At 47.0% G+C, this 71,756-nt stretch overlaps 2 protein-coding genes across 2 annotated transcripts in view; both read left to right on the top strand.

Annotated features, from left to right (window-relative positions):
* Nucleotides 1-4,242, top strand: part of LOC146356364 (vomeronasal type-2 receptor 26-like) — a 17,149-nt gene extending 12,907 nt beyond the window's left edge. Inside the window, exon 3 of the mRNA XM_084830073.1 lies at nt 3,293-4,242. Coding sequence (XP_084686199.1) covers nt 3,293-4,242 — 950 coding nt within the window. The remainder of the gene's footprint in view (nt 1-3,292) is intronic.
* Nucleotides 4,243-31,492: 27,250 nt separating this feature from the next.
* Nucleotides 31,493-51,506, top strand: LOC146356363 (vomeronasal type-2 receptor 26-like). The gene is made up of 5 exons (XM_084830071.1): nt 31,493-31,690; nt 33,274-33,489; nt 34,299-34,367; nt 38,323-38,521; nt 50,422-51,506. Exons 1-5 carry the CDS (start codon nt 31,493-31,495, stop codon nt 51,504-51,506), a joined length of 1,767 nt encoding a protein of 588 aa, XP_084686197.1.
* The last annotated feature ends 20,250 nt before the right edge of the window (nt 51,507-71,756 follow it).

Genomic DNA, 71,756 nt, shown 5'->3' with positions numbered 1-71,756 from the left:
GCTTGTTAGGTTTAAAAAGAAGGCAAGATATTCCAAAACCCAAATAGTTCTTTCCTCACATTCCTACACTCATGGTCAAACCAGGAGGCTTCAGAAATAAAGCGGTTTCTAGGTCTGAATGTTCTTAACAAAATAAGGGCTCAAGCTATTTATAATACTAATCTAAGCGTTTCCAATGTCTCCATTGTGGTTTTCTTGTAATGCTCTAAGCTGGATAAGATGTAGGTTATTTAGAAGTTGATGGGTTTCTAGTCCCCAAAGCTCAGACTATTTGAGTCTCCTTGGTAACATTCTCAAGCCATCCAAGATGCCTTGAGAATTAAACCTTGCTGGGGTTTAATCCACACTTTCTTTAACAGAGATAAGATTCTGACTTAGGGATGGATGAAAGTCCCTTACCTGATCCTGAAGCTTGCTTCGCGGTGTGGGGGAGGTGCTCCGTCCCACCCCCGAAATTCTGGCCTGGGGGGGAGGTGCCCCATCCCTCCCCGCCGAAATTCTGGCCTGGGGGGAGGCGCCCCATCCCTCCCCGCCAAAATTCTGGCTGGGGGAGAGGCACCCCATCCCCCCGGCCGCGAAACCTCGTCGCCCTAGCCGCTGCCGTTTGCGTCTCTGCAGTCAGCCGTGATAGGCTACGTAAATCTTTACGTAGCCTATCACAGCTGACTTTAAAAAAAAAAAAAGCATGTACACAAATGGCGGTGCCCATGGGCGCCGCCTTTTGCGTTCCTTATTTTGGGATGTGTAGTCTACGTAGACTACGACGAAAATAAGGGCAACGCTATTTGCGTTCTCCTTATTTTCGCTGTAGTCTACGTAAATGTTTACGTAGACTACACGTGCCAAAATAAGGAATGCAAATGGCGGCGCCCATGGGTGCCGCCATTTGCATACGCGCTTTTTTTTTCCCCCTAAGTCAGCCGTGATAGGCTACGTAAACATTTACGTAGCCTATCACGGTGTTTTTTAAAAAATCTGGCCGTGATAGGTTATGTAAATCTTTACATAGCCTATCACTTTTTTTGATTGTTTGTTTGTGTTACTTGGAAATGGCGGCGGCAGCAGCCGGTCGGAAGAACAGCCGCCCCTGCCGCCGCGCCGCTGCCGCGCTGCCGCCACCAGGGTCATTCGAGCAAGGTAAGTCCCGTCCCGGGGGGGCAGGGGGGCAGACTGTTTCTCCACCAATTTCGGAGGGCTGAATGTGCTGGCATTCGGCCTCCCCAAAATTCATGTAGAAATTCTCTGACATCCCTATTCTGACTTAGATTCCTGCATTGAGCAGGGGGTTGGACTCGATGGCCTTGTAGGCCCCTTCCAACCCTATGATTCTATGATTCTATGATTCTATGATTCTATGATTCTATGATTCTATGATTCTATGATTAATGGCAAGTGATCACTCTCAGCTTGCTCCTTAGTTTGAAACTTTGCCACATGGGGCAATAATGTTGGAGGCATTAGTTTACCACACTCCCACCTCTAGAGCTCAAAAATGTAAAGTATCCATCAGATTTATCAAGTTACGTTCCACGTACACCCATTAACGGATGTTTATAGAAAACCTTCAGTAGTTCCTGACCATTCAGGTCTCATCCAATGAGCAACAGCCCAGTGGAAAAATATCCTCCATGTACGTGGAAATCTGACTGACTTCAGATATTAATCCTACACCTATACGAGGATTACAATATCCACATATTAGATCAGTGCCAGCGTAGCATAATAAGATATTTTCCAGAAGACTGTCTAGACTATTCCATAATGACAGCTCTGCTGGAGGAAAGTGAAGTTTTCTACAAACAATCTTTCTGCCCTTCCTATTGTGAATAATCAAAGTCCGGATGTATTGACATGTTTTACTGCCGCTCTTCATTGCTTTGTTTCATGGCTGTTCACTCACTCTTACACAAACATTTTATTGCATATGATGAAAAGCCATTACAAACAACATAGCTTAGGACATGATGCAACAACAACAGAAACCATAATTCAAGTTAATATATTACCTGCACAGTTAACTGCAATTGCATTCAGAGTGACTGCAAAAAAATATGTTTTGAAGCAGTAGCAAACAAAGCTGTTCTATATGTACTATAATGATTGCGTTATTCACAGGAACAAGTTTCATGGTTGCTGTTTTATTGCTGCTGTTTGTAAGTTCTGTTATTCTAGGACTGTATTTGAGTTTACTTTGATATTATACCTTGCATCTTTCTGTACAGTGTCTTCAGCACGTGTATAGAAAAAGTGGGATATGATGGTTGAAACAAACAAACAAAAAAGTTTTCCCTGCCATGGTGTTGTGCAAAAATAGTACAAAAAAACAAACACAAACCCCCCATACCCTAGGGAGACACTGAACAAAGGCCTGAGGTCACATTGAGTCACTAGGACTACAGAGTCTGTGGGGTCCTTTCAAAACTCTATGATTCATTTCCAGAGAGAAAAATCTTTGTTCTTTGTGCTTCTTCTCTGTATTGCTAGACCATGCCTCATTCCAGGTGCGTCAAGAGCTGCCGCCCCGGATATGCCAAGGAGATTCAGGAAGGAAAGCCACCTTGCTGCTATGCTTGTGCTCCATGTGCAGAAGGGACAATCTCCATTCAAGAAGGTGGGTGACCTCAGAGGTGTGGGCCTTCTCTTGGGCAAATGTTTACATCAGCCTAATACCTTCCCCGACTCTGTTTTAATTCTCTCTTCTATTCATTTAAAATGATCCAACCAATACTCCTATGAATGTGTAAGATAAGAAGGCTTTATGATGGATTCCTAACCTGTGTAGGAAACTTAAGGGGAGTTAATTGGAATTAGCCATTTGCTGTCACTGAGCCTAACATAGCCACAGGGTTATGGTGAAGATAAAATTAGGATAACACAGAGACTCTCCTGAACAATGTTTGGCTTATCACCCTTGCTAATTCATATTTGAACAACACAGGATGCTACTTGTATTCCAAGTCTACCAAAAAATCCTTCAAGCTCACTATGACTATTTTACACAGGCTGGCATGAGCTCACTTATGTCTCTCAGATGCAGGTTTCCTGCCCCAATGACTTGAGATCCTTCTTTGGTGATGAGGCCATGGGTGGAACCTACTGATCAGAAAGCAGGTCCTCTACCAGGGAAGCTCTCTCTCTCTCTTTCTCTTTCTCTCTCTCTCTGCCCTGTATTACACATTGTTTTTTCCTGACCTCTTCCATGCTCCCATCTCTCTTCCAAATGGAATAGGACACAGCAGGTTCTGGAAGTATGACTGATATTAATGATGCTGAGGTCACTCCTTCTTTTCAGATGCAGACCATTGCACCAAGTGTCCAGAAGATCAACATCCAAACAAGGCCCATGATCAATGTGTCCCCAAGGATATCACCTTCCTCTCCTATAAAGAACCTTTGGGGATCATCTTGGCTTCCTTTGCACTATTCTTGTCTTTAATCACAGCCTCTGTGTTAGGAGCCTTCATTAAATACTTAGAAACACCAATAGTCAAAGCCAACAACCGGAACCTCTCCTACATTCTCCTTGTCTCCCTCCTGCTTTCCTTTTGGTCCTCCTTCCTGTTCATTGGCCGTCCAAGCAAAGTGACCTGCCTTTTCCGACAAACAGCCTTCAGCATCATCTTCTCAGTTTACATCTCATCTGTTTTAGCCAAAACAATCACCGTGGTGCTGGCCTTTCTGTCCATAACGCCAGGGAACAAGGTGAAGAGATGGCTGGGGAAGAGTCTTGCCAACTCCATTGTAATTTCTTGTTCCAGTGTCCAAGTTGTTATCTGCTCCATCTGGCTGGGCATCTCTCCACCCTTCCCTGACTCTGACATGCACTCCCAGCCTGGGCAGATTACCCTGGAATGCAATGAAGGGTCTGTCGCCATGTTTTATACTGCTCTTGGCTACATGGGCTTTCTGGCTGCCACCTGCTTTATGGTGGCTTTCCTAGCTAGAAATCTGCCTGGGGCCTTCAATGAAGCGAAGTTGATCACCTTCAGTATGCTAGTCTTTTGCAGTGTTTGGGTCTCCTTTGTGCCCACCTACCTGAGCACAAAGGGGAAATACATGGTAGCCGTGCAGGTCTTCTCTATCTTGGCCTCAAGTGCTGGGTTGCTGTGCTGCATCTTTCTTCCCAAGTGCTACATTATTGTATTGAGGCCAGATCTGAATAGAACGGAGCATCTCCTCCTGAAAACTAAAGATGGCATTTTATCAGAGTTAGAGAGGTGGAAGAATTCCGCCCCCACTTAGTGATGTACAAATGTTATGAAATCCATTCCATTTCTTTTTCATAGCTTGTTAGGGATCTTTCATTCCATCATCCGCAGTGATTTGAGAAAGTGTATTGAATCTGGTCCACATTTTCTCATTTGCCATTTGCAAACTCCCGAGATTGGCCCGTGTCTGCCTCTTTTCAAGGAGGGAGGGAAATCCCATTGAAAGCAAATTGGCTTCTGATTTGGAGCTGACAGGCACTGCTTTCCCACCCAAGCAGTAGTGCCTAAAGCAACTGCTTAAAAAATACCTTAAAACATGCCAAACTCTGCCAAATGAATTGCATGAACGGCACACTCCTATGCAAGTTTAGACAGAAAAAGGTCCTACAACTGCATGGCTGGCTCAGGAATGCTGGGAGTTGTAGAACTTCTTTTTTTATATAAACATGCATAGGGTTGTGCCTTAAATAGCCAGTGGAATCAACACTTTGAAGGTTTTCTCCTGCTTGGCTGAAAAAGAAGACTCCCCCATCCACCCAGGGAGCCCATGTGTTGGGAGGTGCTGGGTAAAACAAGGGTACATAAAATCAAAAAAGGGATCCTCACAATTTCATATGATTTTTAAAGGGGAGACCCACAAAACCAGTATCCAGTCACAGAACACATCTGTCTCCACAGATTGAAGTAAACAAATATGGATCTTCCACCAGCCTAAACTCCTGCATTTAAAATGGGGTTTTCTGCTTCCATTTTAAATGCAGGATCACAACTGACTACCTTTACACGTGCTCCCTTACGCCCCCTTCTCCTGCTATCTTAGCTTCTGCGGTACTGTTTTCTAGTGGCTCCAATCCTGGAGTAAGTACTTGGACTTGGGAGTAAGCCATGTTGAACTCAATGGGACTTACTTCTGAGTGGACATAAGATCACCCTGTAAGTCTCCAATCCTCGGGGGAGCTCCATTGAACTTAATAGGGTGCTCTGAAACAACAGAGGACGTTGCTTCTGAATTGGTGGGGTGGGGGATCAGATGTGACTCCCTTCGCTGCAGGGAGGCATTTTACCCTCTTCTCCCTCCAACTGAGAAATGCAGAGGCAGGAGATGCAATCGGCAGGTATTTGTCTGTATTTGTCCCTGAGATAGGCTAATGGCAGCCACCATGAGCATTTCGCCTTCTGGAGAGCCACTCCGCAGGAAATCCTCCGGAGCTGGAGGTAAGTGATGCCATTTCGTTGCAGAATCCGGCGGTCAGATTCTCTGGAATCCAGCCTCATTTGAGTCCACGGCGGAATTCTCTGACATCCCTTGTCCCAACACAGGTCTTTCCAAGCCCTTCTAAATGCAGGGGCAGCTGGGCCCATGGGTTCATTGGTCTTTCTTCCCTGGCAGAATGTGTCTTGGCTCACTTCCTTGAGCCATCTGGAACTGGAAAGGTTTCCTCCAGAAATGGGCCTCTCCTTGCTGCAGCTGTGTCTTGCTTAGGGCAGACTTGGTCTGGGGTGGATTCCGGGTGCTGACTCAACGAAGATGGGAATGGGTTCCATTTATTTTGTGATGTTTTTATCCCCTCCCCAAGGGGGTTACAACAAAAAAATCTCAGTGGCGTTCGATACCATTGACCATGGCAATGTTCTGGACTGGCTCTGTGAGTTAGGCATTGACGGCAGGCTCTTTCGGTGGTTCTGGTCCTACTTGCAGAGTCATTCTGAATGTTGACCTGTTCAGTGAATGAATGAATGAATACATGTATATTATTTTAAATACCTATGTCTTGGTCTGGGTGGATCGGAAGTTTAGCATATCTCACCCCATGGGCTAAGGATATAAAGAGTAGAGTCCTACTGCTTTCTTTTCTAAATCAGCCGATGGTGGAAGCTTGTGTTTTGGGAAGTCCTAGGAAAAGTTTGGATCCACACAGTGACTTCTATAGGGTACTCCTCCATATGTCACAGTCTCAAACACTGCAATTCTTCCCTGCAGGATCCAGCCAACCCTAAACAGGAGCACTGAAGAATCTCAATAGACACAACCTCCCTCCATTTCAGCTAATTAGCCAGCCCCACAAACCCGTTTGAAGCTCTATTCTAATATGGTGAGAGGATCAGGGCGGTGGTGAATGCCTCCCTTGCGGAGGGAGTGATGCCCTCAGCCCTCAAGGAGGCAGTGATAAGACCATTCTTAAAGAAGCCCGGCCATGAAATAGAAAAGCAAATTGTAGGGATGGGGGAGAATTTCTCCCCGAAACTTTGGGGGGCCGAGTGCCAACGCATTCGGTCCTCCGAAGGTTGTTCGGGGAGAAATTATCCGCCCCCCTGCCCCCCGCCACCCCCCGGGATGGGACTTACCTTTCACGAATGTCGCTCCCGGTGGCGGGTCCTGGCGGCGGTTCGGCAGGTCTTCGTCAGGGGCGGGGGCGGCAGGCGGTCTTTCTACCGGCTGCCGCTGCCGCCATTACAAGAAAAGTAAAAAAAAAAAATGCCCCTGTGACAGGCTACGTAATGATTAACGTAGCCTATCATGGCTAGATTTGCAAAGTCAGCCGTGATAGGCTACGTTAATCGTCACGTAGCCTATCACGGGTGACTTAAAAAAAAAAAGTGTGTATGGCTAATGGCGGCCCCCATAGGGAGCCACCATTCGTGTTCCTTATTTGGTCCCTGTAGTCTACGTAAAGATTTACGTAGCGTAAATACGTAGCGTAAAGATTAACGTAGCGTGAATAGCGTTGCCCTTATTTTCGCCGTAGTCTACGTAAATCTTTACGTAGACTACAGGGACCAAATAAGGAATGCGAATGGCAGCTCCCTATGGGGGCCGCCATTTGCGTACGCTTTTTTTTTTAAGTCACCCGTGATAGGCTACGTGACGATTAACGTAGCCTATCACGGCTGACTTTGCAAATCTAGCCATGATAGGCTACGTTAATCGTCACGTAGCCTATCACAGGGGCATTTTTTTTCTTTTATTGGAATGGCAGCGGCGGCAGCTGGTAGAAAGACCGCCTGCCGCCCCCGCCCCTGACGAAGACCTGCCGAATCGCCGCCAGGACCCGCCGCCGGGAGCGACGTTCGTGAAAGGTAAGTCCCATCCCGGGGGGTGTCGGGGGGCAGGGGGGCGGATAATTTCTCCCCGAACAGGATAATTTCTCCCGCCCCGCTCGAACACCCACCGAACCGCCGGCCGGACCCACCACCGGGAGCGACATTCGGCGAACGTAAGTCCCGTCCCGGGGGGGTGTGCGGGGGGCAGGGAGGTGTGGAGGATTTCTCCCCGAAACTTGTTCAGGGGGCCGAACACGTTGGCGCTCTGCCCCCCGAAGATTCGGGGAGAAATTCTCCGCCATCCCTAGTTGCAGCTGGTACAGAATGCGGTGGCTCGCCTGATTAGAGGCAGCTGCTGGTGAGATCACATCACTCCAGTGCAGAAGGAGTTGCACTGGTTACCAGTTGTTTCCCAGGCCAAATGCAAGGTGTTGGTTTTGACCTTTAAAATCCTATATGGTTTTAGCCGCTTAACAAGATCAACCCTGGATGGCCTTCTCTCTGTCCCATCAGCCAGGACAGCTAGCCTCGTGGGGATGAGGGAGAGGGCCTTCCTTGTGGTGGCCCCCACTCTGTGGAACTCCCTCCCTAGGGAACTCTGCCATGCCCTCCCTTTAATGAGCTTCCACCATGCATTAAAAACGTGATTGTTCAGGCAGGTATTTGGGGTAGGTTAGGGTATTTTAGAAAATGTTTTTATTGTAGAATTTTATTGTTTTAAACTGTTTTATTATATACTTTGTACATTGCCCAGAGTGGCTAGGTGACTAGCCAGATGGGCGATTAAGAAATTTAATAAATACATACATACATACATACATATGGTGGTGTGCTTTTAAGCTTGGAGCAACTAATGCTCCTAAATCAAAGGACAGTGCAAGCCTATAGTCACTGGGTTGGTGTTTCAGGGACCATAGGACAGGTTGGAAAAGCCCTCTGAGGTTGGAGATCACTCTCCAAGCTCAGAAGGGGGCATCAGAGAACCACTTCCTGCCACCCTTGCAGCTGCTGTGGAATGTACCGTACCAGCTCCTTCTCCAACGTTGGAAAAGCGACCTCAGAAGAGGAGGAAAGGAGTGCTGGCGGGATGGGGAGGAGACCAGAGCAGCCAGGATACAATTTATCCTGAGCCTCCTCCAGCCTCCTTCCCTCCCCCTCTGAAGTGTCCTCACTAGATGGCCTGAAAAGCGCATTTAGTGAAAATAGAGGACATCGGAGGACAGGGAGGCAAAAATCACTTCTGTCAGGGGTGTTTCTGAGCACAGGGAGTGGGATAGCAGTTCAGATTCTGAAGGAGAACCACCAGACATGGGGGAGGTGTTTTCCCAGGCTAGTCCAGACATGACTGGGCTGGCTTCTCAGGCTACAAATGTCCAGCTGGCTGAGGATGAGGGTCCCTCTACACCCCTCCCTCATGAGAGACAGCAAACATAAGGAGGCAGGGTTTGGGGAGTTTGATCTAATAGATGCCTGACACAGGTGCAGAGCAAAGAGAGAGAAGGCAGGGGTGGAACTTAGATGGTCTACCCGATTGACTTTGCGTGAAAAGCTGTGCTCAGAGACCTGACGAGAGAGAGGGACCTCTCCCCCCACTTACGTTAGGCGAGTGAGATCTCCTTCCTCTTCAAATGACAGGTAACTCTCATAACTTCCTTTTGAATGCCCTGAAGGCATTCCTTTGTAGACTGAGAGTCACTGAGAATTTGCATCTGTATGACCCTGTGAAGTAATGGATTAAAAGCTGTAGACTGAAGCCTCTCACCTGTGTTTGTTTTTGGTGTTGAAATAAAGTGGGCGCTAAAGGAATCCTGACAACCTTTGCCCCCCTCCTGCCCTGCTCGCTTCAGCCTGGCAGGGCATAGGAAGCTTTGGGGGTTTCTGAGTGGCGACAGCACAATCCATAGGACTGCGTTCTAAGTACCTAATACAGTGGAGGCTGGTGGCTCCAATGTCAGTGGTGCAGTAATCTGCTCTGGGTTTCAATCAGAACCAGTCAGAGCTCTAAAGGCACTCTCCAAGGTGCTTTGCATAATGAGGGCATAAAGCAAAGCAAAGTAGAAAGCTTACAAGGGTCATCCTCTGAACCTCTGTTATATGGTGTCTCTGATGCCCAATTATTCCAGGGGGTCCAGGAGGATACCCTGGTCAACGGTATCAAAAGCCGCTGAGAGGTCGAGGAGAACAAGGAAGGAGCATTCGCCCCTATCCCGAGCCCCCCCCATATCATCCACCAAGGTGACCAAGGCCATTTCTGTCCCATGCCCAGGTCTGAAGCCTGATTGAAATGGGTCCAGATAATCAGCTTCTTCCAAATGTGCCTTCAACTGCAACGCCACACCCGCTCAATCACCATGCCCCCAAATGGCAGATTCGAGACCGTGAGAAAATGGTTCAAGTCTTGGGATCCAAAGAGGGCTTCTTTAACAGTGGTCTTATCACTGCCTCCTTGAGGGCTGATGGCATCACTGCCTCCTCCAGGGAGGCATTCACCACCACCTTGATCGCCTCCCTGAATCTCTCCCTGCAGCTCAGAATGAGCCAAGATGGGCAAGGATCGAGTAAGCAGGTGGTCAGACTTACAGACAAAAGCCCTTGTTCTCTTCCTCAGAAGGAAGAAGCTGGAACTGATCCCACACAACCAATCTGCCACTGGCCTCCCCTTGTTCACTAACTGTATCCACAGAGCATAGAACTGTATCCAGTCTATTTTATCCGCAAAGTGCTTTGCAAACTCATCACAGGAGGCCTTATAATGCTCCATTGGTTCTGGAACAACTGGACCGACCAGGTTTGGGACCACTTTGAACACTCTCCTGGAACAGTGCTCTGCAGACTAGGGGTGGACGAAAGGCACTTACCTTTCGTCGAAGCTTGTTTGCGGTGCGGGGGAGGTGCTTCGCTGCTCCCCCCGCAAAGTTCAGGCCGGGGGGGAGGCTTCCCGCTTCGCCCCGGCCGAAATTCAGGCCGGGGAGGAGGCTTCCCGCCTCGCCCGGCAGCGAACGCCATTGTTTAAAAAACAAAAACAAAAACGCCCCCATGATAGGCTACATGACGATTAACGTAGCCTATCACAGCTAGATCTGCAAAGTCAGCCGTGATAGGCTACGTTAATCGTCACATAGCCTATCACGGGTGACTTAAAAAAAAAAGCGCGTACGCTAATGGCGGCCCCCATAGGGAGCCGCCATTCGCGTTCCTTATTTAGTCGCTGTAGTCTACGTAAATCTTTACGTAGACTACAGAGACCAAATAAGGAATGGGAATGGCTTCTCCCTATGGGGGCCGCCATTAGCGTACGTGCTTTTTTTTTTTTTAAGTCACCCGTGATAGGCTACGTGACGATTAACGTAGCCTATCACGGCTGACTTTGCAAATCTAGCCATGATAGGCTACATTAAACGTCACATAGCCTATCACGGGGGCATTTTTTTTCTTTTATTGGAATGGCGGGGGCGGCAGCCGGTCGAAAGAAACCGAAAGAAACTTGTTCGGGGGGCTGAACACGTTGGCGCTCGGCCCCCCGAAGTTTCGGGGAGAAATTCTCCGCCATCCCTACTGCAGACACGATAGTGGCAGCATAAAAATTCTTTTTTTGCTGCTTTTATCGCCACATGGTAGGCTGAAGCTACAACTCTAACCCATGTCTGATCATCTTCGGAGCGAGATTTCCTCCACTGGCGCTCTAGCCGTCTCTCCTCCCGCTTCAGAGCTCACAACCACGGGGTGAACCACGGTGCAGTCTGAGCTGTGTTCAGGGGGAGAGGGAGTCTCCGAACCACCTGGTCTAATACGCCCAAGAAACAAGCATTTTTACATTTCAAGTCTTCCTCTGGGAAGCACTTCAAGCATCTCTACACCAGCCTAAATTCCTGCATTTGGAATGGGGCTTTCTCCTTCCGTTTTAAATGCAGGATCACAACAGACTCCCTTTACACACACTTCCTTTTCCCTCTCCACTTTCCCCCTCCTTCTGCCCCTTATCTGAGTCTTCCATATGTTTCACTGCATTGGGCCAGAGAGCATCTCTCCAGCCTCCAGCCCAGCAGGGGTCAGGTGGCACATGGAGGCATCAGGGTCTCTCTGCTGCCTCTTGCTTTGCTCACGAAGCTGCACAGTTTTGTCGTTTCTGATCCTTCTGCATGATCAACTGGGGGATCAGCCATTCTTTTCAGACGCTGACTTAATAATAGTTCCCACACCACTTGGTGATGATCGGTGCATTACTCAAAGGCAGTTCTTCATTTGGAGACAGGGAGGAAGGCGGGCAAAGGTCCCCTCTGGCCCTTGATCCAGCTGAACTGTCCGTCCCTTCCCCCACAGGGCTCCTCTGCCCTCAAGCGCCCTGTGAGACTTATGAGTTCTTTTTCATATAGTTTTATAATGGTTTCTATGAATGTATTGGTTCTTAGAAAAAAAAACACCTAGTTTTGTTTTGTTTCTATAAATGAAATAAACACCACCACCAACGTAATCAGAATCTTCAGTTTCTAACATTACAGTATTCGAAGAAAAAGAAAAAAGGGAGGATAGAACAGAAGAGAAAAGGAAGAAGGAAAAAAAAAGGATTTTATTAAACTTCAATAAAAACAAACCAAATATCCAAATATAAATCCAATGGAAGATTATACCTATACAGCATTCTTCCAAACATTGCAAGTATTATTAAATCTTCAATCCGCTACGCCATAAACGGTAAACCTTATCTTTCAATATCATAACCTCAGTCTTATAGCAAAGGAACAGGCCATATGTTTCCACTGGACATATGTTACCTTTCAGTTAATGCGTATTAATTAGGGATAGCGGAGAATTTCTCCCCGAAACTTCGGGGGGCCGAGCGCCAACATGTTCGGCCCCCCGAACATGTTTCGGGGAGAAATCCTCCGCACCCCCCCCGCCCCCTGCCCCCCGCACCTTCCCTGAATGTCCCTCCCGGCGGTGGGTCCGGCTGGCGGTTCGTCGGGTGATCGAGCGGGGCGGGAGCGGCAGCCGGTCTTTCGACCGGCTGCCGCCGCTGCCATTGCAATGAAAGAAAAAAAAAAAAAGCCCCCTGATAGGCTACGTGACGATTCACGTAGCCTATCACGGCTAGATTTGCAAAGTCAGCCGTGATAGGCTACGTGAATCGTCACGTAGCCTATCACGGGTGACTTAAAAAAAAAAAAAGTGTGTACGGATAATGGCGGCCCCCATAGGGAGCCGCCATTCCCGTTCCTTATTTGGTCGCTGTAGTCTACGTAAACATTTACGTAGACTACAGCAACTAAATAAGGAAAGCGAATGGCGGCTCCCTATGGGGGCCGCCATTCGCGTACGCGCTTTTTTTTTTTTTAAAGTCACCCGTGATAGGCTACATGACGATTCACGTAGCCTATCACAGCTGACTTTGCAGATCTAGCCGTGATAGGCTATGTGAATCGTCACGTAGCCTATCAGTGGGCTTTTTTTTTTTTACTTTCGCGTTCGCTGCCGGGCGAGGCGGCAAGCCTCCTCCCCGGCCTGAATTTCGGCCGGGCGAGGCGGGAAGCCTCCCCCCCGGCCTGAATTTCGGCCGGGCAAGGCGGGAAGCCTCCCCCCCCGGCCTGAACTTCGCGGGGGGAGCATCGAAGCGCTCCCCCCCACCGCGAACAAGCTGCGAGAAAAGGTAAGTGACTTTCGTCCACCCCTAGTATTAATAAACTTTAAAGGTTTAGCCAACAAGGAATAGTAATGATAGTAATCCCATCATGATATTAATACTACTACTACTACTAATACTACTAGAAGAAAAGTTTAAGAAAAAGATAAAAAATAAAAAAGCAAATCTTTTATTTATTTTAAGTAATATATCTAAAAATATATTTATATGTGTACACACACATACACACACACATAGGCATTTTATTACAATATGACACACAAAAAGCAGAAAGAATACAAAAATATGCAAATTTACTCTGGCATACTGCCTAGACATCTTATCAGCTATAGCCCAACAGCACTTCAAAAGAACAGTAAAGATGGCTAAGTTCCAGCTCCGGAGGCTGAGAGAGTTGGTTCCTTTGTTTTAATTTTAATACCAATTAAAAATGATTCTGCAGCATCAGGATCCAAAAAACTTTTCCTCTGGCCTTCAAAAAGAATACAAAATGTAGCCAGATATTTAATATGATATTGCAGGTTAATTTGCTTCGCCAAGCTTCTCGGCTTGGTGAATTGCCTTCTCCTGTCAGCGATTTCTTTAGTATAATCAGGAAAGAGCATGATCTTGTCATTTGCTGGTCCCCACCAAAGCTCACCACATTCTCTTGCCAGACACATAAGGTAATTTCTTGTAGAGACGCGAGAAAATTGAACAATAACAGTCCCAAATGTCCCTTTAGTGCCATGTCTTGAACCAGGAACACGATATGCATGCTCAATATCAAGGAAAAAATCAGATGGTAAAGCAAATAGCTCAAGCAAAAGTTTATACATAAATTCAGCCAAAGCTATATCAGTAGCCATGTCTTTAATACCAAGGATACGTAAATTTGCTCCACGTGTGCAGGCCTCCAGTTGAGAAATTTGAGAAGACAAAATATTATGAGACACTTTGATGGCCATTTCATGAGCAATAACCTGATCTTCGAGAGCATTAACCTTTGATTCCACCTTTTGAAGAGAGATATTAATTAAATCCACAGCCCCCTGAAGGGCAGTAATGGAGTCCTGTATTGTTTCAAGTTTCTTTAACTGCTGTGGTAGCTGAGGAGACATAGTTGTTATCAAAGCAAGCAACTCCTCTTCATCTCCGGCATTTCTAGAAACCTTTGCCAAGGGAACAATGGGTGTGGGGGGGGGAGGTGGTGTTCTCAAGCTTTTCTTTTTTTTCCTTTGGTACTGCCATCCTCCACTTTCAAAAGCAAAACAAGCAAGTATAATTACAGAAACAAAAACAACAAACACTTATGCAGATTTAATTACAAGTCCTCAGATATTGCTGTTAGTTTAATTTCAGATATACTATTTGGAGCCGTTTGTCCTTGTGTCTCCTAATTGCTTAGGAGTTTCAAACAGCATTCAGTAGATGACACTCCGGCATCTAATCTTAGATTTCAGCCCCTCTGTTTCTCCACAGGAGCAGCTGTTCTTCCAAGATTTCAGCCCGATGGTCCTGTAAGCTTCCCCTTTTAATTCCAGGGAAGAAAAAAGGTTCCTCAACCTTTTTGCAGCTGTTTGAGATGAGCAACCTGCAGAGCAATACAAGTCACTGCAGGATGCCAGGGCTCCAACTTGGTATCCCTGCATGAATGTATTCTCGTCTTACTTGTAGACCACTTTGCTAGGGGTTTACACTGGAAGGCAGTATGTAAATAATTGTTACACATAAACTAATAACTCACAAAGGAATAGGGATGGGGGAGAATTTCTCCCCGAACCTTCGGGGGGCCGAGTGCCAACGCATTCGGTCCTCCGAAGGTTGTTTGGGGAGAAATTCTCCACCCCCCCGCCCCCCCCCGGGATGGGACTTGACTTTCACGAATGTCCCTCCTGGCGGCGGGTCCTGGCGGCGGTTCGGCAGGTCTTCGTCAGGGGCTATTTGCGTTGTCCTTATTTTCGCCGTAGTCTATGTAAATCTTTACGTAGACTACAGGGACCAAATAAGGAACGCGAATGGCGGCTCCCTATGGGGGCTGCCATTAGCCGTACGCAATTTTTTTTTTTTTTTAGAGTCACCCGTGATAGGCTACGTGACGATTAACGTAGCCTATCACGGCTGACTTTGCAAATCTAGCCATGATAGGCAACGTTAATCGTTACGTAGCCTATCACAGGGGTGTTGTTTTTTATTTTTTACTTTTCTTGTAATGGCGGCGGTCGAAAGACCGGCTGCTGCCCCCGCCCCTGACGAAGACCTGCTGAACCACCGCCGGGACCTGCCGCCGGGAGGGACATTCTTGAATGGTAAGTCCCATCCCGGCAGGGGCGGGGGGCAGGGGGGGCAGAGAATTTCTCCCCGAACAACCTTCGGAGGACCGAATGCGTTGGCACTCGGCCCCCCGACGTTTCAGGGAGAAATACTCCCCCATCCCTATATGAGCCAAAGGAGGTCAGGGAGAAGCTAATGGGGCATCCGTAACATTATTGGGCAAGAAGATGAAAGATTCAGGATGAGCTTGTCAGACTGGTCAGGAAAGAAAGTTTCAGAGTAGATTATCCTAACCTAGGACAGGGAATCAGGCTACAATTTCTACAAGAATGTCCTGAAAATAGGACAGACTTGAAGCTGAATTTTGGGCACCTTGAAACTCCTGCATCTGAGTGGGTGAAGGGAAAATGGTCTGTTCAAGAGGAAAAGGTTGCAGTGGGTCTCGGCCTGTGTTGCGAGAAGAACCTAACAGGCTGAAACAGTGGGGTTGGAACAATTCATTGCCCGAGCCATCTCAGTTCTGAAAGATGGTGATTTGGGATAAGTGCTCAAAGAATATGATGAGCCTGCAGCTATTCAAAGATAGTGTTGATTTTGCAATGGCAAAAACTTCTTGGTCTTACACATGGACATGGACTTTATCATGTGTTGGGACTCCTGTTTGAAGGCTATTGAATATTTGCAGTTCTGATTAGATTGGTTTGGCTAGATCTGACCTTGTGTACATGACCTGCAGCCTTCTTGGTCACCATCACTTTGTTGTCACTTCCCTGCCTTGGCTCAGTCAAGGATCTCTTAAAAGGAGCCATGTCCATGATTGACAACTTTTACTGAAGTCTGTGGTGCCTGCCCTTGCATCGGGCAGCCTACTAACCATCTGTTACCCCCCAACATGGCAAACTTTTAGGAAGGCTCTATAGTTCAATCAGGAGGTTAACAAAGCATGGACTAGTGTTGCCAGGTGATCCTGGTCCAGGAATGGCCATAGCTGGTGAACCATGAGTTCGGTCAATGATGTAGAGGATAAAGAAATGCTTCTTTATAGCTAGCGGTGCAATTCATCCATCCAGGTGCTGCTGTATGTCTGGGAATATCATGCTTTGGAATTTGCATAGCTGTGCAGGGAACGAGTCTGGGATGAGCAGTGATGTCACCTGATGCATCATTTAAGTTCTCCCAAAGTCTTGACAAACTCAACAAGATTATTTACCCCTTGTATGAGCTCACTAGTGGTGCTGTGAAGGAGTGGGGGGATTAGATTGGCAGCCCCCCCCCTTGTGGCTGGTTGGCAAGACTAACCTATCTAGCAACAGAGGTGCAATTGTTGGGTTTATTTGATATTGCTGCCTCCCATTAGAAAGGAAATGTAGTAGAGAAAGGCAAATCTGAATGAGCGCTCACCAGTCCCACTTCCATGCAAAGAGCCAAGAATAAATAGAGACCACAGTCGCCTTTATTTAAAAAGAAAAACAGCTTTACTCATGAGTATTCTTGCATAATATGCAGGTACAGCTTACAGTTTCAAATAAGAGTGTGTTCGGTCTATTCCTACAACACTGGCAGGAGACAGAGTGTAAGCACACTATGTGTTCCTAGCAATGGAGGAAGGCAGAGAGAGAGAGGGAGGGAGAGAGAGAGAGGGAGAAGGAACGGGTGGAGCCGGAAGCTCCTGCCACAGAGTTGCTCAGGCTAGGTATGCCCCCAAATCCCTATGCATTAATTAGCTAAATGCCAAACTGTCCCCCTTCCTGTAACTTGCAGATGAAGTTGTGATATTCCGAACAGCAGTGGGGAGGGTTGGGAAAAGGATCAGAGCTGGCACTCTTCCCAGCTATGATGCTAAAATTATTTACTAGTTCCCAGTTTCTCATCTGAATGAAACTTTGAAACAGATCTCAATAAGTAACTGAACAAGGACCTAACATTTACATGGCATTGCAGCTGACACTAAGCAATGGAATGCACCAATATCATAAATCTCCTCCTGGATGTGTTGAAGGTGCTATACGTATTGTGTGGGGAAGGTCCCCAGTTCCTCATTCTTTTCTCCCTGTTTGGGGTATAATTGGCCTGGTGTGCCACACTTCAGAGTGTCCTGCATTGAGAGAAAAGCTTGAGCCAGACTCAATTCAATGCCATCACATAGAAGACACTCTCCTTGGTCTGTGGGTGTATCATACGCGGGGTCTCAAAGCTTATTGTGGGGTTGATACCTCCACTTCCTTATCTGTCATTGTCATCATCACACAGCAATCTGTTGCACAAACATGATGGTTTTGATTGGAAGGCATTGTTTACCTTGAAGGGGACGGTCTCCCCATCATGGAAATGTATCACATAATATGGGATAGTTTTAAGCTAGGTTTTGGTGCAGGGTCATTCCACTTCAGGACCTTATTCAGTTTACTGATTGAGCTCACTTTCTAAGTTCTCCACAGATAAGGACCTGGGAATTACGAAACCACTTTGCCATCCTTTCTCAGCCTGAGATGTTATGGAACTGTTTCCTCTTGTAACAGACAATATTGGCGCAAGGTGACTCCAGTCAGCAGAAGGAAGTTTCATGTGTTGATACAGGACAGGCCACAAGTGCTTGGAGTTGTGTGCCTCTTATGATGGTGCTTCTCTGGCAACAGCCTGGCCAAGCTCAGTCGTCCAATGGCTGCCCCCCTAACTAGGATATGGTGCAGCTCCAGTGACTTTGCACAAACATCTTTTCCTTGATCCATACATCTGTACTTGGAGTCACATGGAACTGAAAAAGTTGCAGAGCGGATGTTTCCTTCCCTTAGAATGATCAGATTCAGTGCCTTATTCTTGTTCTTTCCAAAGTTTAAGGGGATCCCCCCAAAGGCTGTCTTTAGGGATGTACAAAACACTTACCTGGTTCAGCACTGCGGCATCTGCGGTGGGGGGGAGGCGCTCTGTCCCTCCCCCCGGAATCCTCCCCGGCCAGCGCCGCTCTGTGGCAGGCCTGTAGAGCCACCAGCCAGAGCCAGCTGCAGCCAGAGTTCCATCCGTGGCTGGGCTGCTGCGGACGCAAATGGCGGCCGTTGTAGCGGCCGCCATTTGCATCCTTCCAGGCTGCTGCGATAGGCTATGTAAGAATTTACGTAGCCTATCATAGTAAAGGCAGCCACGCAAATGGCGGTCGCTACGCCATTTGCGTGGCTACCTTTACCGTGATAGGCTAAGTAAATAGTTACGTAGCCTATCAGGGCAGCCTGGAAGGGCGCAAATGGCAGCCTCTACGACGGCCGCCATTTGCAGCTGCAGCAGCCAGCCGAGAGACCAGCCGCTGCCGCTGCAGCCAGGGTTGCCGCCGCATCTGCCTCCACCCCATGTAAGCTTCGTCCTGGGGGAATTCCTTGGGATGGTGGGTGCTGGGATGCCGTTCCACCACGGGTTTCAGGGGGCCGAATGCCATTGCATTCGGCCTCACTGTAATCTGTGGTGGAATTCTCCGAAATCCCTAGTTGCCTTTGAGTACAAAAACTAGGGGTGGATGAAAGTCACTTACCTGTCGTCGAAGCTTGTTCGTGGGGGGGGGGGAGGCACTTCGCTGCTCCCCCCGCCAAGTTCAGGCCGGGGGAGGGAGGCTTCCCACCTCACCCCAGCCGAAATTCAGGCCGGGGGGGAGGCTTCCCGCCTCGCCCGGCCGCGAACTCCAAAGTTTTATTTTTTTTAAAAAAACGCCCCCATGATAGGCTACGTGACGATTAACGTAGCCTATCACGGCTAGATCTGCAAAGTCAGCTGTGATAGGCTACGTTAATCGTCACGTAGCCTATCACGGGTGACTTTAAAAAAAAAAAGCGCGTACGCTAATGGCGGCGCCCATAGGGAGCCGCCATTCGCGTTCCTTATTTGGTCGCTGTAGTCTACGTAAATCTTTACGTAGACTACAGCGACCAAATAAGGAACGGGAATGGCGGCTCCCTATGGGGGCCGCCATTATCCGTATGCGCTGCTTTTTTTTTTTTAAAGTCACCCGTGATAGGCTACATGACGATTTACGTAGCCTATCACGGCTGACTTTGCAAATCTAGCCATGATAGGCTACGTTAATCGTCACGTAGCCTATCACGGGGGCATTTTTTTTTTCTTTTATTGGAATGGTGGCGGCGGCAGCCGGTCGAAAGACTGGCTGCCGCTCCCGCCCCGCACGAACTCCCGCTGAACCGCCGGCCGGACCCGCCGCCGGGAGGGACATTCGGCAAAGGTAAGTCCAGTCCTGGGGGGGGTGTGTGGGGGGTGAGGGGGCGGAGAATTTCTCTCCGAAACTTGTTCGGGGGGCCGAACACGTTGGCGCTCGGCCCCCCGAAGTTTCGGGGTAAAATTCTCCGCCATCCCTTCCAAAAACAAAAACACAAGCATCAAGGACCACAAGATGGGAGTTATATAATAATGATGCCTCTTGTTAGAAAGGCAGTTAGCAAAAAAAAAAAAAAAGGCAAAACAGAAGGAGCATTTACCAGTCCTACATGAACACAGGCTACCTTCGATTAACAAAAGGAGACCACACTCTTCTTCAGTGAAGGAAAGAAAAACAGTTTTCTCACAAGTACTCTTGCATATATACTGTGTAAAGTTTCAAGAGAGTTCGTCTGGTCCATTTTCTATTCCATTCCACTGGCATGAGTGAGAAAGAGCAAGCACATGCCCCCTCAGCAATGGTGGAAGGTCAGAGAGAGGGTGGGGGAAGGACGGGGCGGAGCACAAGAAAACCATCACAGGAAACCACACTGTAGGCTGTTCAGATGCTAAGGCTAGCTATGACCCAAACCCACCTGAATTAACTAACTGCAACACTGTCCCCTTCCTGTAACATGCAGACAAGGTTGCAATATTCCCAGCAACTCCAGCCTTCTGGGGTTCTCTAGATAGCCATGTTGCCTTTCCCAAACAAGCTGATCATTTGGAGGTTTCCTGGCTTTTGCTTATTTCCCTCTCCTTCTAAAAGCTTGAAATGCTTCTCCTAAGGCTTAATTATTGGCAGTAAGAGATTTCGGTGGGTGGCCCTGAATTGTGCTACTCTTGACTGTGTCAGCTCTAATTTACTTCTTCCCCTAACAAAATTACACACATTTTGCTGAGCTCACTGGTAATACTCATGGCACTGCCTTCCCTAACTGGGTGCCTTCCAGATGTGTTTGACTGCAGCTCCCATAATTAATTTTATTGCCAGCAAATCTTTTTCTTTCTCTATTTATTTATTAAATGTCTCAACCACCCATCTGGCCAGTCAGCCGGCCACTCTGGGTGATGTACATCAATACAAACAGTTTTAAATCAATAAAATTTTACATTAAAACAACATATTTCTAAAAATACCCTAACCCCCCCAAAGCCTGCCTGAACAAACATGTTTTTAATGAGGGGGCATGGCAGAGTTCCCTAGGGAGGGAGTTGCACAGAGTGGGGGCCACCACAGAGAAGGCCCTCTCCCTTGTCCTCACCAGCCCAGCTGTCCTGGCTGCTGACACGATAGAGGCAGCATAATATTCCTTTTTTGCTGCCTTCACCGCCACGTGATAGGCTGAAGATACAGCTCCAGCCTGTGTCTGATCGTCTTTGGAGTGAGACGCCACCAGCGCTCTAGCCGTCTCGCCTCCTGTTTCAGAGCTTGTAACCGCAGATTGCACCATGGTGCAGTCTGAGCCCTGTCCAGGGGGACAGGGCATTTCAGAGCCACCCGATCTAATGCCCCAGTGACTGAGGCATTCCACCCACCCACCCACCCACCAGGGTCTTGACCAAGTGGCCATTTGCGTGCTCCAGAGAATCCCCAAGCACATTCAGGAATCCACTCGGATCCATAAGACGCCTGGAGTGGACCATTTTAATGTGAAACCGAGTTGTGAAACCGAGAAATCCAACATCACCAGATAGTGATCTGAACATAACAGGGTGGTGGTGGATATACCCCTGACTTCCAGATCACTCCCCGCTTCTCCAGAAACAAACACAATGTCTAGCGCATGACCGGCTACATGGGTGGGCTCAGTTGCAATAAGGTGCAGCTCCCAGGAAGCCATGGTCTCCATGAAGTCCTGAGGTGCCCTCGTGAGGACACCCTCTGAATGTAGGATGTAGCCGTCTAGAGGGGAGACGGCTAGAACGCAGGTGGAGGAAAACTCATACTGAGTCTGACCGAACATAGGTAAGAGCCCACTATCGAGCCTACTCTGTGGTGGTGAGGGTGGCAAAGAGACAGTTCTTTTCCACCAGCATTGCATCTTCTCAGTGTCGTCCAGTGGAGCTTTTCCGAGTGGTTCGCAGCCTGTTACATTCTGGGCCAGGGAGAGAGATGGTGGAACCCTCGGTAGCACGCTGTGACGAGTTTGCACGGCACTTTGAGGATAAAGTCGCTTAGATTCGTCATGAATTGGACACCACCATTAATGCAGTTCCATTGGTAGAGGCGTTCAGAGCACCGTCTGGTCCAGTTTGATTGGATGAGTTTCAGTTACTGAGGCCTGAGGATGCAGACAAGGTGCTTGGCCAAGTCCGATCGACCACTTGTGTGCTTGACCCTTGCCCTTCATGGCTTATTAAATCAAACAAGGAGGGGTTGTCCGGCTGGGTCCAGGAGGTTGTAAATTCCTCCTTGAGAGAGGGAGTGGTGCCTGCCACTTTAAAAGAGGTGGTAATTAGACCACTCCTGAAAAAGCCTAACCTGGACCCAGAGGATGTTAACAATTATAGGCCAGTGGCCAACATCCCCTTCCTGGGCAAGGTGCTTGAGCGGGTGGTTGTAGGACAGCTCCAGGCACGCTTGAATGAAACGGATTATCTAGATCCATTTCAATAGGGCTTCAGGCCTGGTTTTGGAATGGAAACTGCCTTGGTCACCCTGTGGGTGACCTCTGCTGGGAGAGGGACAGTGGGAGTGTGACCCTGTTGATTCTCCTGGACCTCTCAGCGGCTTTCGATACCATCGACCATGGTATCCTTCTGGATAGGTTGCCTGGGTTGGGAGTAGGAGGCACTGCACTACAGTGGTTCTGCTCCTACTTGGATGGGCGATTCCAGAAGGTGGTGCTGGGGGATTATTGCTCTGTGCCATGGCAATTGTGCCATGGGGTTCCACAGGGCTCTATTTTATCCCCCATGCTGTTTAACATCTACATGAAACCGCTGGGGGAGGTTATCCGGAGGTGTGGGCTGAGGTGCCATCAATATGCGGATGACACCCAGCTCTACCTCTTTCTCATCAAACCCAGGTGAGGCAGTGGCTGTTCTGAATCAGGGCCTGGGCACAGTAATGGACTGGATGAGGGCCAATAAACTGAAACTCAATCCAGACAGGACGGAGATACTGTTAGTGGGTGGTTCGTCTGCCCAGCTAGGTGATATTCAACCTGTTCTGGAGGGGGTTGCACTCCCCCTAAAGGATCAGATTCATAGTTTGGGGGTGCTCTTGGATCCAGAACTGTCACTTGAGGCACAGGTGAACTCAGTGGCACGGAGCACTTTTTATCAGCTTAGGCTGGTATACCAACTACGCCCTTATCTGGACAGAGATAGCCTTGCTACAGTTATCCATGCTCTGATAACTTCTCGTCTGGATTACAGCAATGCGTTATACGTGGGGCTGCCTTTGAAAATGGTCCGGAAACTTCAGCTGGTCTAAAATAGGGCAGCAAGATTGTTAACAGGGACTGGCCTGCGAGCTCATATTACGCCAGTACTTTTCCAGCTGCACTTGCTGCCAGTCCATTTCCGGGCCCGAGTCAAAGTGCTGGTGTTAACATTCAAAGCCCTTAACAGCTTGGGGCCAGGTTACCTGAAGGATCGCCTCCTCCCATATGTGCCTACCCGGACCTTAAGATCATCATCAGCGGCCCTTCTCCGTGAGCCCCTGCCAAAGGAAGTGAGGCGGGTGGCTACTAGGAGGAGGGCTTTTTCTGTTGTGGCACCCTGGCTCTGGAATGAGCTCCCTAGTGAGGTTCGCCTGGCGCCTACATTGTATTCCTTTCGGCGCCAGGTGAAGACCTTTTTATTTTCCCAGGCATTTTAGCATTTTAGCTTCTAAATTTTTATCTTTGCTGTTTTAAATCTGTATTTTAAACTTCTGCACTGCTGCTAAGTTTTATTGTGGTTTTATTGTTATATTGTGGTTTTTGTTGTTGTTGTTCAGTCGTTCAGTCGTGTCCGACTCTTCGTGACCCCATGGACCATAGCACGCCAGGCCTTCCTGTCCTGCGCTCTCTCCCAGAGCATGCTCAAGTTCATATTCATTGCATCCGTGATGCTATCTAGCCATCTCATCCTCTGCCGTCCCCTTCTCCTTTTGCCTTCAGTCTTTCCCAGCATCAGGGTCTTTTCCAGGGAGTTTTCTCTTCGCATTAGGTGGCCAAAATATTGGAGCTTCAGCTTCATTATCTGTCCTTCCAATGAGCACTCAGGGTTGATTTCCTTTAGGATGGACTGATTTGACCTCCTTGCAGTCCAGGGCACTCGTAAGAGTCTTCTCCAGCACCACAGTTCGAAAGCATCAATTCTTCGGCGCTCAGCCTTCCTGATAGTCCAGCTCTCACAGCCATACATTACTACTGGGAAAACCATAGCTTTGATTAGACGGACCTTTGTCGGCAAGGTGATGTCTCTGCTTCTTACTATGCTGTCTAGGTTGGCCATAGCTTTCCTCCCAAGGAGCAAGCGTCTTTTAATTTCATGGCTACAGTCACTGTCTGCGGTGATCTTGGAGCCCAAGAAAGTAAAATCTGTCACTGCTTCCATTTCTTCCCCTTCTATATGCCAGGAAGTGATGGGGCCAGGTGCCATGATCTTAGTTTTTTTAATGTTGAGTTTCAAACCAGCTTTTGCACTCTCCTCTTTCACCCTCAACAAGAGGCTCTTGAGATCCTCTTCGCTTTCTGCCATTAGGGTGGTATCGTCTGCATATCGGAGGTTATTGATAATTCTCCCAGCAATCTTAATTCCGACCTCTGATTCATCCAACCCGGCATTTCTCATGATGTACTCTGCATATAAGTTAAATAAGCAGGGTGACAATATGCAGCCTTGTCGTACTCCTTTCCCAATTTTGAACCAATCGGTTGTTCCATGTCTGGTTCTTACTGTTGCTTCTTGACCCTCGTACAGGTTTCTCAGGAGACAGGTAAGGTGGTCTGGTACTCCCATCACTTTAAGAATTTGCCACAGTTTGTTGTGATCCACACAATCAAAGGCTTTAGCGTAGTCAATGAAGCAGAAATAGACATTTTTCTGGAATTCTCTTGCTTTCTCCATGATGCAGCGAATGTTGGCGATTTGATCTCTAGTTCCTCTGCCTCTTCGAAACCCAGCTTGTACTTCCGGTAGTTCTCGGTTCACATACTGCTGAAGCCTAGCTTGTAGGATTTTGAGCATCACCTTGCTGGCATGTGAAATGAGCGCAATGGTGCGGTAGTTTGAACACTCTTTGGCGTTGCCCTTCTTTGGAATTGGAATGTAAACTGACCTTTTCCAGTCTTGTGGCCACTATTGAGTGTTCCAGATTTGTTGGCATATTGAATGCAGCACTTTAACAGCATCATCTTTTAGGATTTTAAATAGCTCGGCTGGAATACTGTCATCTCCACTAGCTTTGTTGTTACTAATGCTTCCTAAGGCCCACTTGACTTCACTCTCGAGGATGTCCGGCTCAAGTTCAGTGACCGCACTATCATGGCTATCAGGGACATTCAGATCTTTCCTGTATAGTTCTTCTGTGTATTCTTGCCACTTCTTCTTAATCTCATCTGCTTCTGTTAGGTCCCTGCCTTCTTTGTCCTTTATCATGCCCGTCTTGGCACAAAACGTTCCCTTGAGATCTCCAATTTTCTTGAAGAGATCTCTAGTCTTTCCCATTCTGTTGTTTTCCTTGATTTCTTTGCATTGTTCATTTAAGAAGGCCTTCTTGTCTCTCCTTGCTATTCTCTGGAACTCTGCGTTCAGTTGGGTATATCTTCCCCTTTCTCCCTTGCTTTTCGCTTCCCTTCTTTCGTGAGCTACTTGTAAAGCCTCATCAGACAGCCACTTGGCTTTCTTGCATTTCTTTTTCTTGGGGATGGATTGAGTTGCTGCCTCCTGAACAATGTTACGGACCTCCGTCCATAGTTCCTCAGGCACTCTGTCTATCAGGTCTAATCCCTGAAATCTATTCCTCACCTCCACTGTATATTCATCAGGGATATGATTTAGGTTATACCTGAACCGTTTAGTGGTTTTCCTGACGTTCTTCAATTTAAGCCGAAATTTTGCAAGAAGCAGCTGATGATCTGAGCCACAGTCAGCTCCAGGTCTTGTTTTTACTGACTGTATGGAGCTTCTCCATCTTTGGCTGCAAAGGACATAATCAATCTGATTTCGATATTGACCATCTGGTGACGTCCATGTGTAGAGTTGCCTCTTGTGCTGTTGGAAAAGAGTGTTTGCTATGATCAGCATGTTCTCTTGGCAAAACTCTATTAGCTTTTGTCCTGCTTCATTTTGTACACCAAGGCCATGCCTGCCTGTTATCCCAGTGATTTCTTGACTTCCTACTTTAGCATTCCAATCCCCTATGATGAAGAGGACATCTTTTTTTGGTGTTAGTTCTAGAAGGTGTTGTAGGTCTTCATAGAACCGATCAACCTCAGCTTCTTCGGCCTCAGTGGTTGGGGCATAGACTTGAATTACTGTGATGTTGAATGGTTTGCCTTGGATTCGTACTGAGATCATTCTATCATTTTTAAGATTGTACCCCAGTACTGCTTTTCCCACCCTTTTGTTGACTATGAGTGCTACTCCATTTCTTCTAAGGGATTCTTGCCCACAATAGTAGATATGATGGTCACCTGAATTAAATTCGCCCATGCCTGTCCATTTTAGTTCGTTGATTCCCAAGATGTCGATGTTCAATCTTGCCATCTCATGTTTGACCACCTCCAGCTTACCTTGATTCATTGATCTGACATTCCAGGTTCCTAAGCAATATTGTTCTTTACAGCATCGGATTTTCTTTTCACCACCAGACACATCCACAGCTGAGTGTCCTTTCGGGTTTGGCCCAGCCGCTTCACTCTTTCTGGCGCTACTTGGAAATACCCTCTGCTCTTCCCCAGTAGTATATTGGACACCTTCCGACCTGAGGGGCTCATCTTCCGGAGTCATCTCTTTTAGCCTTGTGATACGTTCCATGGGGTTTTCTTGGCAAGAATACTGGAGTGGGTTGCCATTTCCTTCTCCAGTGGACCACATTTTGTCAGAACTCTCTGCCATGACCTGTCCATCTTGCGTGGCCCTGCACGGCATAGCTTATGACTTCACTGAGTTACGCAAGCCCCTTCGCCACAACAAGGCAGTGATCCATGGAGGGGATTGTGGTTTTAATGTTCTGTATATTTTAAATTGTTTTATTGTGTGTTGTTTGAATTTAATTTTTGTGAACTGCCCAGAGAGCTTCGGCTATTGGGCGGTATAGAAATGAAATAAATAATAATAATAAATAAATAAATAAATGTCCGTTGAAGTCCCCCAACACCAGAAAGTCAGGGGACTGCAGATGCACATCAGAGACCACTGCAAACAGCTTGGCCAGGGAGTCAGTTGTGCAGCGGGGTGGGCGGTACATGAACAGAAATCCCAGACTGCCTGTTTTCTCAAGCAACGGAGGCACAATTGGGAGAGTCAGGGAAAGGAGCAGGGCTGGGAAAGTGTCCCAGGTTCTGTGCCAATCCATTGACATCAGGGATGGGGAAGGTGTAGCCTTCCTGGTGTTCTTGGCCTAGAACTCCCATCATCCATCACCATTGGCTATGGTGTTGAGGGCTTGCAGCCCAATAATATCTGGAGGCCCACATGTTCCTGACCATTGGTATACATCAAAAATCATTTTCTTGATCCTGGCTCCTTTGTACATATTCCTTTAAGAAAGGTCAGGCCAAACTCACCTTTCCCCCATCACTGACCCTTGACAGAAGATGGAGCCAAATCTGGACTTCTCGCAAACATGTTTTTCTCCAGCTCGGCACCTGTGTCACACGGAGAGTTCATGAAGTTGCAGAAGTGACATTTCCCCTTATAATTATCAAGATCATAATGATTCGTTCTGGTTCTTGCCAAAGCTCAAGAGATTTTTTTTATTATTTTTACCGGAGATTGCCTTTGAGACCAATGACCTAAACATCAGAATCGAACGTAACATAATGTAACTTCTAGCACTATGCCTGGACAAAACCTGGTGCATATAATATCTCATGAGCTACGGAGAGCTGGGGCTGAGATCTCGGGCAGGCTGGGATGACTGTGCTTGTGGTGTAGTTTAACAGAACTCCCCTTCTGCTTGGCACTGGCTGTATTTGGAGAGACTCAGCAGCCTCGGCCTGGCATGAGCTTCCCGGCTCCTTCTGACCAGCTGGCTCGGGAGGTGAGAGGAAGAGTCACAGTGGAAGTTTAGCAGGAAACCTGAAATGATATCACTGCTTCTGCTGCTGGTGCTCCTGCTGCTGCCCCCTGCAGCCTGTGAGATGAAGCGTTTAACGTGTCCCCCACATCTGATGGAACATCAAAAGGGAGCATCGAATTACTACCGACCAGGAGACATCCTCATTAGTGGAGTCATATCTTCGCAAATGCTTGAATATCATGACCCATACATCTTTTCAGAGTCCCCGTTAAACAGGCGTGATTGGTAAGTCATGACCATTTCTTCGCTCCCCACCTGCAATCCAATTACCCCCATTTTTGGGAGACCTGCTTTTCCCCCTTCTGTCTTTTGATGGAGGATTGGGAGCTCAGTTAACATGAAGGCAATATTTAAGTGATTGCCCATGATTCGATAAGGGCTTCCTTGCATAGTTTCATCCAAAAGAAAAAAAGATCCCATATCTAATCAATATTAATGTTACCTTGGCTATCTTTAAGTTAATAATATCATTTTCCTTATGAAGGTCATAATACTTTTAGGCATTAAGTATCAATCAACTGATGGATTTCTTGCAATAAAAATGTATGAGTCTGTGGTCTTTTATGCTGATCTGTAACCCGCAGGTGTGACTTATTATATCTTATAATTAATCACACAGTTCTCAGCCTTATCCTGCCCTTCTAACTCCTATTCCCGCAACCCCACTATCTGGACGTAGCTTCCTCCATCCCTAAGGCCTGTCTCCAAACCCCATCTAACCAACTCACTGTCTGCTCCTGCCTTTATAAACCTCCCACTTTTTCCTCACTTTCTACCAAACAATTAACCCCCGCTCACCTGGGTTCTGTTTAACACAGCAAACACATAGAAACATCACTATAGACACCACACAGCAAGCATTGTGATTCTGGCACAGCAATCTTTTTGTGTAATGAATGTCATGGTTTTGTGAAATGGGCAGCTTGATATTCTCCAGTTCACAACTGAACCGGTGGCAACCAGGAAGTGACAATGTGTCAACATCTAATAACACAAAACCAAGGCCAGGGTCACAACTTCAAAGCCGTCTTTAGATGAATAAATGAGCCCCAGAACTTATGGTCTGCCTGCCTTGCAACTTGATGATGCTCATTTGAACTTTTCTGTGGCCAGTGTCAGAAGGAGATTTTGGAAGGAGCGTTTAGAGAGTGCCTCATAAGAAGGAGCCATTCTGCCTTTTGTGTGTGTGTTTAGAGACTGCTGAGATTATTGTTGTCCTGGAATTAAGAATTCCAGGTTCATTGCTTGGTTTTCTGGCAAGTGCCACATTTATCCCCACAACCACCCTGTGAGGTAGGTGAGGCTGAGAGGCTGCCACTGGCCAAAGTCATCCAGAGAGCTTCTCCTCCTCCTCACCTTCAAGGAAATGCATACCAAATGTTTGGTTTTATGCCATGTTTCATGTTCATCCTCCCAGCATTTTATCATCACAACAACCGTTTAAGGTAGGTTGGCTGACAGAGTATGACTGGCCCATTTTCTCTCTTAGTCTCTCTCTCTCTCCTTCTATCTCTGTCTCATATACACACACACACACACACACACATACATACATACACACACACACACACACACAGGCATCCTTGGGTTTTTTCCTTAAAGGTTTTAGGTTTTCATATTAAAATAGCTTAATACATACCTTAAACTACAGCTGAACACTAAAGTCCATGACAAACAATGCGATAAACTCACCTCGTGCACTACCTAAAACTTCTGTTTCCTAACCTTCTAAGCACTAGAATACAGTCCTGAATGTAATGCTGACATCTGTAATTTTTACTATACTAAGATTAAAGAACCCTCTTCCATCAAGTGTAGATCAGAAAATCTACCATTTTTCATAGTACTGTTCAGGAATCCACACTTTTCCCACAGAAACATGCTTAGGGGATTGCATTGTTAGTCTGGCTTAAAATATAAAATTAAAAAAAAAATGTAAAACATATGTAAAAACACAGTGCCCTGCAAAAGTAGAAACCTGTGTAGAGTCTGGGAAGTAAGTGGCATCACAAACTGCTCTTCTTTAGCTTTGCCCCTCCTGGGAAAAGGGGATGATAAGGTTTCTAAAGGAGGGTTGTGAAATGTAAACCACACCACCACCATCAGGCTGCTTTCAGTAACAAATGCTGTGGTTCGCCTTAGACACCCGATTTCAGGCATCTTAGGGCACAATCTCAGTCTAGACAGCAGCTAGACAGCCATAGGATAGGTCAGTTTCCAGGAACCAACCTCAGAGCCCATGCTCCGAGGTCAGTTCCCAGAGAACCACCTCCCCCCGCACCTGGTAGGCAGTGCAGATTGTACCCACGCGTCACACTCAGAAGAGCAGTGCGGAGTGGGGCAAAAAGGGCCATTCCCAGGGCAGGGGGGCAGAGGTGCCTTCATGATGCTTCCTATGCATCACCCGACCGCTGCCTCCACCCCCCCCCCTGCTCTGACTTCCAGCAGCTAGACAGCCAAAATCGGCTGTCCATCCACGAATGCAGGGCAGCTGAAGCACGGAGGAGAAGATCCCCTCCGCGCTCCTCCCACCCTGCATCAGCTAGGTGGTCACCTATGCTGATAGGATTGCTCCCTAAGCGTGCCTTCGGGGCGTGGGTGGGAGCTGGGCCGGCTGCCCTGCAGTTTGCCTCCTGGTGTCCTGCAATTTGCCTTAGATGCCTAATTTCTAAGCGTGGCCTTGGGAGGGGGCCGGAACGGGGCTGGAAACTGCATGGGAAGCTCTCTGGAACAGCTTCTGCCGTCTCCTCCCCCCCACCACCCAGGATTGCCTCATTTTCACCCTTGGGCTGAAGCTGTGCACAGCCCTAGTTCCTGGTATGGGATATCTAGGCACACTTGAAACAGCCTCAGCTTGGTCCTGATGTTTTAGGTGATGTTCCTTTGGGGACTGAGATAGAGTGTTCATATTCACTCAGATTTATTTAAGTCGTACAAACAAGGACCAAAAGACATAAAAATGCATTTATTAAAGAAAGGTAAAGAAAGATAAAGTTTAATACATGTGCAAACCTTCAGCCAAGCAGGGCCATACTCACACATCCTTCATCTGTATGCCTTCTACTCACACCTGTACTTTACCAACAAGGGGATCCCCCTTTTTCTGGCAAAGAACTGGAATGTTTAGTACAATACAGGACTTCCTTAGAGGCCCTGTAACCAGGAGAAAGACCCTCTGTCCCATTATGCATGGACTTAAATACTCTTCCAAACCTGGAGACTTCTTTCTTACTACATATTCTAAAATCTTTATACCTATTGGTCCATGTTACATTATAGGTCATCCTATACCCAGAAAGTCCAACCTTTTCCCCAAGTTCTCTCCCCTATATCTGAATCATGTTGCTTGTGACTTAGTTCTGCTACAGTAGATTCTCCAACTTGCCCCATTACACATCAGCATTAATCCCCCTATAAGAACCATCTCTTACCCCTTAAACTTCAAACTCCCCATACCCCAAATTGTACCATATTGCTCTAGAGAATCCTTACACTGAGATTTGGATAGCATGAAAAGGGCTATAGATTTAAAAAAGAAAGAAAGTGACATCTTGTTTTCTTTGCATGAAGGATGATGGTGTGACACATCTCTTTTAATTTCTATTATTGTTTTCCAGTCGTGTACGTCTGCGGTACTGGCACAGCTTGTCCTTCTTGTTTGCCATCCAGGAGATCAATCGGAATCCCAGGCTTTTACCCAACATCACCTTGGGCTACAACATCTATGAGAGCCATTATTATGGAAGAACCACTTCCTATGCCATGCTACACCTGCTTACAGGTGGGAAAAGCAATCTTCCAAATTACAACTGTGGGAGAAGGAATAACCCGCTGGTCCTTGTTGAAGGGGTTGAATCTGACCTCTCCATCCTGATTTCAGTCATGTCAGGCATCTACAAGATCCCACAGGTATGAATGGGGAGAGGAGGGGAGGCCAGCTGCATTTCAATGGGAGCTGGCCTCAGTCAGCTTGGACTCCATTCCAAAGTATCTCTGCTCAGTGGGGAAGCAGGTCCTCTAGAGGGTATATTGGACGTGAGTAGTGACTGTGGAGACACTGTTGAATGGGAGCCAAGGCAGCAGAACGTGTGGCTGAAGGAGGACCGTAATCAGGTATCAGCATGGGGGGTGGGGGAACTTGCCAAGACCTCATGGGCTGAGAGGGGCCCAGCCCCCAACCCTATCCATTCCTGCTTCTCTCCTTTTGGCTGTGATTGAATGGAGGTGAAGCAAAGCCAGCACTTGAATGCAGGGAAGTTGGCGCAAGCCAGATGATGACACTAAAGCAGGGGTGTTGCTCAACCAGGGATGGGCAAGAAGCAGCCTGCAGGCCATATACGTCTCTGGTGGCAATTGTGGTGGATGCCTATGTGGTCATTGAAATTGGGCTCTGGAAAGTGGGCCAAGCAGTTCTTTGGTGGGCTGAGGGGAGCCCAGTTCTACTGGGAAATAACATGCTCTCTCCCTGCACGATGTGTTCTCAGCACTCTGGGATTTGGGTCCTGTGGGCATATGTCGTGGTATCGGTGGGGTGCAGCCACTCCACTGTTCGTGGGATGGCAGTGTACCCACCAGACCTATGAAATTGCCCACCCTTGAACTAAAGGCATGGACCTGCTATCAATTCTGCTCAGGTTGCCCCTTCTTCTCTGTGATTCCTGAAAAAGGCTCCAGTGTGCCTCAAAAACAGGATGTGGAACACTCTTGGGAGGGGAGCTTACATCTTCCCCTTTTGTTAAGCTAACTTATGGCAGGGAGCAGGATTAACCTTTTTCTAGTGGTGTCCTCAAATGAACTGTTCTACGGTACTTGCAATAACTGGAAGGTTTCCATTCACTCCAATGGGGAAAAGAAAAGCATTGCCTTTGGGGTGCGCTTTTCATATGAGTAGGTTTGCTTGTGTCTCCTATCCTCCCGCTGTCAAGGACCCCACTGTACCTCCTTGAGCAAATCACACAAAGAATGGAAGGGCCACAAAGGATCCTTCGGATATTTTAGAACTCCACCCCCATTTCTGTTAGAGATGAATGATTTCAGGTTAATAAATATCTGACCTCATCCTGAAAACAAATGAGTGCAAAGTACCAGTTTCTTCCTTCCCTCACTAGATCAGTTATGGTGTTGCTAGTCATGTTCTTAATGATAGAAGTCAGTTCCCTTTCGTCCACCGGATGGGCCCAAGGGAAGAAACCCAGTACCAGGGGATTGTCCAACTGCTTCTGTTCTTTGGATGGACGTGGATCGGTCTCTTTGCTCCAGACAATGACAATGGAGACAGGTTCATGAGAGCCATGACACCCCTATTGACCAGGAGTGGAATTTGTGTTGCCTTCTCACAAAGACTACATATAAGAATCAGACATGAGAAAGAACTATCACTTGTCTGGGGACGAGTCAATGTAGTTGTATTGTACGCAGATGTTCAATACGTATTTCAGCCAGTTGTCAATGTACAAAGAATGCTTGAAATGAAAGAAAATGGAGCAAAAGTCTGGATCACAACAACTTTTCCAGACGTTGACTACAACCTGTTTGAGGCTCATTATAACTTCAAGTTCATCCATGGTTCTTGGACCTTCAAAGTGACTACACAAAAGAGGACAAAATATGATTACTATCAACCATTTACTTCTTCTCTGCGTCTGTTTTGGGATCAATCCTTTGATTGTTTATCTTCAAGCCATGTGTTTTCCAAGAGAAGGTGGAAAAGATGCACAGAGAAAGAGAAACTGAGAGCTCTGCCCCTGGAGGAGGTTGAGAGAGTCCTGTCCCAAGACAGCTTCAGTGCCTACAACAGTGTTCAAGCAGTGGCCCATGCTTTAAATGCTGCATATTTATCCCGATCGACGCAGATGATGATGATGGTGGGTGGACGGGACAGGCTGAAACATCAAAAGCTGCAGCCCTGGCAGGTATTGCATTTTTATTTTGCAACACCACCATAGTGGTGAAAGACTTGTGTGGAGATGTAATGTGCACATAACCATTCCTTGTACATTGGTGAGTGGTTTCTGTGTCTGAGAGATAGCTTGGTATCTGCTCTAGGCAGGCTGCATTCTGTGAGTAGGACCAGGCTCATAGTCTGTGGCACTCCTAGATCCATTGTTTTTGCTGGAGTTCTCAGTAACCTCATAGTTTGGAGCATGTGGATAGGGAGACATTTTATTTATTTATTTATTTATTTCATTTATACCCCGCCTTTCTCCCTCTCGCAAGGAACTCAAGGCGGCTTACATTATCCTCCTCCTCACCGTTGTATCCTCACAACAACAACCCTGTGAGGTAGGTTGGGCTGAGAGTCTGTGACTCCCTCTCTCAAAATGCTAGGACCCAGGATCATCCCATGAAGCTGATTGGTGGGAGAACTTCTCTACACAGCACATAGTGAAACTATGGAATTCACTACCACAGGATGTAATGATGGCCACCAATTTGGATGGCTTTAAAAGAGGTCTAGATACATTCCTGGAGGAAAAGGCTATTAATGGCTACTAGTCTTGATGGTTACGTGCTACCTCCAGTACCAGAGGCAGTGAGGCTGTTTGCACCACTTTCTGGGGAACATGGGCAGGAGGGTGCTGTTGCGCTCATGCCCTCCTTGTTGGTTCCTGGTCAATACCTGGTTGGCCAGTGTGTGAATAGAATGCTGGACTAGATGGATCCTTGGTCTGACCCAGCATGGCTCTTTTTATGTTCTTATGTTCCTATGTTTTCTTTTCAGGCAAGCATTTTGGGACAAATGAGCTTCTGCTCAGACCAGATGAGGACAGATCCAGCCTTCTTAGCTGAGGTTGGACACTCCTCCACATCTCTCTCCCTCTGTTGGTCCCATTGCATAGGCTACCCTATTGAGCAAGGGCCCATCTACACAGGGGTTGTCTGAGACAGGGGATCTCTCTCTGGTTGAGTCTGTCCTTTCTTCCTCCTTGCTCATATAACCCTTTGGTCAGTAGACATGGCAGTGACCCAGACCAGCTTTCTTCCTTTCTTTCTTTCTTTCTTTCTTTCTTTCTTTCTTTCTTCTTTCTATACCACCCAATAGCCAAAGCTCTCTGTGCGGCTCACAAAAATTAAAACCACAAAGCACGGCATAAAACAATTTAAAACACAAAAGCTTAAAACCACAATATTTTGGTACAACCAGAATAAAACCTAGCAGCAATCCAGAGACTTAAAATACACATTTAAAACACCAAGACTTAAAATACACATTTAAAACACCAAAGCTAAAAGATTGGGAAGCGAAAACACTGTGAGAATAAAAAGGTCTTCACCTGGCAAAACGTAGGTGCCAGGCAAACCTCTCTAGGGAGCTCATTCCACAGCCAGGGTGCCACAGCAGAAAAGGCCCTCTTCCTGGTAGCCCTCTGCCTCACGTCCTCTGGCAGGGGCTCACAGAGAAGGACTGCTGAGGATGATGTTAGGGCCCAGGCAGGAACATTTGTGAGTAGGCGATCCTTCAGATAACTGGCCCCAAGGTGTTAAGGGCTTTGAATCTTAATACCAGCCCTTTGAATGGGGCCTGGAAATGGACTAGCAAAATGTGATCTCATGGGCCAGTCCTTGGGTGTGTCTCCACCAGCAATTTACTCTGAGCCAGCTGTGTGTTAAGGTTGTTAGAGATACATGACATCGTGGCCATCCAGCAGCCACCCCGCAGCTTATCAGGGAAAAACCAGATTTCCTGAGACTAGTTAAAGTCTGATTCTTTTCCTTAAGTCAGGTTCTCCCCAGGATCATTGTTGTATGGTCCAACCCCTGCATTGACCTCAGGTATGCTAGCCCTGCCCAGGGGTGTTTCTTCCCATTGTGCTGAACGAGACTTGCTTGCCCTCTTAATGCCTACAGAGCTTACAGAGATCCTCCTCAATTGATGTGGCACAGTTTTAAGCCCAATTCCCTAAGTGCTGTAAAGAACGATCTCTAGGCTCCAATTGTCCTTTGTTTGGTTTATTGCCTTAGGAAGAAACTACTTCCACCCTTCGTTATAGAGGCCCTGCAGGTTACATAGGGGTTGGTTTCCATCGTTGTGTTTACTGCTCTCTTTCCCAGCACAAGCATATGTGTGTCTACTTGGAAGTAGCTCCCATTGTGGTCAATGAGGCTTGCTTCTGAAATGTGGGTGCATCTCGACATTCAAGGGAAAGGAGGAAGGGGGGAGGGGAAGCCTCTCTTATTGGTTGAGCAGCCCTTGCCAGTTAGATGATGTTCACTCCAAGCCCCCCACCCGCACCCAGAAGTATGTTATGTGAAGAGACTTTTATGGCTCTGGAGAACCTGCTTGTGGAGCCCTGCATGGACCACATCGCAGCAAAAAAGATTCCTTTAAAAAATCCGGTACTCCTCCATTAGTTTCTCTTTCCATTGTCATGGAAACATCCCACAGGGCAACCAAGGCAGTTTCCATTCCAAAAACCAGGCCTGAAGCCCAAATGAAATGGATCTAGATAATCCATTTCATTCAAGAGTGCCTGCAGTTGTCCTGCAAATAGGGATGGCGGAGAAATCTGCCACAGACTCCAATGAGGCTGGATGGGAGAAGGAACTACCCACCGCCATGCCCCAAAATCCTCCCGGGACAGAACCTACCTGGAAGCAGCTGGTCCGGGTCACTGTCTTTGTTCCGCAGCCATCTGCTGCTGGGCTGTGGAACAAAATGGCGTCTGGCGTAGTAGAAATATTTATGTAGCCAATCACGGGCAATGGCAGGGATGCAAATGGCATCTACTATGCCATTTGCGTCCCTGCTCTTTGCTGGGATAGGCTACATAAATACTTACGTAGCCAATCACAGCCAACAGCAGGGATGCAAATGGCGTCCCCTACACCGGATGCCATTTGTGTCCACAGACCGGCTCAAGCCGGAAGTCCGACAGCAGCTGGAGCCAGCCGGCGGCTCTGTGGACTCCCCGCAGAGCGGAGCTGGCCAGGGAGGATTCCGGGGGAGGGCCGGATAGCCTTCCCCCACCTGTGGACCCCCACAGACCCCAGGTAATGGCATCCGTACATCCCTACCTGCAACCACCCACTACAGCAGCTTGCCCAAGATCTGGATGTCTGGGTAGCTGCACAAAACACCCCCAAGTTATTACCAAACAAGAGTATTTATTGACATTAATAAATAGCAATAACAGAAGCAACAAACATTATCATAGACAAAACCATTATATCCCCAAGTTCAAAAAACCTTCCCATTTTGTCCCAAGGTCTAGATGTGCCTTGGAGCATCCTTTTGCTTTCCTCACAGGTAATCCAAAGAGGCAAGTTGTTATTGGGTTGATTTCTTTATTCCATTTATGTCAAGAGGCAAAAATTGAGTGTGTTACGGTAGATGGTGCTTATGGTTTCACTTGGTCCTCCAAAAAACCAACAACAAGAACCCTGAGTGCACTGCAGTATATTTTAGTCCAGTAAGTAGGATGGAAGCTGTAGTCCAAAATGTCTGGAGGCACCAGGTTGGAGAAGGCATCCAGATTGGAGACCTGGTTGGAGAAGGTGGCTACCAGGTTGAAGAAGGTGCAGATGACTCTGGAATTCCCCAAACTGCTGAAGCAGAAAGAGGAGACTCAAGAACGTATCTCAGCTGTGACTGAAAAAAGAAGAAGACTGTCATCCACTCTGAGTTTAGATGGGACGTGCATTGGCCCCATTTTGTAGAGGATTAGAGCTCAAGGTGAGAATGGCTAAGACATTGAATCTGCTTCCATGTTTTCTAAATGCTGTTTGTTTTCTCTGTTGTTCTAGTTTCATGCTTTCTTAAGAGAAGGACGGCTTTCTAATACTTCCATGGAGGGATTGTATTTGGATGAGAATGGGGAGCTGGAACCTGACTTTGATATCGTGAATTGGGTGCTATCTTCCAGTTGTGAAAAGGGTAGAGTGAAAATTGGGAGTATACATAGGCAGGCATTCACAGACATAAAGCTCTCCATGAAACCAGAAGCCATTGTGCTGCCCAGGCATTTTAATGGGGTAGGGGAAATTATTTGTGTCCCATTATTGATGTGTTAAATTCTAATACTATGTTGAATATTACATGTGAGACTTCCAGTACAATTCTATGCTCAACTACCTCATTTGAGCTGGCAAGGAGGGGCTGGTGGAGTAGATCTAAGAAGTGGTGAATGTGTCTTTGCATGATGGAGTGGTGCCTGCCACCTTGAAGGAGGTGGTGGTGTCCCTGCTGAGAAAACACTCCCCAGAGGTTTATATGAATATATATTAATAATACCCCTGTTCTGGGTAAGGTGCTCGAGAGGGTGGTGGCTGGGCAATTGTAGATGTTCTTGGAGGATACTGATTATCTCACCCCATTTCAGTCTGGGTTAAGGCCTGCTTTGGGGAAAGATTCACCATTGGTCACCCAGGTGGCTGACCTCTTGTGGGAGAGTGACAGAGTTAGTACAGCCCCGTTGATCTTGCTTGAACTCTCAGTGGCTTTTGATACCCTTGACTACAACAGTTTTTTGGATTGTCTCCATAGGATAAGAACTGTGGGCATTGTTCTACAGGTGGTATGCTCTTTCTTGCATGGAGAGTTCCAGAAAGTAGTAGTTTATCAATCCATCAAACAACAAACAAACAAATCCATGAGACAGCTTGATATCTCCCAAAGCTTGTCTTGGTCCTCCTCAAACTTTGCCACTTGGTCCTCCATGTCTCATTCATTCCTATTTCTTGCCTGTCTGTCTCTCCAATGCCATTTATAAAGCAGATAATGTGTGTGGCTTTACACACATCTCCAGAATGCCATAGTCCTGTTCAGATGGAGCAGCATTAGGAGCAAACCCATCCAGGTCTCCATCCACACTCAGACTCTCATACTCTCTCCTTGCCACCATGCTCTGAGTGCAATACTTCAGGAGGTCTCAGGTTACTCTAAACTGCAGTACTCCAGAGATCTGACTGGAAGCTTGGAGATGCCAGATGGGGCCACCGTTGAAGGTGGGCACTGGGGCAGGTCATAAAGGCAGCTTCACATCTATTTTAGAAACACTTCATTGGTTCCCAGTCAACTTCAGGATGCACATCAAGGTGCTGAAACAATTGAAGCACTGCACAATCTAGGGTGAGGGTAGTACAAGGGATGTCTTCCGTATGACTCATGCATGTGTTCTCTTAGAATAAAAGATGAGGCCACCTCCAAGTAGCACAACTATGTGAGGTTTGGCTGGTAACAAATTGCAGGAAGGTATTTTGTTCTGTGGCATTGTCCTTGGATAGTTTGGTCCACCATGAGCATCAAGTAAGAAGTCCAAGGATCCTTTTGGTCATTTCAATGGGATTTTTATGATGTGATGCTTCAGTGTTTACTTGTTCATTTTTGCTTAATTTATTTGTTTATTTTGATGTATTCTGTGATTTTGTATATGGTTTTAAACCTGTGTGAGCCCTGTCTAGGGATGGTGGAGAAATCTGCCATGGATTCCAATGAGGCCGGATTCTTTAGAATACCCTCCCCCCGGAGTCTGTGGTGGAACTGTAGCAGCCATACCAGGGGTCAGACTAAGTAGCCTCATGCAGTCTCATGCTTCATGTTCTTGCTGAGCTCTTTCTCCCTTAAATATATTGTTGTAAGCTGATGAGACACAGGAATTCCTTATCTTGTCAAAGGTCATACAATTGTATATCTTGTTCTCTGCTGTTCTCTTCTGTTCTCTCCTTATCATGGCTACCCTATAACCCAGTTCTTGTATTATAAACAATAGTGCTAAGAGAAGAAATGTTGAGGATTGCAACCCCATGCGGGAGGGGGAGGAGGAGCCATTTCATATGTGTCACAATGTCTATAAAACCAATGTGCTAATGTAAATCGGGGCTTCTGGCTCTTTGGAAATGATTCCAGCCTTAAGCCCGCGCATTAAATAAAGAATCTCTTTTTCCTTCACTCCGTGGTCTCTCTGACTCTGGGTTCTGCAACATAAATGGTGCCGTGACTCGGATGTGGCAGGCTCTGAGCCAGACGGGTGGCAGTTGCCTGCTCTTGATCGCCGCACCGGGAGGACGAGCTCGACGCATGCCTCCCTTTCTTGGCGCCACCGACCTTTTTGTCGAGTGAATGGGAGAAAGCCTGCACCGGGATCGCCCAAATGCTAGCGAGCGGCAAGAGAACCTTGGGAAGCAGAGGAAGGAACTTGAGCCCTGCCTGTATCGCAGCTGCAATTGAGTTGAAACCCACATTGGAAGCCTTCAGGAGAAAGGCAAGTATATGAGGAAAAGAGGGTCCCGCCTTTAGGGAGAAAGGCCACTGGGCAGAAAAAAAGAGGGCCCCGCCTTATGAAGAAGGTCAGTGTTGGTGGTATACGTATACAAAAAGAACCTACTCCTTGCAGGTAGAAGGGGGGCCTGATCACACCCCCGAGTGGGCGCCAGTACCCAGCACTCCAGTACTCAGTAGGAAGCTGAGGAAGCTGGGGAAGCCGTTTTCCGCTCTGGTAAAAAGTGGGAAAAGTGGGTGGCAGGGACATATGGATGTAGTGGAGAGATTGATGATTGTGTGAGTGGCTACTGCGGTTTCTGAAGCATACCGTTGACCGTCCGGGTGCCCAGGCCAGTAGCAAAGTACGTGGTGTGAAAAATCGTCTTGTGTCGGCCAGTGAGACCGACTCACTGACCAATTCCCATTCCCTAATTGTGTCTGTCTTCAATTTAGGAGGGAGGCTATGGGTGGTGGGGGAAGCAAACCTTGCACCCCCTTGAGATGTATGTCAAACAAAGAAAGAAAAAGGTTTTTTTTAAAAGATTCAGAATAGAAAGAGAAAACAGCAAAAAGCTCAAGGTCGAGCTGAGAGGAAAAAAAGAACAAGATCTGAGGCTGTGAATTAGAAAAATGTTGCAGGACAGTCTGGCTTTTAACAAAGCATGGGAGCGTGAGAGTGTAAGGCCAAAGAAGTAGCTGTTAGCCTAGCGTGCCGAGAGAGGGGGGGCAGGAAAATTGCCCACAACGTTCTGAGTTGTGCAACATCATCACCTCGCCTAATTGAGATAAAATCCCTAAGAAATGGAAACTGAAAATGAAGACCCAGAAGATGAAGGCAAAATAGAAAATAAAGGTGAAGAATCAGCCCCCAGAGCACAGGCTAGACCCCTCTTTGAGTGAAAAGTGTGCCATAAGACTGTCCCAAAGCAGAATGAAGCGGAAAGACCATGTTGAAGATCTCTGTCAAGGTAACCGTGTTTAGCTTTGAACTGTGTTAGAATTGCATAGAGCCTGTAGCTACTGACCATCAGCTATATGATTTCTGAAGAGCGTAACCATTAAGCTTTTGCCGTGGGATTCCCTGCAATAAAGAAATCTCACTGATTTGAGTGTCCAGTGTTACACTGCCTAAGTGTGTGTGCTGAAGAAACCAAGAAACCAGACAGCATGTTCCTGGCCAAGCCAAAATCACGCTACTACCATGCTCCTGAAAGCTGCAATAAACTGTGTAAGCTGAGAGACCCAACCTGATTGAGAAGAAAAGAAGATATTGGAGCAACTGTCTTAAAAAACAATGAGATCTGTGTAGCTGGCTGGCTGACGCTGTCAGTGATGTTACAGCATTAAATTAAGACTGTTTTCCTGTTTGAGACCCCAGCGAAGAAAGCTGACCCGAGTTATTTGTTGCCCGTGCCAAAGCAAGAATTTGGCTGCCCTGTACCTCATCATGTCCTGTTTTAAGCTTGGGATTTACAAATACAGACAAACTGAGAAGCTTGCCTTTGAAGTCCTGCAAATCACCCCACCGCCTCCCCGAAGATTAATGGCTGCCTGAAAAATGCAAGTATAAGGCGATGCCCGTCACCCCCCAGCGTCCTGAGTTTCAGCACTCAGTGTTTCAGTGCTTTCGTGTACCAGGTTAGAAGAGAAAAAAAAAGAGTAAGTTTTTAAAATGTCTGTAAGAGAACCTGACAGAAGTAAAATAAAATTTACAAAGGAGTTGCCCAGGTTAAAGCGTCACGGCTAGAGAGCTGAGCTGTGCCGCTCTGTTTAGACAGAGGCCTTGCTAAAAAGTTAAAGGCCCTTGTCTGTCAGAAGGGGTGTAGGGCCACACTTTCCCTTTTTAAACTGATGCAAAAGTGGAGAGCTTTTGCTGGAAACATCTCATCTTCATTGCCCAGAGCCTTCTCTGTTTGCCTCCATCATTGTCTGGGCTTTTTAGAGACACTCTGCACATGAACTAAAATTTTAAATTGTCAAAGACTTGCCATGGACAGTGCTGTGAAGCTTTTGATGAACTCTCATCGCTGTGGACTGTGTGTCTGTGTTTGTAGTCAGCTCAGTGTACAGCAGGCTGAGTTTGATCTGTGACTTTTAGATTTCCTTCTGCTAAAACTCATGCAGCATAGAGTTGCCAATGCAAAAATGGTGACCTAGAACTCTTTGCGTGTGTGGGTATGCCCGTTCCTTGATTTTAATGGGCCCTGAGCTTTCAGCCAGAAGAGCAGTATGATTGCTGGATCTGCTCCATCATGCCTTACCATGCAAAAAGTGTTTTCCATTCATTGTGTTAAATTGCAGAAAAAGTTTGTTGTGTATATTTTATGATTTCTTAAATATCATAAAATATATGTGATATTTGCAGATTAGTGTTAGTTGCAACTCCAAATGATACTAAGTGTGGTTCCCAATGGATGACAAGGAGAAAAGACAAAGTCAAGTAGAGAAAGTAGAAGACAGATAGAGAGGGAGAAAAAAAAAAGAAAGAAAAGGCAAGAGGCAAAGAAAAAACATTTGTAGAAACGAAGCGTGGCCATAGTTGCCCCCAGGATAAATTAAAAGCAGCTGATTGTGCCTAGAGCTTATTACCTGGGATAAAGTAGCCACAATAATGTAATAGTTCTTTAAGATGAAGAAAATGTAACTAGAAGGAGAAGAAGAGCCTATCCCAAATGTGTGTCATTGAGACTAGTGTAAGGCAGAAAGGTTTAAGTAAGTGAGTTTAACTTGAAAAAGACAAATAAAGAAACAAGGCTGGTGCATGGATCAGAAAGTTTTATATAAAAAGTTTGAAACATGATCTGCAATACAGGCAGATCAGCAAAGAAAAAGAAAGCAAAAGAAAGAGAAAAAATTTGTCTTCCCATACTAATAAATAAAAGTGTTATCAAGCACTTTGAGAAGCGAAGTTGTTTACAGGAAGCTGTGCCTGAGAACCAAACACTTCTAGCCTATGCTGAAAATGCTTGCTAGTGTTGTGCTGCCTCATGGGTAACATGTATGGTATAAAACCCATTTAGCCCAATAGTTCGTGGTTCAGAGAATGATCCAACCATTAAGTACGCCTGTGTGCTGTAAGTTACCCAATAAAGTCTCCTTGTAAGTAACCCCCCCCTGCTGAAATCCCAAAACACAAGTGGGGCTAGAGCGCCTCACCCAGTATCAAACCCTGCTGTTAGAAGCCATGAAAGCAGGTATAAAGAAGTCAATTAATATGACCAAAGTGTCTAAAGTGCTGCAAGGTGCCACCGAGGCCCCAGAGCGTACTTGGAGTGTCTTTCAAATGCCTATCGCCAGTATACCTCCCTCAGCCCAGAAGCCCAAGAAGACATGGACGAAAGAAAAAAGAAGAAGACCCAGCAGAGGCAGAAGATTCTTAAAAAAGAACCAGTGTGCCCAGTGTGGACAAGATGGACATTAGTGGCATGAATGCCCAAATAAAATAAATCAAATACACAAAGGAGAAAACGAAAGGGGCCAGAATGGGCGAAGAGGGAGACAGCTTGAGAGGGGCCGTGACATTGACTTCATAATTGACACTGGAGCAGCATCAAAAGCAAGCAAACGTTAGCCTTAAACAAGAAGTTCAAACACTGAGCAAAGTTCTTCAAGCCCAGCATCGCTTTGTCTTAAAAAAATAAGCCATTCCCATCACAGAAGCTCATCCTTTCCAACCAAGAGTTAAAGTATGAGTTAAAGAGGGAAAAATAACCCTTTGACTCCCAGATAGAGAAGACTGAAAACTGTCATACTTTCCACCCCCACAGCTATGAAAGCAGCTGGAGTTAAACCCTGGATACATTGGACATGAGTCAAGAGAGCGAGAGGGGGAAAGTAGACTGTAAACAGAAATCCTGAAAATCCTTTAAAAATCATTCTGAAAAAGCAGTAAGAAGACTCAGGCTAGACCTTACTGTGGACACACCGGGAGACTGTCCCCCTGCGTACGGTCAGACCTGCAACTGGGGAAAATCGAAGAAGGGGACTAGACCCTACTGCAGCTGGCCAGGTGAATAGCTGCCCAGTGTACGGTCAGATCCCAAAGAAGATCAAACATGTGTGTTGTAGTGTTAGTAGTGTTGCATTGTGTCTCCTTAATAAGGTGCAAAAAGGGGGGCCAGCCCCTGAAAGAAAAAGTTTGTCCCAGTGATTTGCTGATAATTACTGGCTTCACTTGGCTAACATCACGAGAGTAAAACATTTTTGTTTGCCAAGAGGTATACCTGCAAACAGGCTTATTAGCTCTTGCCTAATACCTGTCTGTAGACATCCTGGAAAAATTCAAAAAGATACCATGTTAAGAGTTTATGGTGTAAGTTTAACTTATTCCCGAAATGCTAATTGGGGCGTGGTTGCAAAGATCCTACCCCCTACAGAGTTCATTTTACGCACCCCCATCGTTGCTGAAACAAATGCTACGTGTGCACGAATGCTTAATTGTCAAAAATTTTTCCAGAAAATATAAAGCTATCCCTGGCCCCCTTCCACTGTAATAAAATTCAAAACATATCTTTTAATGATGCCCACATACTTTTGCCTCATAGTTTTAAACATGTAGTTCCCGCACTTGGTCATTCATTCCTGCCAACTTGTCTAATAAGCACCCATGTTGCCTCAGCCGCCAGTTAAATTGGTGCCAATTCTTCCCCTGTAGCCCGAGAAAATCCGTCAACGGCAGCCTCGAGCACTCCAACTAACTAAAAATTGTAATAGTCATGTGCAGTTATATTCTGACTCAGAAAAATTGGCCTTAGCAATGTCACTAGTTGGGGTTCCAGGTTTAGCCTTGGCTAATAGTCTGGAGATCAACCGGTTAGCTTGCAGCTTAGCCAAAAGCATAAATGCCACCTCACGAGCATTGTCATTGTTAAATAAAGAGTTGCGTGATCTAAGAGGTGCAATCTAGAAAATAGAGCTGGTATAGATTACCTCTTCCTTCTTCATCATTTAAGTTGTGAGACCCACCAAAAGCTCTGTTGTTTTAACTTAACTGATAATGGCAATGCTGTAGATGAACAGATCAACAAGCTGCACAATATAGTAGCTAACAAAACAATAAGACAAAACAATTAGCTAAATTAGTTAACCCCTTGGCTTCCAGATCTTAGCTGGCTTGAAAGCACTGTTCATCCTAATTCTACCAGTGTTGTTCATAAAGGTACTGTTATGTCTCTGTGTTCCTTGTCTTATGCGCTGTTTAACCAATCTGTTTTATGTCTCAGCTAGTAAAACTGCTGCCCTCTACGCTCTAATAGCCCAACAAAAGGCTAAGTAATATGTATGTCACAAAAAGCTTTGTATGGTTATCAAAAATGCTATAATTGTAATGAAATTATGCATTTAAGGGGGGAATGTAGCAGCCATATCGGTGGTCAGACTAAGTAGCCTCATGCAGTCTCATGCTTCATGTTCTTGCTGAGCTCTTTCTCCCTTAAATATATTGTTGTAAGCTGATGAGACACAGGAATTCCTTATCTTGTCAAAGGTCATACAATTGTATATCTTGTTCTCTGCTGTTCTCTTCTGTTCTCTCCTTATCATGGCTACCCTATAACCCAGTTCTTGTATTATAAACAATAGTGCTAAGAGAAGAAATGTTGAGGATTGCAACCCCATGCGGGAGGGGGAGGAGGAGCCATTTCATATGTGTCACAATGTCTATAAAACCAATGTGCTAATGTAAATCGGGGCTTCTGGCTCTTTGGAAATGATTCCAGCCTTAAGCCTGCGCGTTAAATAAAGAATCTCTTTTTCCTTCACTCCGTGGTCTCTCTGACTCTGGGTTCTGCAACAGAACGGACTACTCCCCAACCTGAAATCCTCCCTGGACGGACCCTTCCTGCTGCTGGCTGGTCTGGGTCTGTCCTCTGCTGCTGTCCATCCGCTGCCATTTACTTACCTGCTCTTTGCCATGATAGGTTACGTATATATTTACATAGCCTATCACTGAAAAGAGCAGGGACACAAATGGCATCCCCTATGCTGGACGCCATTTGTGGCCGCAGCCCGGCAGTGGACGGAAGTCTGGCTGTGGACTGGATGGCAGCTCTGTGGACCCGCTGCAGAGTGGAGCTGGCCGAATTGCCTCCCCTCACCCCGCGGACGACCGGACCAGACCGCTAAGTGGGTTTCGTACACCCCTATCCATGTCAGGGAATAATTTTGGGGCAAAAAGTATGATAACAATAGAAAACACAAATCAAAACCATCCATTCTTATTTACACAGATCTGATTCACAGTCGGATGTTTCCCCACCCTGAACCTCTGAAATTGTATGTACTCCATACTGCTTTGTGAGTCTTGGCATTGAAGGCAGCTTTCTCATTTGTTGATTTTACTCTTTTGTATTGTAAGTTGCCTTTGCAAGTCCCTGGTCTTGTATGGTGGCTACGAAATATATTAAGGGTGCAATCTTATGGAGATAGGTGGCCGCCTCCGAATTCAGAGGTGACCACCTATCCAACGCAGGGCAGGAGAAGCATGGAGGGGATAATCCCCTCTGCATTTCTCCACCCTGCATTTGTGGCTAGACAGCCAATTTCAGCTGTCTAGGTGCAGGAGGGTGGAGCGGGGGAGAAGGCTGCTGGATGACACATAGGATGTGTCATACCGCCATTCCGCCTTCCCCTCCCCAGAATGCTCCCAGGAACACCCTGTTTTGGCTGCTCCGTGCTCCGCCTGCGAACGGGGAACATGGGGCTGTTCTGCGCTGCCTGATGCGCAGAAGCGGGGGAAGGTTGGTTCTCCAGGACCCAACCTCAGAGCACAGGTTCGAGGTCAGTTCCAGGAAAACCAGATATCCTATGTCCGGCTAGCTGCTGACTAGTGGCCATAGGATCGCTCCCTAAACAAATAAGATAAATACATCTGGATTTCAAAGGTGCTTCCACATAAAGTTTGTATTGTGCAATTGCCCTGCCTGACCCAAAGAAATGGGTGGGGGGAGGTGTAGGTCCAGATGATGGCATCTTCCGTTTGAAAAGTACCCCATGTTTTCCTACTGTTTCTTCCTCCTTATTTTGTTTCACCTGAGGCTGATCTACATGAGGTTTTATTTTATTTTTTACCAGCATTGTAATGCATAGCTCACTTGCGTATCACGCAACACGCACCTGAAACAGTCCTCCTCACGCTATTTCTCCCTCTTTGACATTCTTTTCTATCTGCTCTGCCACTGAGTAGCAGAAATATCACACAAAGAAGAGAGGGATGCTTCTGGTTGTGTTGCCAAGATTATGCTGTTGCATTCCTAAAAAGGCTAATCCCCTCCCACATTTTAAACCTGCACTTAAAACTTTAAAATAACAACAACAACAATAACAACAACAACAAATCAATTCATTAGGTCTTTCAGTTGCATGATTTACTGCTTCTCCTTATTGCTTTATTTTATGGCTGCTCATTCACTCACACCCCAACATTTTCTTGTATATGTCAGCCAGTCAGTTGATTTGATTGCATATAACCATAGGTTCTTACAATTTTGCCACAACAGTAACAAAAGAGAGACAATCACAGAAAGAACAAGACTGAACTAGCCACTCAAGTCAGTTCATCATGTGCACAATCTACAGCAACAGGTTTTTGGACCCTTGCTCTCATCTTCTTAGCAGCTACTGCAAATAAGGCAACTTGATTAGTTACAGAAGGATCCATATGTACAAGTAGTTTATACACCTGCTCAGCTAAATTCTGTCAAACATTCCTTCCAGCAAAGGTGCAAGAAATCTTTTCCTAGGACTGGCATACAGCTCTCTCTCTCTCTCTCTCTCTCTCTCTCTCTCTCATGATTTCCTCTATTTGTGGAGCCTTACAGATACAAAGTCATTGGGTTGTAGGAACATTTGTATACCTGTATTACCCTGGCCGTGGGCTTTGGACTCTTAGCTTAAAGGTGCCAAGATAGTGATAAATCAGATCCAGGTTTACTTACAAGGAGTACTTTATTGAGTACAATCAGCACACAGGCGTACCCAATGGTTGGATCAGACAGCTTCTCTGAACCCAGAGCCATGGGGTACAGTGGGTTTTATACCATACATGTTAGCGCAGCAAGAGCCCCCCAGCATTCATGCCCAGCATAGTCTAGCCGTGCTTGGTCAGAAGAAAACGTTCTCAGCACAGCAACCTGCAGCTTTAACACAAACAAACTTCACTTCTCAGGCACATCTTGACAAGGCCTTCTGCCTCATTAGTGTGGAATGTATCAGCCTGTGACTCATCTCACATGCTCAGAATCCTGCTAGCAAGGGAATTGCACCAGTAATGAACTTAAGGAAAGCATTATGGATCTCTAGGCCCCTCTAACACTACAAGTAACTTGGTTACAGGCCTGGGCCAATACATTACCTCTCATCCAGATATTCTGAAGGCATAGTATGGAAACACAATTCTGCAAATAACTTCCTTAGCTCTCAGTGAGTCAAGGAATTGACATAATTAGAGAGAGAGATCGCTCACCTTTGTAAAGATTGTAGCACCTGCTAAATCCTGTAGACTGAATGGTACCAGCATCTTTATTAGCTTTTTTTGATTATAGTAATCTCTCATTTTAACCTTACACTTATTTAGCTGAAAGAAAGCCAGTGAAAGAGAGAAATGGGCCATGTTTTAAAAACAGGAGAAAGTCCACCCACCCCCGCTCTTCTGTTTTAGATAGCACTGTTTCTAGGGATGTACGAAAGTCACTTACCTTTCACGGATTATATTTATGGTGGGGAGGGAGACGTTCCGTCCCTCCCCCCGGAATCCTGGATGGGGGGGAGAACTCCGTTCCTCCCCCCCCCCGGAATCCTCTGCGGCCGGCTGTGCTCCGCGGAGCAGCCGGCCAGGCCCAGCCAGGCCAGAGTTGTCTGCAGCCGGATTTCAGGCCGCGGAGGGTTCTGGGAAAAAACACACAAAAAAAGTCTACGCGAATAGCTGCTGCTGCGGCCGCCGCCATTTGTGTTCCTTATTTTTGACGTCTTAATCTATGTAAATATTTACATAGACTAAGACGGCGAGAATAAGGGGAACACAAATAGCGTAGAAGACGCTATTTGCGTTTCCCTTATTTTTGCCGTCTTAGTCTACGTAATTATTTATGTAGACTAAGATGGCCCAAAATAAGGAATGCAAATGGTGGCGGCCATAGCTGCCGCCATTTGTGTACACTTTTTTTTTTTTAACCCAGACATTTTAGGCTACGTAAAAACTTACGTAGCCTATCACGTGTGTGTAAAAATAAAACAAACGAACTGCAAATGGTGGCGGTGGCAGCCGGTCGGAAGACCAGCCGCCGCCACCACCACCGAAGCCTCCACTGGAGCCACCGCCACCCAGAAGATCCGCCCCAGGTAAGTTTCATCCGGGGAGGGAACCGCAGGGGGGGCCGGGGGGGTGGCAGTCCATTCCGCCACAGATTTTGGGGGCCGAATGCACTGGCATTCGGCCTCACCCAGATCCGTGGCGGAATTCTCTGCCATCCCTACCTGTTTCACAAATTGGTGGTCAGGCATGTTAATCAGTCATTTCAGATAAAACAAAATAGCCGTGTTCACGCTAACAGACATTGATGGTAGCCCCACTTCAGCATGAAGAATGCTTTGGCCTTTGGGCGGTATAGAAACAAACAAACAAACAAACAAACAAAATACTTAGAAATTTTTTCTGCCATGGTGTTGTGTAAAAATTGTGCAAAAATACAGAAACAAATCCCCCACACCCCAGGCAGACACGAAAACAAAGGCCTGAGGTCACTTTGAGTCACTAGGACTACAAAGCCTGTGGGGTCCTTTCAAAACTCTATGATTCATTTCCAGAGAGACAAATACATCTTTTTTCTTTGTGCTTCTTCTCTTTATTGCTAGACCATGCCTCATTCCAGGTGCGTCAAGAGCTGCCGCCCGGGATATGCCAAAGCGATTCAGGAAGGAAAGCCCCCTTGCTGCTATGCCTGTGCTCCATGTGCGGAAGGGACAATCTCCATTCAAGAAGGTGGGTGACCTCAGAGGTATGGGCCTTCTCTTGGGCAAATGTTTACATCAGCCTAATACTTTCCCCGACTCTGTTTTAATTCCCTCTCGTATTCCTTTAAAACCATTTAACAAAACCTTCCATGAATGTGTAGGATAGGAAGGCTTTATGAAGGATTCCTACCCTGTGTAGGAAGCTTAAGGGGAGTTTGTTGGAATTAGCCATTTGCTATCACTTAGCCTAACAGACCCCACAGGGGTATGCTGAAGAAAAAAATAGGATAACACAGAGACTCTCCTGAACAATGTTTGGCTTATCGCACTTGCAAATTCATATTTGAGCAACACAGGAAGCTACTTTTATTCCAAGTCAGCCCCAAAATCCCTTAAGCTCAGTAGTGACTATTTTACACAGGCTGGCATCAGCTCACATGTCTCTCAGATCCAGGTTTCCTGCCCCAATGACCTGAGATCCTTCTTTGGTGATGAGGCCATGGGTGGAACCTACTGATCAGAAAGCACGTCCTCTACCAGGGAAGTTCTCTCTCTCTCTCTCTCTCCACCCTCTATTACACATTGTTGTTTCCTGACCTCTTCCATGCTCCCATATCTCTTCCAAATGGAATAGAACACAGCAGGTTCTGGATGTATGACTGATATTAATGATGCTGAGGTCACCCCTTCTTTTCAGATGCAGACCATTGCACCAAGTGTCCAGACGATCAACATCCAAACAAGGCCCATGATCAATGTGTCCCCAAGGATATCACCTTCCTCTCCTATGGAGAACCTTTGGGGATCATCCTGGCTTCCTTTGCACTATTCTTGTCTTTAATCACAGCCTTTGTGTTAGGAACCTTCATTAAATACTTAGAAACACCAATAGTCAAAGCCAACAACCAGAACATCTCCTACATTCTCCTTGTCTCCCTCCTGCTTTCCTTTTGGTCCTCCTTCCTGTTCGTTGGCCATCCAAGGAAAGTGACCTGCCTTCTCCGACAAACAGCCTTCAGCATCATCTTCTCAGTTTGCATCCCTTCTGTGTTAGCCAAAACGATCACCGTGGTGCTGGCCTTTCTGTCCACAAAGCCAGGGAACAAGGTGAAGAGATGGCTGCGGAAGAGTCTTGCCAACTCCATTGTAATTTCTTGTTCCAGTGTCCAAGTTGTCATCTGCTCCATCTGGCTGGGCATCTCTCCACCCTTCCCTGACTCTGACATGCACTCCCAGCCTGGGCAGATTACCCTGGAATGCAATGAAGGGTCTGTCGCCATGTTTTATACTGCTTTTGGCTACATGGGCTTCCTGGCTGCCATCTGCTTGATGGTGGCTTTCCTAGCTAGAAATCTGCCCGGGGTCTTCAATGAAGCAAAGTTGATCACTTTCAGTATGCTTGTCTTTTGTAGTGTTTGGGTCTCCTTTGTGCCCACCTACCTGAGCACGAAGGGGAAATACATGGTAGCCGTGCAGGTCTTCTCTATCTTGTCCTCAAGTGCTGGGTTACTGGGCTTCATCTTTCTTCCCAAGTGCTACATTATTGTATTGAGGCCAGATCTGAATAGAAAGGAGCATCTCTTCCTGAAAACTAAAGATGGCACCTTATCAGAGTTAGAGATGAGGAAGAATTCCGCCCCCACTACAGTCTGGATAAGAATCACGTGTTCTGATGGAGGCAAAAGAATTATGGAACAGATCCGTGGCCTGTTGCTTTCCCGTGGGTTGCAGGTAGATCCAAAAATAGAGAGAGGCCTTCCATGCAAGGAGGGGGAACTCTGAAAAAAATATATATATCAACCTTCTGGCATCACATTCCTCTAGCAATTGTTCACTTACCTTTTTTAGACAAGGACTGATAGATACACTATTGCGACCAGTGGGTGCCTTTTAAAAATGTAAATAAAAACCATGGGTTAGGAAATGGGTGGGAAATAGGGATGTCAGAGAATTCTGCCATGGATCTCGGTGAGGCCGAATGGCAGTGCATTCGGCCCCCTGAAATCCATGGCAGAATGAAGCCCCCGCCCCCCACCCCGCAAAAGGCACATGAAACGGAGCAATTACCTGCTGCTGTTTGCACTGCTTTGCGAATGCGGCCATGTCTGTGGCCGCCATTCGCTTCTTCATTATAGCCATGATAGGCCACGTAAATAATTATGTAGCCTATCAAGGACGCCAGTTGCGTCACTGCGGGGGCTGTGATAGGCTACATAAGTATTTATCTAGCCTATCAGGACAAAAAAAAAGGGGGGGAACGCAGCGGCTACTGCTACCTCCATTTGTGTTCCCTTTTTTTTCGCCGTGATAGGCTTCGTAAATATTTACTTAGCCTATCATGGCAAAGACAGGGGCGCAAATGGCGGTGGCTATGGCTGCCACAATTTGCGTCCCTTTCAGACTGCCCAGCAGCCAGAAGTCTGGCTGCGGGTGGCCCCGGCTAGTGGCTCCACAGAGTCACCACAGAGCATAGCCGGCCGGGGAGAATTTCATGGGGAGGGACGGAGCGCATCCCCCCACTGCGAATATCACCCTTCCAAAAGGTAAGTGACTTTTGTACATCCCTAGTGGGGAGGTTGAGACCCTCCGAATGTTTTGGCCGGCAACTCCCATCATTCCTCACCAGTGGTGATGTTGGCCAATGCTGATGGGTGTTGTAAATGTAAACATCTGGAGGGCCAGGAGTTGCCTACCCCTGGATTAGGAATTTCTGTAGGGCACCAAGAGTGGTCTTGAATGAGGGACCCGAGTGGCAGTGTCCAAGCACCTCCCTGCTCTTGCCTGCCTGGAGCCATTCAAGGGGAGGGAACTGGTGGTCTGGTCTCACCTATGTTGCAGCATCACCAACATTGCAGAGGGGCAGAGAGCCTCACTCCAGCCTCCAGCCCAGCAGGGATCAGGAGGCACAAGAAGCCAACAGGGTCGCTCTGTTGACTCTTGCCTGGCTGACAAGGCTGAGCAGTTTTGCAGACGGAGTTTCTGATCCTTCTGCTTGATCACCTCAGGGACCAGCCATTTTGCTCAGGGCCACCAGACCGTCTTCTGCTATACTCCCCTCATCACTGAGTGACAATCAGATGCATTAATCAAAAGCATGTCTTCATTTGGAGACTGGGAGGAAGGTGGGAAAAGATCCCCTCAGGCCCCTGATCCAGTTAGACTGTCCCTCCCTCCCCCCACAGAGCTTTCTGCCATCAATGGCCCTACAAGACATGCTATTTTTAATGTTGTTTCCAGTGGTTTCCATGGATGTATTGTTGTCTTACTTGTAGACCACTTTGCTAGGTGCTTACACTGAAAGGGGGTATATAGATAATTGTTAAGCATGAATACATTTCTCAAAAAGAAACAATCCTTTGGTTTAATCCTGTTCCTGATTAAAACCGAGATGCTACAGGACTTGCTCTTTCAGACAGCAAATGCCAAGCAACAACGTCAACCTTCATATGTTCATTGTTCTGTGGTGTAGGCTATTCAGGAATGCCATATAGATCTCTGAAGATGATTTGGACATCATTCAAATGAAAAGAACAAAGAACAAAAACATTTGTATGTCACTCCTGAATATTCCCCCCATCTGAAATAATCCAGACACCCACTCATTTGTGTTATGCACAACCCCCAAGAATCAAACAACACCACAGACTGACCCATTGACATTATGTCCTCACTTAGAAGAAACATCATCTCTTTTTTCCCAGTAGAAAAAAAAATCCATCCAGAGATAATTGTAATACATAAATACATTTCTCCAAAGGGAATAATCCTTTCGTGTGATTCTGTTCCTGATAAAAACAGAGATGCTACATTTCTTGCTCTTTCAGACAACAAATTCCAAGCAACAACCACAACCTTCATATGTTCGTTGCATCATGTGGTAGGCCATTGAGGAATGCCATGCTTTATGAATGATATCTGATGATGATATGAAATCTTGTCAACTAGAATTCATTTAAAAATAAAAACATTTCATGGTGCATTTGTCTCCCACATTACTCTGAGATCATCCAAACACTTGTTTTTGTTATGCACAACCCCAAAGAATAAATTATTATTATTATTATTATTATTAAAAAGACACTCCACAGACTGACACATTGGTCCCATGCCCTAACTTAGAAGACACATTTTCCCATTTTCTGTTGTCAAAAATCTTTCTTAATCTTCCCTCATAGGGGAGATGCTCCAGCCCCTTGACCATTTTAGTTGCCCTTTTCTGACCTTTTTCTAGCTTCACCATACCTTTTTTTAGGTGCAGTGACCAGAACTGTGCCCAGTATTCTACATGTGGTCACACCATCGAGTTGTGTAAGGGCACTATGATATTGGCAGTTTTATTCTAAAAAAATAGAGAGGGGGGGAAGAGGTCCTGTCAAAGGGCTAGGAGTGATGACTGTGGGTGGTTCATGATCTTCAGCATGGTTCACTATAGAGAGCTACAACCCACAGTTTCAAAATGTAAAGTAATCATCAGAGAGTGATTTTTGCCTTATTCATCACCTCTCTCTGCATGGCAGATGTTTCAAATGCAGGGAAAGGATGACCGAAAGGAGGAGCTCTCCATGGCTGGAAACTGACAATGGTTCATTTACCTTCTCAGAGGTGATGGCAATTTGAAAGAGGGATCTCTGCTTGTAGTGTGGAGACTCATCCCACTTTTGCCTCTGGTTAGAAAGGTCTGGTGGGTTCTTATAGTGTTCCAAAGCCTGCCAAACCTGTTTAACCAGAGCAACCATGGGACAAAATAAAGGTATGTGGGTATGACATGGGCAGCGATGTCTCCCTCGAGACCACTGCCCTTCAGCTCTCTGAAATAGTCTTTTCTTTCTCCTGCCTAAATGGAGAGTGGGGAGGGAAGGCAGGAGGACACACTTTCCCCTTGTGAAAGTGAGCATCTCTACCACTCGGACACAACTGCTGCTGCTGCTGTGTGGACTCTTTCTCCACCTAAATGTGTACTGAGTTGGTTGGAATCTGAGTTCCCACAGGAAAAGGGAATAAAGGGAGCAGGTAACCAAGCAATATTCCGCCACAACACCTAACACTGAGAGATGTCTTTTCAAGGTCTGCCCCCAGAGCAGAGGGCTGAATCCCAAGTGTTTTGACTCTGTGTGGCATTTTCAGGGGGCTGGAGGGGCTGCCGTGGGAAGGGGGGGTGGGGAGTCCCCTTCCGCCAGCGCACCTCATCCAGCTCAGTCTGGATCCAACCCCTTGTTCTTCCCTCCGCACAGCTTCACAGGGGGTGAATTCACACAGCCAGTATTTGGCCTATGGAATTCAGTGCCACTTCTTGTAGCAGCGAATGCCACAGGCCAAACATCAGTTGCGTGAATTCACGGCTCTGTAAAGCTGTGCAGAGAGACTTAGGACTGCACTCCAGAGGCGGGGAGAGGGGAAGCTGGGAGAATCAATGTTCGTGGGTGACAGAGGAGAGAAAGGCAGGGGCAGAGCTGGGGGAAGCCCTGAGCAAGCAGCTCACCGTTCTGGGACTGGATGCCGAGGTGTCCGAAGGAAGGAGAAACAGCAGCAGGAGAAAGATGGAGGATCCCCCCCAACGTCTCCGGCCTGTCCCCATGAAGGTGAGAGGGCAGCCTGTGGACGAAACGGGTGGAGGTGAAAGCTGGATCTTGGCGCCTCTGGCTGTCCCTCTTCTGCAGCCTGCCAGCCCCCTTTGTCCCAGAATGCTGCAGGGGGCCAGCAAGCCCGAGGAGCAAAAGGCTGGGGAGGTGGGGGCTGCTTTGCAACAGCCGAGGGGAGAAGCTGGAAGCTCTGCCAAAACAGCACACAGAACGTCTCCTGGCAAACGAACAAGGAAGCGTGAAGAAAAGAGGTCACTGACTGTGCTTATGTCCAGAGCTGCGCAGGGACCCCGGATCTGACTCAGAAGCAGCTTTGTGGCTTCAGAGGCGGGCCCGATTCTCCTCGGGCTGATTCGGCCCCTGTGACCTGATATGGCCCTGAACCTGAAGCAGGATTCGGATGGCCAAATCCCATCTCGGGGGCCCCAGACACTCTCTCGCTGCCAGGGTCACTGTCTATCCCACAAATGCTGGCAGGAGGATCTCTGCCAGCTGCTGTGCCTGTGAGAGATGAGCGCGCTCCTCTCCCACGGATTGCTGTTCCTCCTCAGAATCAGAACTGCTCTGGAGTTCTATCGGCTCAGTTTCCACCCTGACAGATGAATGCTTCCTCCAACTGCACGCTTCAGATCCTGCTGGAGCTCCCTTCTGAGTTCAGAAGCCAGGGCTGGAATGGCAACGTCACCAATGTAGTGATGAGAGGGGCCATCCCACCGAGGGCACATTTTCTTCCCCAAGTCCCGGAAGGCCTCCTCTTCCACCATGGAGAAGGACAGCATGCATTGAGCAATGAGCTCTGCCAGGGCTCGATTCAACCTTGCTGCCTGGAGGCTGTCAGATGGGATTTCTGTGTCACTGTCAGCATGAGGCATTTCTCCATTGACACCTGCCTCTTAGCTAAGTTGCCTTCTGTGCCCTTCTCACCCGTACCACCTTGTGTTAGGTCTTCGCAAGTTGAGGCAAAGAAGGCAGTAATGCTCTTTTTGGATGGTTGTGAGAGGGACTTGCCTTTACTATCTTTGGGCACAAGAAGCGCATGATGTACCTCCCTGTGTCGCCTCATGGCAGACGTGCCCACTCGTCCACAGCCCCCTTCTTTCCCTAGCCACACATGGCTTCTACAAATATCACAAACCACGACATAGCGGTCATTTTCTGCATTTTTGAAGAAGCGCCACACATAGGAGCTCACCCTTTGAGCACCTGTGAGGACAAGAGTCTTACCAGATTCATCCTTTGGAATGACATAGACTTCTTGACTTCCATTCCGCCGCTGTAGAATCTCCTTGGGAACATTTTCAGCCTCTTTGGAGACACTGCCCTCCTGCTCACCATCCATGAACTTTCTTCCTCTTCCTCCGGTGTTGTGGCTGGCTGTGCCTGTGCCACTTTGTGTGGCAGTATTTGGTGGTGTGTGCTGCTTACGCTTGCGGGGTGGACTGGTGCTGGGGCTGTTGTCGCTGCTGGTCACACCTTGGGCTTCCTCCTGTTCCATCTCCTCAAAATGCCATGAAATGCAACCTCAGCGCTGAATCTTCTCGCCGGGCATCCACGCATCTTTTGAGTGCTGGATTGACTACGGGTTCCTCTTTTCTCCATGTTCATGTCTCTGGGCAGGAGGAGACAGAAATGCATGTGGTGGTGGTGGTAAGAGAATTACTTAGGAACATATTTCCCTATAGCTAAGCTGAAATTATGTGAACAGCCTACCATCACAGATATAGTGCAATAGTTTGAGGCTGCTGCTGGAGGATGGAGTCCATCCATGCAGCCTGAAAAATACAGGCCTAAACACAGGCTGCTGTAGGATGGAGTCCTTTGCTGCTGGCCTTCCCGCCTCCTACCCCAAAATTGCTAAATAAATACTACATACGGGCACATTGTAAAGCACATTAACCCTGCGAAGCCTGAAAAGCCCAGGATGATGGAGGATGGAGTCCTTCTCAGGCCTAAACACAGGCTGCTGGCCTGGCTTTCCTGCCCCCACCCCCAAATCACTAAATACTAACTAAATAGGGGCACATTGTAAAGCACATTAATCCTGGGAAGCAGGAAAAACTGAGGGATCCCCTCCCCTCCCCCTCCCTTGAGTTTCCTCCCCCAGTGACGTTATCCTCCTGGTGGGGTGGAGAGTGGCCTGGAGGGATCTCAGTCACCTGACCTCACCTGACCTCAGCTCCACAGACAGGAAAGAAAAAGACTGGGGCTACGTGCACTCCGTGACTCAGTCAGGCTTCACGTGCAGTTCGTCACTCAGTCCCTCCCAGAGAAAGAAGGCTGCATCATCACAGGAAACTGTGCATTGATTTTCATAAAATCCCTTTTGCGGTCTCTTTAATTCATTCTGAGTTATGGCATTTCTTTCTTAATTATCTTCATAAAATCCTCCATTTGGCCTACAAAATGAAAGGGTCTGTGTGAGCTCCGTGACGGGTTGACCAGGCCGCCCCGTTCCAAAGAGGATTACGAGGACCGGATGTGTCAGAATTCAATCCCATTTAAAATTAGGGCGGATTTCTCTGACAACCCTAGTTCCTGATAAAACAGAGATGCTACGTGACTCGCTTTTTCAAATAACCAATATGAAGCAACAACTGCAGCCGTCATATGTTCTTTCTACTGCTCTGTAAGCCATTCAGGAATGCCTAGGGATGCATGAAATGGACTCACCATTTCGTCTGGTGTCATTCGCGGTGGGCGGGAGGCACTCCGTCCCTCCCCCCGGAATCTTCACCGGCCAGCTCGGCTCCGCAGCAACTCTGCAGAGCCGCCGGCTGGGGCCACCCGCAGCCGGACATCCGGCCACTAGGCTGCGCAGGGACGCAAATGGCAGCCACCGTAGCTGCTGCCATTTGCACCCCTGTCTTTTGCTGTGATAGGCTACGTAAATATATACGTAACCTATACGACAATAGGCAGGGACGCAAATGGCGGTGGCTACAGCAGCCGCTGTTTCCGTTCCTGCCTATTGCCATGATAGTCTACGTATGTATTTATATAGCCTATCACGGTCTCTGCAGGGACGCAAATGGCATCCTTGCATTAGCCGTGATAGGTTACATAAATACTTAAGTAGCCTATCATGGCCATTCAAAAGGAGGCAAATGGTGGCCACAGATGCGGCTGCCATTCAAGGAGCACCGGAAGGGCCGACAAAGGTAGGCTCCATTCCAGGCTCATTTTGCGGAGTGGTGTGGCGGGCCACCATCCAACGTCACACTAATTCAAGTCTATGCCCCAACCACTGAGGCTGAAGAAGCAGAGTTTGATCGGTTCTATGAAGACCTACAACACCTTCTAGAACTAACACCAAAAAAAGATGTCCTCTTCATCATAGGGGATTGGAATGCTAAAGCAGGAAGAAATCACCAGGATAACAGGCAAGCATGGCCTTGGTGTACAAAATGAAGCAGGACAAAGGCTAAGAGAGTTTTGCCAAGAGAACACGCTGATCATAGCAAACACGCTTTTCCAACAGCACCAGAGGCGACTCTACACATAGACCTCACCAGATGGTCAATATCGAAATCAGATTGATTATGTCCTTTGCAGCCAAAGATGGAGAAGCTCCATACAGTCAGTAAAAACAAGACCTGGAGCTGACTGTGGCTCAGATCATGAGCTACTAATCACAAAATTTTGGCTGAAATTGAAGTATGTAGGGAAAACCACTAAACCATTTAGGTATGACCTCAATCATATCCCTTATGAATATACAGTGGTGGTGAGGAATAGATTTCAGGGATTAGACGTGATAGACAGAGTGCCTGAGGAACTATGGATGGAGGTCCTTAACATTGTTCAGGAGGCGGCAACTCAATCCATCCCAAAGAAAAAGAAATGCAAGAAAGCCAAGTGGCTGTCTGATGCGGCTTTACAAGTAGCTGAGGAAAGAAGGGAAGCGAAAAGCAAGGGAGAAAGGGGAAGATATATCCAACTGAATGCAGAGTTCCAGAGAATAGCAAGGAGAGACAAGAAGGCCTTCTTAAATGAACAATGCAAAGAAATCAAGGAAAACAACAGAATGGGAAAGACTAGAGATCATTTCAAGAAAATCGGAGATCTCAAGGGAACATTTTGTGCAAAGACGGGCATGATAAAGGACAAAGAAGGCAGGGACCTAACAGAAGCAGATGAGATGAAGAAGAGGTGGAAAGAATACACAGAAGAACTAAACAGGAAAGATCTGAATGTCCCTGATAGCCATGCTAGTGCGGTCACTGAACTTGAGCTGGACATCCTAGATAGTGAAGTCAAGTGGGCCTTAGGAAGCATTACTAACAACAGAGCTAGTGGAGATGACAGTATTCCAGATGAGCTATTTAAGGTCCTAAAAGATGATGCTGTAAAAGTGCTGCACTCAGTATGCCAACACATTTGGAACACTCAGCAGTGGCCACAAGACTGGAAAAGGTCAGTTTACATTCCAATTCCAAAGAAGGGCAATGCCAAAGAGTGTTCAAACTACCGCACAATTGTGCTCATTTCACATGCCAGCAAGGTGATGCTCAAAATCCTACAAGCTAAGCTTCAGCAGTAGGTGAACAAAGAACTACCGGAAGTACAAGCTGGGTTTCGAAGAGGCAGAGGAACAAGAGATCAAATCGCCAACATTTGCTGGATTATGGAGAAAGCTAGAGAATTCCAGAAAAACCCCTATTTCTGTTTCATTGACTATGCTAAAGCCTTTGATTGTGTGGATCACAACAAACTGTGGCAAATTCTGAAAGAGATGGGGGTACCAGACCACCTGACCTGTCTCCTGAGAAACCTGTATGAGGGTCAAGAAGCAACAGTAAGAACCAGACATGGAACAACCGATTGGTTCCAAATTGGGAAAGGAGTACGACAAGGCTGTATATTGTGGCCGTGCTTATTTAACTTATATGCAGAGTACATCATGAGAAACGCCGGGTTGGATGAATCACAGGTCAGAATTAAGATTGCCAGGAGAATTATCAACAACCTCAGATACGCAGACGATACCACCCTAATGGCAGAAAGTGAAGAGGATCTAAAGAGCCTCTTGTTGAGAGTGAAAGTGTAGAGTGCAAAAGCTGGTTTGAAACTCAACATGAAAAAAACGAAGATCATGGCATCTGGCCCCATCACTTCCTGGCATATAGAAGGGGAAGAAATGGAAGCAGTGACAGATCTTACTTTCTTGGACTCCAAGACCACCACAGACAGTGACTGTAGCCATGAAATTAAAAGACGCTTGCTCCTTGGGAGGAAAGCTATGGCAAACCTAGACAGCCTAGTAAGAAGCAGAGATATCACCTTGCCAACAAAGATTCGTATAATCAAAGCTATGGTTTTCCCAGTAGCAACATATGGCTGTGAGAGCTAGACTATAAGGAAGGCTGAGTGCCAAAGAATTGATGCTTTCGAACTGTGGTGCTGGAGAAGACTCTTACGAGTGCCCTGGACTGCAAGGAGGTCCAATCAGTCCATCCTAAAGGAAATCAACCCTGAGTGCTCATTGGAAGGACAGATACTGAAGCTGAAGCTCAAATATTTTGCCACCTAATGCAAAGAGAAAAGTCACTGGAAAAGACCCTGATGATGGGAAAGATTGAAGGCAAAAGGAAAAGGGGACGGCAGAGGATGAGATGGCTAGATAGCATCACCGATGCAACGAATATGAATTTGAGCACACTCCGGGAGAGAGTGGTGGACAGGAAGGCCTGGCATGCTATGGTCCATGGCGTCACAAAGAGTCGGACACAACTTAACGACTGAGCAACAACAACAACAAAGGAGTGGGTGGCTTCATTCCACCATGGATTCCAGGGGGCCGAATGCACTGGAATTTGGCCTCCCTGGAATCCATGGCGAAATTCTCCAACATCCCTAGGAATGCCTGATAGATCTCTGAAGGTGATTTGAAATTTGGTCAACTGAAAAAAAAAATCAAAAATATTGATACGTCACTCCTGGATGTTTTTTGCCCTGCTCTGAGATCATCTACACAAACCTGTTTTTGTCATGCTCAACCCCCAAGGATCAAAGAACACCACAGACTGTCACATTGACTGCCTGACTTCACTTAGAATCATCACTTCTTTTTCCGCTTTTGAAAAAGAATCCATCCAGAGATAATTGTAATACATGAATGCATTTCTCCAAAAGGAATACGTAATTCTGCTCCTGATAAAGGCAGAGATGCTACATTTCTTGCTCTTTCAGACAACAAATAACAAGCAACACCTGCGGCCTTCATCCATTCATTGCATTGTGTGGGAGGCCATTGAGGAATTCCATGTAGATCTCTGATCATGATATGAAAAGTTCTCAACTAAAAGTAATGTTTAATAAAATCATTCCATGGCCCATTTGGTGCCCCCTCTGAGGTCATCCAGACGCACACTTGTTTTTGTTATGCACAATGCCAAAGCATTAAATAACACCACAGACTGACACATTGACCCCATGCCCTCACTGAGAAGAAACATTTCCCCATTTTTCCTACTTAGAAAATAAGATACAATAAAACCATCAAATGAGTCCATCAATCAACTAAAAAAAAAAGCTCACTTGCCTGTACCCCTGAAGGATGCACAAATAAATAGGCCTTTAACAGGCATCTAGGGATGGATGGACTCATCTTCATCCAGGGTGGGGGGAGCTTGATGAGCTGCTGCCCCCAGCTTGTGCGGCCCAAATCTCCCGGTGAGCCTCCCTGCTCGCCCCGCCTGCTGAGCTGTGCGAGCCGCCCCTCCTCTCTGCACCAAGGACTCTGGCAGCCGCCAGCCATCAGCCTCAGCGTGGCCAGCCCCCAGCTCTCTCCCCCGGCCTCCTCAGGAGGAGGTCAGGGCAGAGTGCTGGGTTGCTGCAGAGGCCCTTACTCCCCACATCAGCCACACATCAGCTGTCAAGGGCTTCCTTAACAGCCGATGGAGGCAGGATGGATATTGGAATGGCCGCCCCCAGTGCTCGTGCCCTGGCCTGCTCAAGAGGAGGCCAGGGGGAGAGTGCTGGTGAGCTGCGGTGCTCCCAGCCACTCACCAAGCTTGGGTGTGCTTGGTGGCCAGACCCGTCAGCACTCCAGGACTAGGTGAGTGAGGTCTGGAAGGCTGGACGGGGGGGGGGGGAGTCGGTCGGTCCACCCCCTTTTCAGACACACAAGATATACCTACAGGCATTGAAATGACTGCAGAGTGGGGAATATCCAAAATGCAATTTGCCATTCTTGGACAAGATGTTGGAACATGTTGAGCCCTCACAGCAGCTCTAAGTGCTTTTGGGTGACGTGGATTATTTAGATCTGTTACAATTATGGGATAGAAATAGCCATGTCACCCTGGTTGATGACTGACTCTGGGGAATTGATGAAAGGAATGCAACCCTGTTGATTCCTCTGGACCTCCCAGTGGCTTCTGACCATGGCATCCTTGTATCCATCTGGGTTGGGCTTAGGAGGCATGGTGTTAAAGTAATTCTGGTCCTTCTTGGAGAAGCGGTCTCAGAATGTGGTGCTGGGGGATTTCTCCTCCACCCCATGGGTATTAGACTGTAGGGTGTCACAAGCTTCCATATTGCTCCCCATATTTTTGATACATCTACATGAAACTGCTGATGGAAGTTATCTGGAGGTTTGGGTGGAAGTGGCATCAGTATGTGGATGATACTCATCTCTACCTCTCATTTCAGGCTACACACTCCACAGGGAGCTTGTGGAATGCTGTGGAGCACTAGAGGATATTTTGGGGTGGAGGAGGGTGAACAAGCCGTGACTGAGCTGCCAGCTGTGGACCCATTTGGAGAAGATGGACCTTGCTCAGGGTTTTCATGCACTCCTGACATCTGGGCTGGTTTCCTCTCACACAGTGTATGTGGAGCAGGAAACCTCAGCTGGTGGCAAAGCCAGGTGCCTGAGCGTTGGTGAGGCTGAGGCAGTCAGATGATAAAATACCAATATCGCACCAGCTGAACTGGTGACCAGTGAATTTCTGAGCCCAATTTAAGGTGCTGGTTTTGACCTTTAAAGACTAGTTTGCAACCAAACGACTGGTAGGGACGCCTTCACCCATACCAGCTTCTTATATTTGAAGATCAGCAATAGAGGCCTTTCTCACTTGTCCACCTTTGACGACTCAGTAGAAGGAAGTTTCATTTGTTGATATCGGACAATACAAAAGTACTCTGTGTTGTGTGTCTCTTACAATGGTGTTTCTATGGCCAAGGCCTGGCCAAGCCCAATCATCCACTTACTGATCCTCTCACCAGAATTTGTGCAGCTTCAGTGACTGGGCATAAATATGTTTTCCTCCATCCATGCATCTATGCTCGCAGCCAAAAACATAAACATCAGCATGAAGGGCAGCATAAAGTAGTAATGGGATACCAACAAATGGGAATGTATCTCTGTATGCAGAGGTGGCATATGATGTGATGGTGCTTTGGGGATCCATAAAGATCCCAAGGATCCATGCCTCGGATCCATGTCTTTGTGCCGTGACAGTACCGGAGATGGTGGTTCCATTTATAGTTCAGTCCATGGGGACAGGTGGAATCTGAGATTAGATGGTGGTTTGTAGGGGAGGGATCTCATGAGGATAAACCCAGGCCGGCTCAAGGTTTGAGGGGTTCCCGGTGTCATGTGCTGGGCTCCCTCCTGTGTCAGTGGGCCCTGGCCACCTTACCTGGCTGTGGTGACCTCACTCTGAGCACCATGTGGTGGATGGGTCTAGCTGCCGGTTTTAATTACACGCAATGCCCCACAGCAGGGGTGTTGAACTTAAGGCCACCAGGCCAAATCCAGCTGACTTGGGGTTCCAATCCGACCCGATGTTGTTCCCCGGACAGCCATGTTCCCTTTTCCAAATAGCTGATCATTTGGATTATTTCCAGCTTTTGCATATTTCCCCCTCTTTCTAAAAGGTTGAAATGCTTCTCCTATGGCTTAGTTAGTGGCAGTCAGAGATTTAGGCTGGTGGCCACGAACTGCATTATTGTGAATATATGTCAGGTTTATTCTACTTCTTTCCCAAACAAGATTACGGACAGTTTTGATGAGCTCCCTGGTAATGCCCATCGGGCCATCTTCACTAACTGGGTGCCTTCCAGGTGTGCATGACTGCAGCTCCCATAATTCTCTGCCAGCGTGGTCAATGAGGATGGTGGGAGTTGTAGTCCAACACAGCTGTAGTTCCCAGGTTGGGCAAGGCTGTCAATAGGGATGGCGGAGAATTTCTCCATGAATCTTGGGGAGGCCGAATGGCAACGCATTCGGCCCCCTGCAATTGTTGGTGAAATTCTCCGCCCCCCGCCCCCCCCCCAGGATGGGACTTACCTCCCTCGAATGTCCCTCTGGGCGGCGGGTCCTGGTGGCGGTTCGGCAGAGGTTCGTCGGGGGCGGGGGCGGCAGCCGGTCTTCCGACTGGTTGCTGCCACCACCATTACAAAATAAAGTAAAAAAAAAAACCCAAAACCCCCGTGATAAGCTATGTAATGATTTATGTAGCCTATCAGGGCTAGATTTCCAGTCAGCCAGGATAGGCTATGTAAATCTTTACGTAGCCTATCACGGGTGACTTTGAGAAAAAAACAAAAAAAAGCGTGGCGTACGCAAATGGTGGCGCCCATGCGTGCTGCCATTTGCGTTCCTTATTTGGTCCCGGGTAGCCTACGTAAAGATTTATGTAGACTATGGCGAAAATAAGGGCAATGCTCTTATAGCGTTGCCTTTATTTTCGCCGTAGTCTACCTATTCTTTACGTAGACTACAGCGACCAAATAAGGAACGTGAATGGCGGCTCCCTATGGGGGCCGCCATTAGCCGTACGTGCTTTTTTTTTTTTTAACGTCATCCATGATAGGCTACGTGATGATTTACGTAACCTATCATGGCTGACTTTGCAAATCTAGCCGTGATAGGCTATGTTAATCATCACGTAGCCTATCACAGGGGCGTTTTTTGTTTTTTGTTTTATTAGAATTGTGGCGGCGGCAGCCGGTCGAAAGATCGGCTGCCGCCCCCGCCCCTGACGAAGACCCGACAAACTGCCGCCGGGACCCGCCGCCGGGAGGGACATTCGGGAAAGGTAAGTCCCGTCCCGGGGGGGTGCGGGGGGGTGCGGAGAATTTCTCCCCGAAACTTGTTCGGGGGGCCAAACACGTTGGCGCTCGGCCCCCCGAAGTTTCAGGGAGAAATTCTCCGCCACCCCTAGTCACTGTTCAGCCTACAACCTGCTCTCTCGACCCTTACCCATCCTGGCTTATCTGAGCTAGCCAGGAGTAGATCCATGGAGATATGAATATGTCTTTGCTTGATGGAATGGTACCCACCAACTTGAAGGAGGGGGTGTAGTGGCCACTCCTGAAAAAGTCCTCCCTGGGGGTTTATGCAAACTTCTGCCCACTCATGAATACTCCTTCTCAGGGTAAGGTTCTTGAGAAGGCAGCGGTTGGGCAACTGCAGATGTTCTTGGAAGATACTGATTATCCTGACCCATTTCAGTCTGGGTTACTTATTTTTCTTATTTATATACCATGAAATATAATAATAACCCAAATAATATTTATCCCACAATATTCCATGGTTTTTGAAACAATCTTTATGATATTTTTCTGTCTGCTCTGCCACTGAGGAGCAAAAAGTAAGAAATAAAAATAAAATCATATGAAGAGGAGAGTTCTGGTGCCAAGACTATGCAGCTGCATCCCTGAAAAGTTAACATTTAAGAGCAATCACGTTCAGACTGACTGCACAAATACGTTTTGAAGATGTAACAAAGAAATCTGCTTTATATGTAATAGAAGGACTACAATCTGACAGTCTCCAGTTTTATGGTTGCAGTTGTATTGGTGCTGTTTGTAATTTTTGTTGTTCTAGGACTGTATGTTCGTTTACTTTGATACTGTACCTTAGATCTTTGAGTTCTGAAAAGTGTCTTGTGCACATGTACAGAAAAGGTGGCTATAAATGTTGAAACAAACAGACCAAAGAGACCTCCCTGCCATGCTGCTGTGCATAAGTAGTGTTTCTGTAAGATAAAGACCTGAGGTCACTTGGGGTCACTAAGTAATGCTAGAAAGCTTGTTGGGTCCTTCCCAGACTTTATGATTGATTTCCATAGGCACAAATAACTCTCAGACCTTTCCTTGGTGCTCTTTTTTATTGCTAGACTGTGCCTCGTTCCAGGTGTGTCAAGAGCTGTCGTCCTGGATATGCCAAGGAGGTCCAGGACGGAGAGCCAACTTGCTGCTATGCCTGTGCTCCATGTTCAGAAGGGACAATCTCCACTCAGAATGGTAGGTGACCTCAGCAGAATGGGCATTCCCTTGAGGAACAGGGCAAATATTTGCATCTGCCCAATGCTCTCCCCTACTCTGTTCGGATTCCCTCTTCTGTTCCTTTCAAACACTCTAGCAAAACTTTCCATGGATGCGTCAGATAAGGAGGCTGTATGAAGGATCCCTTTTGCATGGATGTAACTTAGTGGGAGCTCCCTGGAATTAGCCACTTGCTACAACTTAGCCTCATATAGCTCATAGGAACGTGGTAAAGACAAAGATACGATAATCACATAGAGACTCCCCTGAACAATGTTCAGCTTAACATGCTTTATAATCTGTATCTGCACAACACAGGAAGCTGTTTTTATATCCAGTCAACCCCCAAATCCATCAAGCCCAGCACTGGCTATTTTACTCTGACCAGCAGGAGCAGCTCCATAAGGTCTCCCAGATGGAGCTTTCCCGCTCTGACTGCCTGAGATCCTTCTTTGCTGATGAGGCCTCAGGTTGATCAGAAAGTAGGTCCTCTACCAGGGAATGTTTCTCTCTCCCCTCCCCTGCTACACAATGTTCTTTGATCACCTCTCCCACATCCCCATTTTTCTTCCAAATGGAAGAGAACTCTGAGTGGTCTCCCAGCAGGGGCACAGTCACCCCACCCTCTTCCATAGTCTCCATAATCACAGGAGCAAACGTGTAAGTGCAGCCAGCTTTTCACTGTGCGTCTTCTTTCCCCCAGTCACAGCACTGAGGACTGGTAAGCATATAGACGTACAAACTCCAGCTAAGGAACTCTGCCTCCCTCCCTCCCTCCCTCCCTGGCTTTCAACTAGGAACACCTTCAGCTCTCCCCTTTAGATGTCCTGGCCTTTCAGGGTGCAAGACTTCATGGTTGTCCTTCAGTGGATGTTGCTGGTTGCAGAAAAGTAGCTCTGCAGACCAGGCCGGGGGTGTGTGGCGCACCAGGCCAACCTTTCCTACCAGCATCATCTTATCCCTGCTGCCCAATGAGGAGATTCCATAAGCAAACACCTCCAGGAGAATTCTGGAATGAAAAACGAGACCCCTGGTTAGTCCCTGGTTCTCTGGTGGTCCCTGTGCAATGAAACAGGGTGGGAGATGGCTGCAGTGTACGTGGCATAAGACTTGTTGTAAGGCTGATGGAACACTCGTTAAAACGCATAATTACACCTACAAAATGGCAGTGAGGCAGCAAAGAAAGTCTCTTTGCTGCCACCATTGCATCCTCAAGTATCCATCCAGCAGAGCATTTCTGGGTAATTGTTTAATCTTTCCCAGTATTTCCCATGCTAAATCCCTGGGAGGCCTGCTGTGTTAATTTTGTCATGTACTTTGGGAATCATTCTCTATGCTCACTTGAATGTTACTTGTAGTACAGTATGTGATGAGGTGTCCAATATGTCTTTTGGTTCAACTGTGTGGAATCACTTTCCGTTTCTGAAAACTGAGGATGCAGAGAAGATGCTTGTCACTGTTCAGCCTACAACCTGCTCTCTCGACCCTTACCCATCCTGGCTTATCTGAGCTAGACAGGAGTAGATCCATGGAGAAATGAATATGTCTTTGCTTGAAGGAATGGTACCCACCAACTTGAAGGAGGGGGTGTAGTGGCCACTCCTGAAAAAGTCCTCCCTGGAGGTTTATGCAAACTTCTGCCCACTCACAAATACTCCTTTTCTGGGTAAGGTTCTTGAGAAGGCAGCGGTTGGGCAACTGCAGATGCTCTTGGAAGATACTGATTATCTCAACCCATTTCAGTCTGGGTTACTTATTTTTCTTATTTATATACCATGAAATATAATAATAACGCAAGTAATATTTATCCCGCAATATTCCATGGTTTTTGAAACAATCTTTATGATATTTTTCTGTCTGCTCTGCCACCAAGGAGCAAAAAGTAAGAAATAAAAATAAAATCATACAAAGAGGAGAGGGGTTTTTTCTAGTTCTGGTGCCAAGACTATGCAGCTGCATCTCTGAAAAGTTAACATTTAAGAGCAATCACATTCAGACTGTCTGCACAAATACCGTTTGAAGATGTAACAAAGAAATCTGCTTTATATGCAATATAAGGACTACAGTCTGACAGTCTCCAGTTTTATGGTTGCAGTTGTATTGGTGCTGTTTGTAATTTTTGTTGTTCTAGGACTGTATGCTCGTTTCCTTTGATATTGTACCTTAGATCTTTGAGTTCTGAAAAGTGTCTTGTGCACATGTACAGAAAAGGTGGCTATAAATGTTGAAACAAACAGACCAAAGAGACCTCCCTGCCATGCTGCTGTGCATAAGTAGTGTTTCTGTAAGATAAAGTCCTGAGGTCACTTGGGGTCACTAGGGCTAGAAAGCTTGTTCGGTCCTTCCCAGACTTTATGATTGATTTCCATAGGCACAAATAACTATCAGACTTTTTCCATGGTGCTCCTTCTTTTTATTGCTAGACTGTGCCTTGTTCCAGGTGTGTTTAGGGGTGCACGAAAGTCACTTACCTGGTCTCGCAGCTTGCTTCGCGGTGGGGGGGAGGCGCTTTGCTGCTCCCCCTGAAGTTCAGGCCGGGGGGGGGAGGCTTCCCTCCTCGCCCGGCCGAAATTCAGGCCGGGGAGAAGCGCCCCGTCTCCCCGGCAGCGAACTTCAAAAGAGAAAAAACAAAAACAAAACGCCCCTTTGATAGGCTACGTAACGATTAACGTAGCCTATCACGGCTAGATCTGCAAAGTCAGCCGTGATAGGCTATGTTAATCGTCACGTAGCCTATCACGGGTGACTTTGGAAAAAAAAAAAAAAAGCGCGTACACAAATGGCGGCCCCCATAGGGAGCCACCATTCGAGTTCCTTATTTGGTCCCTGTAGTCTACATAAAGATTTACGTAGACTACGGTGAAAATAAGGGCAATGCTATTTGCGTTGCCCTTATTTTCGCCGTAGTCTATATAAATCTTTACGTAGACTACAGGGACCAAATAAGGAAGGCGAATGGCGGCTCCCTATGGGGGCCGCCATTAGCCGTATGTGCTTTTTTTTTTTAAGTCACCCGTGATAGGCTACGTGATGATTAACGTAGCCTATCACGGCTGACTTTGGAAATCTAGCCGTGATAGGCTATGTTAATCTTCATGTAGCCTATCACAGGGCGTGTTGTTGTTTTTTACTTTGCTTGTAATGGCGGTGGCAGCCGGTCGAAAGACCGGCTGCTGCCCCTGCCCCGGCCGAAGACCCGACGAACCCCCGCCGGGACCCGCCGCCGGGAGGGACATTCGTGAAAGGTAAGTCCCATCCCGGGGGGGGCGGGTGCGGGGGGGCGCGGAGAATTTCTCCCCGAACAACCTTCGGAGGACTGAATGCATTGGCGCTCGGCCCCCCGAAGTTTCGGGGAGAAATTCTCCCCCATCCCTAGGTGTGTTGAGAGCTGTTGCCCTGGATATGCCAAGGAGGTCCAGGACAGAAAGCCACCTTGCTGCTTTGCCTGTGCTCCATGTTCGGAAGGGACGATCTCCACTCAGAATGGTAATTGACCTCAGAGGAATGGGCGTTCTCTTGAGAAACAGGGCAAGTATTTGCATCTGCCCAATGCTCTCCCCTATTCTGTTTTGATTCCCTCTTCTGTTCCTTTCAAACACTCTAGCAAAACTTTCCATGGATGTGTAAGATAAGGAGGCTGTATGAAGGATTCCTTTTGCATGGATGTAACTTAGTGGGAGCTCCCTGGAATTAGCCACTTGCTACAACTTAGCCCCATATAGCTCACAGGAACGTGGTGAAGACAAAACACGATAATCACATAGAGACTCCCCTGAACAATGTTTGGCTTAACATGCTTCATAATCCATATCTGCACAACACAGGAAGCTGTCTTTCTATCCAGTCTACCCCCAAATCCATCAAGCCCAGCACTGGCTATTTTACTCAGACCGGCAGGAGCAGCTCCATAAGGTCTCCCAGGGCAGCTTTCCTGTTCTGATTGCCTGAGATCCTTCTTTGCTGATGAGGCCTCAGGTTGAACCTCCTGATCAGAAAGCAGGTCCTCTACCAGGGAAAATTTCTTTCTCCCTCCCCTGATACATAATGTTCTTTGATCACCTGTCCCACGTCCCCATGTTTCTTCCAAATGGAAGAGGACTCTGAGTGGTCTCCCAGCAGGGGCACAGTCACCCCACCCTCTTCCATAGTCTCCCTAATCACAGGAGCAAACATGTAAGTGCAGCCAGCTTTTCATTGTACGTCTTCTTTCCCCCAGTCACAGCACTGATAAGCATATAGACTTACAACTCCGGGCAAGGAACTCCGCCTCCCTCCCTCCATAAGGTGGAGGGGTGGCTGGCCAGGTACCTGCTGACTCGCAGTTACATGGTCACGGATGGGGGAGCCAATGTGGTGAAGGCTGTGTGTGATGGTGGATGGTTTGAGGGCATCTGCCGCATTGCTCACATCTTCGACCTTATAGTGAGGGATGCTCTTGGTATGGGCAGCACCAAGGTGTATCCCAATCCCACCGCCCTGCCTCATGTCCATAATCTCTTGGGGAATTGCGGGAAGGGGGCTGGGCACTTCCAACACAGCGCCAAGGGCAGTAGGCTGCGGTGGGAGAAGGAGGAAGACTTGGGCCTCCCACAGCACAGGCTGGTGCAGGACGTGGCAACAACCTGGACGTCCACATACCTCACGCTCAAAACAAACTGAAAACCTTACAAAAGCTTTAAAAAAGAACAAAATAAAAGAGAAATACAACAACATGTTCAAAATCCTCAATTTCTAACATTACAATATTCCAAAAAAGGGGGGGAGGTTACACATAGACTTCAGTAAAAGCTGTCCAAATATCCGGATATAAGCCCATTTGCAAGCTACGCCTATATACCACTCTTTCCAGTGTTGCTACTGTTGTTAAATCTCCAGTCCATTGCACTATACGGGTTGAGCTTTTATCCTTCCAGTCTCATAGTATCAGTCTTTTAGCAACCAAAAGGGCACGAAAATGCATTTACGCTGACTATGTGTTACATTCCAAGAAGCAGGTAAGTAGTTTAAAGGAACATTTACATCAGTAAATATTAAAGAGCTTTCCAATACAAAATTTATCCGTACAATAACTTCCTCCCATTGGGCGATTCCCAAAAGGAGAAAGGAGGTGGCCATTGGGCATTTCCAAAACATATGAATAAAAGAAACATTGACTGCATTACGCCTCCAAGAATTA

The sequence above is a fragment of the Heloderma suspectum genome, chromosome 2 (assembly GCF_057233095.1).
Source record: "Heloderma suspectum isolate Gila_16-S chromosome 2, 16-S_ref, whole genome shotgun sequence".
NCBI lineage: Eukaryota > Metazoa > Chordata > Lepidosauria > Squamata > Helodermatidae > Heloderma > Heloderma suspectum.
This window is presented reverse-complemented; position numbering and strand designations above follow the sequence as displayed.

Bases quoted from the DNA above. Each gene is read 5' to 3' on its own strand.
- LOC146356363 (XM_084830071.1), top strand. From the start codon at position 31,493: ATGGGGAGAGGAGGGGAGGCCAGCTGCATTTCAATGGGAGCTGGCCTC. The intron at 33,490-34,298 runs GTATTGCATTTT...TTTTCTTTTCAG, and splicing joins AAAAGCTGCAGCCCTGGCAG to GCAAGCATTTTGGGACAAAT. The intron at 38,522-50,421 runs GTGGGCACTGGG...CCTTCTTTTCAG, and splicing joins AGATGGGGCCACCGTTGAAG to ATGCAGACCATTGCACCAAG.